At 40.9% G+C, this 61302-nt stretch overlaps 4 protein-coding genes and 1 pseudogene across 4 annotated transcripts; 4 read left to right on the forward strand and 1 right to left on the reverse strand.

Moving 5' to 3' along the window:
• Nucleotides 1–28021: 28021 nt before the first annotated feature.
• LOC143568705 (uncharacterized) lies at nt 28022–28339 on the forward strand. Its single transcript, XM_077054790.1, has one exon. It carries the CDS (start codon nt 28022–28024, stop codon nt 28337–28339), a length of 318 nt encoding a protein of 105 aa, XP_076910905.1.
• A 3738-nt stretch (nt 28340–32077) lies between these two features.
• On the forward strand, nt 32078–34253 carry LOC143568686 (putative pentatricopeptide repeat-containing protein At3g47840 pseudogene; annotated as a pseudogene).
• A 1297-nt stretch (nt 34254–35550) lies between these two features.
• LOC143568706 (protein HYPER-SENSITIVITY-RELATED 4-like) lies at nt 35551–47570 on the forward strand. The gene is made up of 4 exons (XM_077054791.1): nt 35551–35565; nt 36747–37343; nt 38509–38798; nt 47387–47570. The coding sequence occupies exons 1-4, from the start codon at nt 35551–35553 to the stop codon at nt 47568–47570; spliced, it is 1086 nt and encodes a 361-aa protein (XP_076910906.1).
• A 2450-nt stretch (nt 47571–50020) lies between these two features.
• On the forward strand, nt 50021–50653 carry LOC143568696 (non-specific lipid-transfer protein-like). Its single transcript, XM_077054784.1, has 2 exons — nt 50021–50422; nt 50501–50653. The coding sequence occupies exons 1-2, from the start codon at nt 50082–50084 to the stop codon at nt 50508–50510; spliced, it is 351 nt and encodes a 116-aa protein (XP_076910899.1). The 5' UTR covers nt 50021–50081; the 3' UTR covers nt 50511–50653.
• A 2050-nt stretch (nt 50654–52703) lies between these two features.
• On the reverse strand, nt 52704–53721 carry LOC143568707 (mannose/glucose-specific lectin-like; the record flags this gene model as incomplete). The annotated part of the gene is made up of 2 exons (XM_077054792.1): nt 52704–53399; nt 53665–53721. Coding segments are annotated over 2 exons (726 nt in total), but the record flags the coding sequence as incomplete, so codon positions are not given.
• Nucleotides 53722–61302: the final 7581 nt, after the last annotated feature.

The following is a 61302-nucleotide window of genomic DNA, read 5'->3' on the forward strand; positions in this document are numbered from 1 at the left end:
ATGAAGCTATTGAAGTAAGAAAGAAATAAGCTAAGAGCGTATTTCTCAAGGAAGAAGAGAATATCAGGGAGAAGGTGTTATCTTCAGATCTGATGATCCCATGTTTATGGATTAAGTCCCCCTTTTATAGAAGGAGAGACCAAGCCCTTTATCCAGTGTACAAACTAATTGACCTCCAGTTCGCTTAGAGGGTTGACCGTTATGGGCTGGAAGCTTTGGACCGTTGGTCCGTGATTAAAATAATAATACTTTATCTGAGCATGTCCCTTGCTCAGAGGGAACAGTGATGTGAGTCTTGAGCTAACATCGTACTGTAGCACGTGGGTACTTATTTACATAAGTTTGGGCGGGAAATGAAGCCTTTAACCTTTTAACCTTTTTAGCGTTAATGTGTTTCAATCATTTTATTATTTCCTTGGGCTACCCCCGTCATCAGCCCCCCAAGTCAGAGGTGTTTGAGAGGTAAGCTCAAGGGCTTCTGACTTTTGTACACATTTTGTTTATTGCTTAAAGGCTTCAAGGCTTGTAAGCTTCGAGGCTTTGTTCAGATTTGGTCATTTTTCGAAAATTTGAAAGGACAGCTGATGTGATGGTAACTGCCATATTGCGGTTCCCAATAACTGCTTTTTCATTAATAGTTATCAGTAGGATAACTACTCCTTTTCCTTCAGATTTTTCTTTAAAGTTTCCATCATAAACATATTCAAGTTCCTTTCATTCTTCTATCAGGTTAGTTTCGATCCTTCATCTTTCCTTCAAAATTATGGTTGCCAAAAAGGATTTTTTGGTCAGTTTTTCTTGATTGACCCAAGAAGAGGTCGAATCGTTTTGTGTTGAGTGGGGAATAGGGTTAAAGTATAAGCCGATTGCTCCGCCGGTCGATTCTTCAATTGATCATTGTCCGGCAGGCTTTATTGCTCTATATTGCCGTCATTTTGAATTTTCTAATCTCCGGCACCTTTTTTCGGTTTTCGTTTAGAATGTTTTGGAGTATTACCGTGTATCGTTCGGTCAAATCCATCCTTTAGGGCTTGCTAGGGTTTTGCATTTTGAGGTTTTGTGTAGCGCCCTAGGTTATGATCCTTCTTTGTTGAGTTTTCGCCGTTTCTTTCGCTTAGAAAAGAACGGTGATTGGTATACTTTTGAACATACCAAGGTCGACATTTGTTTGGTTTCCTCGGCGGTTACAACCCTTGGTACTTGGAAGGACCGTTTTTTCTTTGTTTCCGACTCTATCCTTCCATTTAAACCTGTATGGCGACAACCCGAGGCTGTTTTAAATGAACAAGAGCCAGCCGAGTCGGAGTTGAATGAGGCTTTCTTGAACTCGATTAGGAAATACCCGTCGCGTCTTCGTCCTTTTCCCGAACACCTTCTTGTGTTATTAGGAATTATCAAACTTTGGGATAAGCCTAATCGGGATCCCGTGCTTATGAGGGATAATAAGGGTATGCATTTGTTTATCCCGTATTTGCTTTATCATGTTGATACATTTGCTAATGGGTTTCTTTTTTATTTGCAGTCATGTCGGCTTTGGACTTCTTAAAGAGCGATGATACCTCTGATGTTGGTTTTACTGATGTTGCGGCTGTTGTTGGGGAAGACTCGGTGGCTCGGGGGAAGGATGGTCGGTTTGAGGATACTGAGTATGTTGGGGTTGCAAACGTTAAAGGGTTCACCAAGACCGCTGCTCCAAAGTCTTCTACTCGTCGTTCCACACGACGTTTGCTGAAGTCGGTTGGCCCCTCATCTTCTCACGAACCGGTTGAGGTTAGTGATGATATTCAAGATACCGAAGACCAGGGAACAACTGTGGAGAGTGAAAAGGAGCAGGGTTTGGTGGTTTTCAAGAAGAGGAAATCGGCTGGGAAGAAGGCTGTGATGTCTATGGTTCAAGGGTTGGACGGGGATGTTGTTTATATGCCAGAGTGGAGTGTCAAGGTTGGGGATAGCTTTAAAGATCCCGAAGTTTGTGCTGATGTGTTAGCCAATTTTGCTCCTCCGGGGGTTCGTGATGTTATCTCCGGGATGGAGGGTGATTCTCTGCTATCAAGGTTGATATTGAACTCTGTTAACGTTTCTGCCCTTTTGGCAGAGGGTGTCACTCGGTTTCGCAAAGGGATGCAGGAGTATGAGGAGTTTATGAAGACGAAGGAATAGATGAAGGCCTCTATGGCGGCCATGAAGAAGGAGGTTGAAGGTTTTTTAGAAAAGGAAAAAGTGTATGTGAAGAGGGTTGACGAGTTGTCTCGTAGCCATGAGATTGAGATGGCAGGTTTGAAGAAAGCTATGGAAGCTGACAGGGTTAAATTGGATGCTGACCGGGAAGCCTTTGAGGTGCAGAAGAGAGCCTTCGAGATGGAGAAGGAAGGCTTGAAGGCTTCGGTTACCCAGACCTCTAGTGACAACAAGTGGTTGATTGAGCACGGGTTTCAACAGGTTGTGACTTATTTGCTTCATTCTAATGAGTTCAACTCGGTGTTGGGCAGTGTGTATACGAAGCTGTTGGCAGCATTTGGGCTTCGTTGCAGGTTTTAGTCATCACGAGTCCGGCCAGCCTATAGAGAAGTCACCCCTGTTCAACCGTGACGCCTACAAGCTCTTCTCAGATTCATTTTAAGCAATGGAAAGGCTTACTTATCCTTATGTGGGTGAAGTTTCATCATGCTATGGTAAGCCTCTTTCAGTTTTGCAGGGCTTGAAACCAGCCGGCCTTGATGAGAAAGTCGCTAAAGAGGTGCTTGAGTCCTTGTCGAAGAAACGCTCCCGTTCCGGTGATAGTGAGGAGACTTTATCTGGGGAAAGCGACGGATCTCATGTGGCAAGCCTCGAAGGCTCGGCTGTTGCTGATGTTGGCCCGCAAGTCAAGAAGTCCAAGAAGGGTAAAAATGTTAAGACTAGTACATCCAAGCCTGCTGCTGGTGTTTGAAACATTTTATTCGTAGCTTTCTTAGCATCTTTAAACAATGTTGTGTAATCTTTGAACAATGTAGGTCTGGCATGAAACTCTTAAAGTTTCTACCTTGTGGTTGTGTTTGGCCTTTTCGGCCCTTTGAACATTTTCTTGGGAATCCTTGTGATTTCCTCGTTTAGCCTTAATTGGCTTGTTATGAATGCTATTAGTTATGGCCTTGAAATGGCCTTGTTTATGAACTATGATGTTCTATGTGTTTATGTTTTGGTTGCTTGTCTTATTAGTTTGATGTGATTTTAGCTAACTTTCCTTAAGAAGTTTTAGTGCTGCGGTCACTTTAGCTTCAAGGCTTCATTAGGTAAAAAGCACATGTTGACTATCCTTTGTATCACTACTTAGTGTATGTTTTTGTTTCGTAAACTTTTTCAAAGCTTAAGGAACGAATTGATGTAGGCTGTTCAGACCCGTCTATGAGACAAGTTTTTAGTTGAAAAAATTTTCTAAGTCTCATGGAGTTGGATTGATATAGGAACTCACCCCCTATATAGGTCCATTTAACCCTTGAACCTATTGAGCGATGTGGCCTGGGAGCTCATCCCCTTACATGGCCCTTGCCATGGAGTTTCTTGCTAGGTTCTCAACCTGATTATAGGATAGTAAATACAAGTTATGACAAAAACTTTATCATTCATTTCAAGAGGTTGCTGTTCACAAAAAGGAGAATTATACATCTCTTGTAGTACTTTCCAGACTTTGACTAGGCATGGAACTTTTTAAGCGTTTTGCCGTTCCAGTGTCTTGGGAGCTTATTGCCAACCAGGAGCTCGTTTTCTTTGTTCTTTGAAATCAACGGCCTCTTCGCCTCGGATGTGATCCTCAGCTCGTTCAAGAGCCTCTTCAAGGGTTTTAGGTAGGCACTTGTTAAAGTCCCTTGTGAGGTATTTGGAGGTGATGGCGTTCATGAAGCCTGCCATCCTCATTTTTTCGTCAGCCCCCACATATTGTAACCCTTCTTTTTTGTACCTTTCGATGAAGTCTCGAAGGCTCTCGTCATCTTTTTGCTTTATCTGGAAAATGATGGTGGCATCTTTGACGTACCTTCTTTGTTGTGAAAAATTGGCCAAGAAGCCCTTGCTCAGATCGTCGAAGCTTCGAACGCTTTGAGCAGGAAGATCATTGAACCATATCCTAGCTGATCCAACTAACGTTTGCATGAACATCAAACAACATTCAGCATGTGATCATTTTTCGATTCTGGCCGCCCCAGTGAAGACCTGGAGGTGGTCTTCGGGATCTTCAGTCCCATCATACGTTCTTATATGGGGTGGCATCTTGATTTTTGTTTGAAAATCATAATCGGCGATTTGTTGAGAGAAACAAGATAGGTTACTGGGCTTGTAAGGTTTTGCCAAATCTTCATCTAGCCTTATAGCAGGATTATGACTCGTTGTTCCTTGGTGAGTACCCAGCGCTTGGTTGATGAGTTGGGTCCAAGGGAAGTGTGCCATCATTTGAGCCATCATCTGAGGCATGAGGTTAAAGCCTTGAAGGCTTTCAGGGGTTGCTGCTGCTTGGCTTGTTTCCATGGGGGTGCCCATTGCAACACTCCGAGCCAAGGGCAAGACCGTCATGGCCTGCTCCTACGTAGTGGCTGTAGGAGGAACACTTGAAGCTGGTGACTGCCATATTTGGTCGAGAGTGGTCTCGTGCCCAAGGGGTTGTGAAGTATACAAAGGGAAAGCCGTTGGGCTTGGTCTTGTATATGTATAAGGAGATAGGTTAAAAGGTTGACAGGTTACACTTGGACCAGCTTCGAAATGAGAAACAGCAGGTCGTGAGCTGGTTAGAGGAGAGGGTGGACGTCCGAGTGACAACGAGGGCTCTGAATCATCATAATCCAGCCTTATCCTTATCCCTTTTTCTCTTTCTTGGCTCATGTGTTGGTTAAGAAGATGTCTTAGTTGCAAAAAATGCAGTGATACCCCTTCAATCGTCAAGTCGACACGCTCTGGGGTGTTTGTGACTCCGGCATAAGGAGAAGGAACTCCAGATCGTGAAGGGGTTGGAGTTCAGAAAGGTGAAAACTCGAGAAACAAGGGTTCCGTCGGAGTTCCTCCCGGAGTGGAAAAAGATATGGAAGTCGCCGGAGTTTCTTGGCCGGCACTTGGTGTCGGTGTTCTTGACACTTGGTCGACTTCATCGGGAGATCCACCTTCCGACATGGTGATTTTGATGAAAATGGAGCTACACTACTGGTCTTTATGATAAAGTAAGCGGCGTAGCCCCATGGTGGGCGCCAACTTGTTGCTACAACAAATATAAGACTAATGATAGTGACTGGACTGGCTAGGCTAACAAGCTTCAAGGGTTCAGGTTAACCTAACGCAGGTCGTGGTGTCCCTCTACGTTTACAAAACGTAGAAGGAGGTTCACTAGTTTGTTGTTGATTGTTATAGTTCACCAAGGATCAAGAACCGTGATGTTTGGAATCGGTTCTTGAATGATGTTCTTGGTGAAGCTATGAAGCTATTGAAGTAAAAGAAATAAGCTAAGAGCATATTTCTCAAGGAAGAAGAGAATATCAGGGAGAAGGTGTTATCTCCAGATCTGATGATCCCATGTTTATGGCTTAAGTCCCCCTTTTATAGAAGGAGAGACCAAGCCCTTTATCCAGTGTACAAACTAATTGATCTCCAGTTCGCTTAGAGGGTTGACCGTTATGGGCGGGAAGCTTTGGACCGTTGGTCCGTGATTAAAATAATAATACTTTATCTGAGCATGTCCCTTGCTCAGAGGGAACAGTGATGTGAGTCTTGAGTTGACATCGTACTGTAGCACGTGGGTACTTGTTTACATAAGTTTGAGCGGGAAATGAAGCCTTTAACCTTTTAACATTTTTAGCGTTAATGTGTTTCAGTCATCTAAAACAAGTGTAGCATGAATTTTGGTCTACGCCATATCACCGTATGTTATCATTGATGTGTCATACAACTCATACTCATACTCATACTCATACTCATGTTTCACGATCGATGTACAATTGTACGTACATGTCCAATGGGTACTACAATTAATGAACAACTTGGATTCCATAACCATTTGCCAAATGAGTCATAATTCAGTTGCATATGAGTCATAACATAAGCAGAACAGTACTACTAAGGCGGTAATTATGAAATACTTAAATTGGTTGGTTTTGTAAATAAAACCACTTAATATTCATAAAGCTTTGCTCTTTACAACCAAAGACACTCAGACTGATAACAAGAACAAGAGCATTATTTATACCCAAATACATCATAACCCAATTAAAGACACATCATGATCCATTATCTATATATATGCTTCTAATCTTCCCTCCATACCTTAATTAAGTAACCCTGCAAAAAATGTATTAATCTTTAAAAACACTTTAATATTAAAGAATTAAATTAGACGTTCATATTTTAAATTTGAACTCACTTAGAGCAGTCAGTGCTAGGGCTGATCTTGTAAGGGATGTTGACACCGCATTTTCCAGGCAAGCTACTAGCAAAGCCGAGATTTACACCCGAGACAGACGAGTACAAGACCTTCAAGCAACCACACGTGGTTCGACGGTCAGGTGTCGAATTTGCAACATTAGTGAGTCTTATGACTCCACCACAACAAGCAGGTGGCACAACAACACCTCTGGTCAGGTACCCCAAGCACGGAGCCAGCATGCTGACAACCTGACCACAGGTGATCGCCCTGGTGCTTGGCACCACAACCACCATGCACACGAGTAAAAGACACATAACCTTAGTTGCCATCTTCACCATTTGTATGAAACTGTTCTTAGAACTATGTTGGTGCATGAAACATTATTGTGACAAAGGTGGATATTTATATTGGTGTTTTGTGCATGTTCATGTGAGTGTCTTAAGATGAAATGAAGAATTGATTAAGTGGTTGGAGGTAGGGGCCAATATTAATGAAACATTTAATGTTTTTTGATGTTTGAGCGTTCCTAACTTGTGTAAATATTTGAACTTGATACTTTTCCTAGTAACCCATTGCAATCGGTAATAATGATCGAATCCAAATATGGAAGACAAAGAACCTAAATAGCTTTCCTGACAATTTGTAATGCTTTAAATGTGGTTTAAACTTTTGAACAACCATGTCAAAATACAAATAATCGTTCAAAAGGTTAAAATAAACATACACAAACTTGCAATCAACATAAACGGACCGAAGTGAGTCTTTATGTAAAAATATTGACGACTAAAATAACATTAGGTTGAAATAATTCGTTTAAGGAAAAAAAAAAGAGTTATGAAATAGTAAAATGACCAAAATGTCCATTTGGTTTGTCAAAATAAACATTTTGTCCATTTGAACCGTGTTCTTCCGGATTATCTACCCCAATCCATTCGACCAGCATACTTGTTAAATGGGGTTCTTCCAAAATGTCAATATCCGGTCGAGACACACAGATTTTATGAAAAAACCGTTGAAGTGATTTTTAGGCGTCTTGACGGGTAAGTTAGACATTCCAACGAGGTTTTCTTTGTCTTTCGACGAAATTTTTTTTGCCTTCCAACGAGATTCTTGTCTTCTGAAGCAATTTTCCGCCTTCCAAAGGAATTTTATCTTGTCTTCCGGCGAGTATTTTAGCTTATGCCGAGATATTTTGACACATGACAGAATCTTGTACGTTGATTGAAGTCGGTAATGATTATTGAGTAGTCGGGTCGATGGATTAGGAATGAACATTTTGGGAATAACTGGTTCAATGGACATGATAACTTTGACTAGTAAATTAGACATTTCGGTCAATTTCCCTTCAAGATGACACTATATGTTTATGACGGATCGAGGCAAGATCGAGATGATGTAAGTGATGGTAGAGAGAATTATTCAGGAGTCAGCAATATGTGCACACTTGACACTTGTATTTAGTATTTATTTCATTATGCTTATAAAGTTAACTGTTAACATTTACATATGTATAGGTGTGATTACAATTTAGTGTTTACAATAAAGTTGGGAATGGGAACACATTCAGATGGGTTTAGAACTTGCACGTATTTGACCCCTTAATTCTAATAAATTTAGTTTCAGCACTTAAGTTATATTTACAATTTTGGCCCAAAAACTCATTAATTCTCGACATTTCAGTCCAACTTTCAAATCGATTGAATTAGACACTCTTCAAACGAATATTTCTAATCTTATATTATTAATTATAATATAGAAAATTTATTACAACAAAAAGTAGAATATTACACACTTAAACAAAAACTGTTTTGTGTCAATTTCTATTTGAGAACTCATATAAATGCTTGAATACTTCAAGCTAGTGAAGATTTTTCCAACCAATTATGTTTTAACAAGTATAGTTTCTGAAATATCTAAGAGTAAAATACAGTTTTAGCCACTGTTGTTTGATCCAAGTTATCATTATTAGTCCAATATTTATATATATATTTTTTTATATTTATGTTCATTAGTTATTTTTTTATCATAATCAAATTCAAGTTTTTAACTCTGTTAAATTTATCCGTTCATTATAACGACATCTTATGAAAACCTAATATGATTCTCTCTTTTTAACACAATCCATTGTCAAAACTGAATATCTAAGATATATTAAATATTAAAAAAATAGAAGAAAAGGTTTTAAAAAAAAAAAGAGAAAATTTCATGTCACGCTATTCACAACAATGGCAATATACAACGCCCATTAAAATTAAAATAAGGTAGAATATAAAGTGGTCCTTAAATAACAACTAGTAAGCGAACCTGCACGTTGCGGCGGAACTTCGAACATCAATGTGGTTTTAAGTTAGCATCCTGAAGAAACACTAAGTGACCCCGGCAGACTACGGATAATCTGGGGGTTAAATAGATGTTTCCCACGAGGGTTAGGTCCGGCAAGATGGTTATTCTTCTGATGACCTGCAAAACAGACACCGTGAGCTCGTCACTGAGAAGGGGGGGGTACCTCCTTGTGACCACCCTCCGGCGTGAGAATCAGACTAGATTGCTCTTGAATATAAGTGTATATTAAGAGAAATAGCTAGAGAGAAGATGATGATACCGTTCCAAGGTGTTGGAGTATTTATAGCCGAAGGTAGGTGTCCAAGAAGGTACAGCCGGCTGTATTATATTCCTTTTCTACCAACTGTGGGCTACGCACGTGCCGTGCTGGTGGTTGGTGGGTAGGCAGCGGCTGATAGTGACATGGCCGGCTGTGTACTATTCCTTTTCCACCAACTGCAGGCTATGCACGTGCCACGACAAGGGTTGGTGAGTAGGCAGCGGCTGATAGTGACATTAAGTACTAGAGCGTGCTGCTCGTCGTACTGTTGTCAGTGAGCTGTCGCAGCTTTGGTCAGATCTTTTGTCCATACCTTGGCAGGTATAGTACAAAAGGTCCTCCAGTAGCGTACGGACTGGCTCATTTGGGCGGGAGAATTCCCGGCTTTGGGCGGGAGTATTCCCGGCTTGCTCATTCCCTCTTCAGGTGACATTACTGAATTATTTGAGAGTTAGTGCCTTGTGCGTGTAGCCTTGCTGTGCGGGTAGCCTTCCCTGATGGCTAGTATCCGTAGCTGCGGGAACAGGCGGAGTACGTCACCATTGGGAGGCTTTTCCTGCGGGAACAGCTTGCGTACTGCGCGTAAGGACGTCGCGTCTCTGAGCATGGTTGGTCCTACGGATCCAGTTGGTCTTTGCGCAGACGTCCCTCTTTAAGGTGAGTCTTGCGAGTTCAACTGCGCAGACGTCTCTCTTCGAGGTGAGTCTTGCGGGTCCAACTGCGCAGACGTCCCTGTTTAAGGTGAGTCTTGCGGGTCCAACCGCGCAGACGTCCCTGTTTAAGGTGAGTCTTGCGGGTCCAACCGCGCAGACGTCCCTGTTTAAGGTGAGTCTTGCGGGTCCAACCGCGCAGACGTCCCTGTTCAAGATGAGTCTTGCGGGTCCAACTGGGCTCTGCTGGGACCTACCTCTTCAAGTCCCCCCAGTCCAATGTTCTTCTCATAAATTGTTAATAAGTGAGGTGAACTTTTGGACTTAAGCAAGGGGTTTTGAAAAGGGTTTAGTTTTAAGGTTTTCCTTGTGGATTCTTCCCGCGGAAGTCCTAATGTCACGTGCATTAATTCCCGACTTTTCTGCTTGATCTTTGGGTATGATGCGGGTAGGTCTGTAACCTCCTCGCAAGTCAGGAGCGTTGAGTTCCACTTGTGTAGATTCTCCATGAGGTTTTGGTAGTTTTAAACATAGTGATCAATTATGTTAAACAACCAATTCCATCTTGGAGCTTCAAACAATCTAGTTCTCAACGTTCCCGCTATGCGGGGATGTTATTTCCATTTCCGCAAGCATGGCCCAGAAGATCCTTCTTGGTTTCAATTCCCTGCGAGTGCTAAGTATGTGAAGGGTTTTGCCTTGACACTGTACCCGCACTCGTCTTATAGTTACTTTACTTCCAAGGTATTGTTGGCTTCAATTCCCTGCAGGTGCTAAGTATGTGAAGGGTTTTGCCTTGACACTGTACCCGCACCTGTCTTATAGTTACTTGGTTGCCAAGGTATTCTTGGCTTCAATTCCCTGCAGGTGCTAAGTATGTGAAGGGTTTTGCCTTAACACTGTACCCGCACCTGTTTTATAGTTACTTGGTTGCCAAGGTAAGGGGGTATAGTCCCGCTTACTTTTGAATCTTTTTGAATTTTTTTGAAATTCGAAGAGTTGGTGAAAGGATAAGAACAGTCTAACCGTTGAAGGGACGTCAGCGTGGTCTGACGGTTTCTTCTGACAGTTTCAGGACGTGCATGAAGTTATGGTGACGTGACAGTATATGGTCATTCCAGACGCTTTTTCAGGCGCGTGGGCGCGAGTTTTCGGGCGCGTGGGCGCGAAGTTTACGGCGCGCGTCCTGTCAACAGCTGTTGCCAGCTTGCTTTTTCCACGTGTCATAGTTTCATTGCACCTGCGCTTTTCCGTCTCTCCCACATTAAATTCATCGCATTCATTGCGATGAGTATATAAAGGGAGGAGATGATGCATCTCAATTCACAGTTTCACTTCATCTTCTAAGTGATTTCCGGCGAATACTCTAACTTTTGTCGAGCATTCTCCTGAAATTGTTCTTCTTTCCATCCTCCGAAACATGTCTTCCATTCGTGATCCTGAGGCTATTGCCGAGGAGTCCGACGTGTACATCGAGAACCTGACGTCTGACAAGGACGATAAGAGTACTGCTGGGGAGTGCCAGTGTGCTCTTTCCGTCGACGTTTATCAGTACATCGTCAGGAAGTTAATGCTCGAGCCCTTCGAGCCTGAGTTTCCTGAGCCTCACCAGACGGTGTACGATGCCCCCAAGGGCAAGATAGGGGTGTATGCTGCATTCTTCATCTATGGGAATCTCAGGTTCCCATTGACGAAGTTTGTGTACCGTGTTTTGGAGAGACGGTGTACACCTAACGGAGGTGCACCCGATGGCGATCGCAAAGGTTCGCCATTTTGAATGGGTGTGCCATATTCTGGGCGTTGAGCCCCGCGTCGACCGCCTGATGACCTTCTACTCCTGGAGGTGCATCCAGGGCTGGTATACCTTGGTCAATCGGATCAAGGGTTTGAAGATCTGCGCTACCGAGCGCAGTCTTCGTTCTTGGAAGCGGGAGTTTTTCTATTTCTCTGCTCGCGTCGTCCCCATTGCGATGACGTTCAAGAACGGGAGAGCTCTCCCGAACCTTCACGCCTCCAACTACCAGGAGGCGGAATGGTTTACCAAGATCTCCCGGATCCAGACTCTGGTTTACCGCTTTGCGGAGTCTGGGATGGTGATGCTTGGGATGAGCCGGGTATGGAAGGATGCTGGGGCAGAGGCGCCACAGATTCCCATCGTCCTCGAATACGGTTTGAACTCTATCCCTTACGGTATGCTTCATATCTTTTTGCTGATTTAGGGTTTTTCTTCTAACTGCTTTTCTGTTTATTTTCAGAGCGGAACAATTTGCAGTCGCTTCTGCAACCGCGTGAGAGCGGTGGTCCCGCTCGGCTGGGTACTCGTGCTCTCGACGAGAACGAGTTGCCCATCTTGGAGCAAACGGCGGATAGGTTCGTGGAGGTCTACCCGCCGGGCCACGAGATTTTGAGCGCCACGCGGCCAGGTAAGGGTTTCTTTAACCCCCGTCCTCTCCATGCTCAAACCTCTGCTGGAATTCCTCTAATTTTGTCATCTTCTGATGAGGAATCCGCAGACGGTCCTTTCTTCGTGAGGAAGAAGAAGGCAGCTGGCGCGAAGGGCAAGGCGAAGGTTGCCTCCACCGACGATCAGGGGAACCGGTCTGACTCGGAGACCGAAAGTGAGGAGGTGGCGGGGAACCCTGGTGGTGGTGAGACAACTGTCCCGGAGGTTGAGACAGCTGTCACCTCCGATCCGCCCAGTACGACGACGGTGACCGGAGTGAAGAGGCCGGCTCCATCGGGTTCGTCCCGGCCTGTCAGAACATTCAAGCTCAAGAAAACTCGTAAGTGTAAATTAATCTTACCCGCAATTCTTTCCGCCATTGTTTTTAAGATCTTGTCTTCATGCAGGCGTGGATGCTACCGCATTCCAGAGTGGAGCGGGGAGGAGCGTCTCTCGACCCATGACGGTAGGTTTGGTCAACCTACCCGAGGCGATGACCCAGGCGGCCGCGCCTGTTTCAAGTGTTGGTTCAGTTGCTCACCCGGTTGAGGCAACTGTTCCAAATGTGACGTCATCTCCGCCGGCTGTCAGTGCCATCTTCACTGCATCCTTCACTGAGCCGGCGGTATTTTTTCTGCGGGCTCCTCCGCAGCGGCGGCCACGGTTGTGAGTTCACCTCCCGTGAGTTCACCTCCGATGGTCTCTACCGCGGCGGCTTCAACCGTGCCTCCGGCACCGGTGACTACCTCGTCTCCGGCCGGTTCAGCAGGTATGTTTGGGGCTTCTAGCCAATCTCTGCCTCCTTCCCATCTGCCTGACCTCTTGGATGGATATCCCTTAGGTTCGGGTGATGGGTTCGGCGGCTACCGGCCTGTTGTCGACCCTACCGGTGCGTAGGGTTATTTTGGCCTCTTTTTTTTTTTATATCATCTTTTCCTAACTGTTTTTTGTTTTTACAGTGTCGGATTCCAATGAGGTGTATGTTCCACGGTGGAACATCCGCCGGGGAACAACCCTTCGGACGGCTGTGGACTGCGTCGAGTGGGCGCGTCACGCGGCCCCAAGTGGCGCATTGGGGGAAGCCATGTCTAGCTACCAGGAGGGTAGGCTGACAAATGAGCTTCGGATTCTCCTTGCCCGGATGCAGCCGCGCGTCGAGTTGCTTTGTCGTGAAAACGACAAGTTAAAGGCGACGCGTATCCAAGAAGTGGCTCAGGCGCGGGCCATCCGGGAGGAGAACAGGAGACTTTCCGCCGTTGCTGCGGAGAAGGAAAAGGCCTTCAAGGCCCTCGAGGTTGAAGTTCAGGCCCGTCTCGAGGCTCGTTCCAAGGCTACTCAAGCTGTTAACGAACAGCTTAGGTTGGATAAGGAAACTGCGCGGAACGCGACCGAGAGGGCCACCAAAGCTGAAGCTGTTGCTGAGCCTCTGCGCGCTGAGAATGAGGAGCTTAAATCCAAACTAGAGAGGCTTCCGCAGGCTCATGATGCCTTGTCCATGGAAGACGCCAAGAAGCTCCAAGAGATATTGAATCAGAGGGGTTGCTTGACCACACTGAGCGTAAGCTAAAGGGTGTTGAAGAGGCTGCTGCTAAGGAAGTGTTGCTTGCCAACCTTAACAAAAATGAAGCCGAACGCGCCCGTAACCAAGCTCAAGCTGCCCTCCAGGAGGCTCTGATCACCAAGGAATGGCTTCTACGAGAAGCGTTGTCGCAGGTATGCGTAGCTTCATAATATCTTTACGCTTTTCTTTGTACTTAGAAAAGGTTTTGATACTTTGTATTTTTTCTTGTAGGTTGTGCATCGGATCTTCAAGAACACATCATATGATGATGCCATGAGCGCAGCCCTCAACGCTTCCCATGAGGATGGGGAAAAGGCTGGTTTTTTGCTTGGTCTGGGGTTTGTTGAGAAGGGCATCCCGCTTTCCAACTTCCCTCTTTATGACGTGGACACTGAAGCTGCCTATGACCAAGCAGTGAACCAGTATGCTGCCTTCCCGCATCCGGTGGTGGAGAAGGTGAACGAAATTGCTGCTGCTGATGATGGGCTAACCATTCTCAAGACTTTCCTTGATCCGCCACAGCCAACTGATGGTGCGGGTACAAGTGGGTTTGGAGGGAGTGGTCCTGAAGTTTGAACCTTGAGATCCCTTCCCACCGTTAGGATAGATTTATATTTCTGTAGGCGGGTAGATACCCGGCTATTCTTGTAATGTTTGAATTTTTTATGAAATATAAATGTTTGTGCGGGTAGGACCGCCAATTTCACTGGATGACTTGCTTTATAAACGTTATATGACTTGCTCATGCATATTATAGCTTAATTTAGCACTTGTTTTGCCGCATAAACAATATATGATTCGCTCGTGCATACTTTAGTTAAACTTAGCAATTTTCCAAGTGTTTTGAATAAGTTAACCGTTCGACGCGCGGTTGTCAATAGGTTAGTGTTCAGTTTCCTCTATCATGATTGTGCGGGTAGGACCGTCACTTTCATTTAGTGGGATGACCAATCTTCACCTATAACTGACCTGCGTGAAGGTTTGCCGTTTTTTGTGTTTATGCGGGTTTTGCCGCCGTCCACACGCAACGACTTCCCCACTTATTTATGCGGTGAATACCGGCATATCAGTGTTTTGAATAAGTTAAACCTTTCGACGCGCGGTTGTCAATAGGTTAATGTTCAGTTTCCTCTATCATGATTGTGCGGGTAGGACCGTCACTTTCATTTAGTGGGATGACCAAACTTTACCTATAACTGACCTGCGTGAAGGTTGTCCTCATCTCTTACAAATTTTTTGTCGTTTTTTGTGTTTATGCGGGTTTTGCCGCCGTCCACACGCAACGACTTCCTTTCACACTTATTTATGTGGTGAATACCAGCATATCAGTGTGGAAAGTTCATAAGTATAAATGTAAGACCATCAGCGTCAATGTGATAAGGAGAATCATTTCCATTAGAAGTGGCTCTGGGCCTTTTCTTTACAAGTTTGGAATTGATCTGCATGCAACCTGTGTAATTGAACTCCCTTCCATGTTCTTGGGATGGGGGTGTCATCGAGCCTTTCGAGCCGATATTCACCTGGTTCGGAATCTCGTTATTTACGCAGTATGTGGTCTCCAACATTGAAGCTGCAGTTTCATTCGTGTTTTCCCCAACTGGGGTTCTACACGCATTAGCCTGCTCAGCGTTCATTACGCCACGAGGTGCGTGAGTTTCCCATCTCTGACAAATGCTTCGACGATGTCCTTCAAGTCTAAGCATTCCTCGGTGGTGTGGCCTCTTGTCCTGTGGAAGTCACAGAATTTGCTTTGATCAGCGTTTGGACGCTGTCGGATAATTGGAGCCTCTGGCCATGGGAGCCTCTCGGTGGCGAATATCTCGGTGACGCTTTTGGTGAGTGGCGTCCATCTGGAGTTCCGGTTCGACGACTGCATGTTATCCTTTCCGCCTAACCGAGGGCGAGAGCTGGATGAGGTGTCAAAGTTTACCCTTGACTGCCAAATGCCTAGCTTCCTCCTTTTGTTTAGTCGGGCGGTGAGGACGTTGTTTTCTCTTGTTTTTTGGGTGTAGAGGTTTGTGCTCTGGGGAAGATCTCTACCCAGTTGCTTTTCCGTTTCTGCGAAGCGTTTAGCTGCTGTCATGATGGCATCCCATGTGGATGGCATGCCATCTTTACCCGTTAAGGTGCGGATGAGCTCTGGGTCTTTCGCGCCCTGGATGAAAGCAGCGCGAACAAGATCTTCGCTAATAGTGCCCAGACTTAGCTTCTTTGAATTGAAGCGCGTGATGAAGTCTAGTAAAGACTCATCTTCCTCTCGGATGCAGTTGAGGATTGTCCATTGCTCTTCGGTATACTTTCTTTGTTGGCTGAAGTGTTGGCTGAACTTCTGCTGGAAGTCTGCCCAATCGTAGATGTGGTGGACCGGTAGATGGTCAAACCACGCTCTGGCTGCCCCAACAAGCGTCATTTGGAACATGTAACACCACGTGGGTTCCGTCCAATTGCTGACGGTTGCCCCCGCTATGAATCTGTTCAAGTGATCGTCTGGGTCGGATATACCATCATAAGTGCCGATGTTGGGCATCTGCTTGGCACTTCTCGGGGCGATTGCTTCCGTAATGTCCCTTGCAAACTTGGACGTTCCCGCATTTGCAGCAGTTGGTCTAAAGGTTTTGGAGAAGTCACGTGGGTTTCCCCCCGCGTTCCTTGGTTTGAAGGTTTCTTCGAAATTTCTTCTCGGTTGGAAGTCCGTTTCCTTACGCTTCCCTTCGCCCTATGGCGAGGGTTTGCGTCGGTGTCGGATTCCTCCCGATCATCGTCCGAGTACTCGCACTCACTGCTCATGTTGAGCTGTTGTCGAGTGCTTCCAAATTCGTCAGCCTGTTGGATGGAACGTAAGCGTTCGTCCAACTCAGCTTGGAATTCCTTCCGCCCACGCTTTAACTTGTTCAAGTGTTTGGCGGGGGGGCCTCGTCTGTTGTCTTTCCACCTGGGTATCAATGAATCCCAGGGGATGATTGTTTACTGCACTTGCCTCGGCTTGGGTAACCGGGGTAGTGTTCGTAAAATTTACTGCACTTGCCCTGGCTTGAGTAACCGGGGTAGTGTTCGTAAAATCTGTGTACTCGCCGGTGTTCCTCCCAGTAGCTGGGGTTGTGATTACCGGGGGTTTCTTGGTCACTCGCTGGCCTTGGGACCGGAGTAACGTTAACCATCTTTCCAGAAGTTTTGAAAAAACTGAAAAAGAATAAGTTCTAGCTTTTATGCACGGATGGCGCCAATGAAGAAACACTAAGTGACCCCGGCAGACTACGGATAATCTGGGGGTTAAATAGATGTTTCCCACGAGGGTTAGGTCCGGCAAGATGGTTATTCTTCTGATGACCTGCAAAACAGACACCGTGAGCTCGTCACTGAGAAGGGGGGGGGGTACCTCCTTGTGACCACCCTCCGGCGTGAGAATCAGACTAGACTGCTCTTGAATATAAGTGTATATTAAGAGAAATAGCTAGAGAGAAGATGATGATACCGTTCCAAGGTGTTGGAGTATTTATAGCCGAAGGTAGGTGTCCAAGAAGGTACAGCCGGCTGTATTATATTCCTTTTCTACCAACTGTGGGCTACGCACGTGCCGTGCTGGTGGTTGGTGGGTAGGCAGCGGCTGATAGTGACATGGCCGGCTGTGTACTATTCCTTTTCCACCAACTGCAGGCTATGCACGTTCCACGACAAGGGTTGGTGAGTAGGCAGCGGCTGATAGTGACATTAAGTACTAGAGCGTGCTGCTCGTCGTACTGTTGTCAATGAGCTGTCGCAGCTTTGGTCAGATCTTTTGTCCATACCTTGGCAGGTATAGTACAAAAGGTCCTCTAGTAGCGTACGGACTGGCTCATTTGGGCGGGAGAATTCCCGGCTTTGGGCGGGAGTATTCCCGGCTTGCTCATTCCCTCTTCATGTGACATTACTGAATTATTTGAGAGTTAGTGCCTTATGCGTGTAGCCTTGCTGTGCGGGTAGCCTTCCCTGATGGCTAGTATCCGTAGCTGCGGGAACAGGCGGAGTACGTCACCATTGGGAGGCTTTTCCTGCGGGAACAGCTTGCGTACTGCGCGTAAGGACGTCGCGTCTCTGAGCATGGTTGGTCCTGCGGATCCAGTTGGTCTTGGCGCGGACGTCCCTCTTTAAGGTGAGTCTTGCGAGTTCAACTGCGCAGACGTCTCTCTTCGAGGTGAGTCTTGCGGGTCCAACTGCGCAGACGTCCCTGTTTAAGGTGAGTCTTGCGGGTCCAACCGCGCAGACGTCCCTGTTCAAGGTGAGTCTTGCGGGTCCAACTGGGCTCTGCTGGGACCTACCTCTTCACATCCGTAGTTTATAACTTGTTAGCATCACCATTATACTAAAAAAGTTACTAATAAAGATTAAACAATAGTCCCTAAATATATCAATATAGTATATTCACATGGTTTGTATTAAAACGGCTTTCATTACATCAATTGAGCAAAGGAACAACTTCTAATCTTGTTATAATCTGCATAAAGAAACTTGTACCTTGTCGTAGGCAATTTGACCCATTGAAGCAAACGGGTCAGTTTCGGCTATACATTGTTCTAACGGGTCAAACAGGTAAACATGAGAATTTTGACCTGCCATAAACGGTTTGACCTGCCATAAACGGGACAGGTTGGCATCTGCAAAGTAAATAGCAGAATTAGGATACTAATATAAATTTCTAAATTTAAAGATTGATTCAAAGTACCCAATATAAGATTCCATGAGGAATCACCCACTGAATTCCATTCCAAAAATGCTCATAGATTGAACCACTTGCTCAAGTACAGTCGTACACCCAAATTGAATCATCCACGATTTTGTCAATGGAATTTGTTTATTGACCCAAAGCCTCAATCGTTGTCAACTTCTACGAAAATAAAATATCGTAATTTACAAAAGTAACAGAGGCTATAAATGTACTATCTATGTAGCAAAAAAGGTAATAAGCAAACAATTATTTGTATATTAAAAAGAAGTTAATTACCTACCATGCTCACATAGGGACTATATCAATTGTTCATAGTGAATAATTAAAAATGTGATTGCAGAGATATTTGCAAAATAACATAATATTTCAGCTCATAATGCCATAGTTTTACACCAAGTGCATGTTGTTCAAGAATCGAGGATATGAGTTGACAAAGTAAAATCAGAACAAATCATGATCCTATTTGTTGATATTTTATTTGATTCAAGTGGCTTTGAAACAAAAAAAAAAGCAATTATGAAACTGAGAGCATACCAGTGATGGAGTGCATACCTGTCATAAGAGCCTCAACAATACCAAACCTTTCCTTTATCACCTGCAACTCTGCAAGTACATAGGCAAATGAATCTAAAAACCCTTTAAATCAAGACAAATCAACTAAACTATATGCAACAAAATCCAACGACTAAAAGAAGGATTAGGACGATTTCAAGATATTCTGAAAATTAAATTGAATCAGAGAAACACGAGTCAAATTTGGACAACATCCATGCCGGAATCGTAAACCATAACAACAGTTACGGTGGTAGTAGATATGGGGGAAAACCCCAATCAAACACACCTGAATCGGATTATGTTGGAAAATTTGTTACGTGTGCATTAGTAGGTTCTTATGACACAACAAATGCACACTAATAGACATTGATAAATGAGATATCGATGTGTGATTGTGTGTATTTGAAAGAAAATACTATAGTGGTGTATCCCACATTGGTGGGATGAAAAACTTGTGCCTTGTTTTTCCTCTATAAATAGAGAGGTAAACTAAGTTGCAACACACACCAAACCTTACACACAACACAAGCATTGTTGCAAGGTTTTTCCAACTTCTTCTTCTACATTTCTGGTTTCTTTTATTCGAACATTTTTCAGGTTTATGGTTAACTCCGGCAGTACTACTGCTCCGGCTGTTGTACCCTGGGAAACAACGAGTTCTCTTGGGAGACTCGAAATATTGTTTTAAGGGCCCCGTGTTCAACACGATCCTCAGCCAAGCCGTTTATATTTTTTTTTTCCGTGTTGTATTTGGTTTATTTCTTTGATTCTGTATTGTATTTCAGATTCTTGTATTGTATTGTATAAGTAATAAAACTGTTTGTTAATTTTCTGTTTATTTATTCAATTCACGAATTCGGTTCCTACAATCTTAAAACAATATTTTTAAAACCGTTTCGTGAAAACTTTGTTTAAATTTTCAGAAACTATTCTGTTTTGATCCAAACCAGTTTTGTTTCAAAATAGTATATGTTTTAAAAACAGTTTTTTCATTTCTGTTTTGGTCTCAGAATCAAGAATTGGATATTCAAAGTTGGACTTAGACAGATTCGTTCTTGGTTTAGCATTCTGAAATTAGATAAGGCTCCTTTTTTGGGCTGGTTTTGTTATCTCGCACGGGATAAGTTTATCTGGCAAATTTCAGAATTTTCTGAATTTTTTTTCTAAGTTACTAACTTGGTCTGTTTTCTGTGTGCAAGAATGACAGGACCAACCCCAAACACTTCTAATGCTACCCCTGCTGTCCATTTGACCACCCCAGCCTATATGGGAGCGACCACAATGGCTAACCATGCTGAAAAACCCGAAAAGTTCACGGGTGTCCACTTTAAGAGGTGGCAGCAGAAAATGTTTTTCTACTTGACAACCTTGAACTTAGCACAGTTCTTGGAGAAAACAGCCCCCATACCCACTGCCCAAGATGATGCCCAAAGTGTGAGTGCTTTGGACGCTTGGAAACATTCTGAATTTCTATGTCGCAATTACGTGCTCAATGGTTTGGCGGATCCATTGTATAACGTATATTGTGGGATAAAGACTGCCAAAGAACTATGGGAGTCTTTAGACAAGAAGTATAAAACCGAAGATGCGGGAACAAAGAAATTTTTTGTGGCCCATTTTTTGGACTTTAAAATGGTTGACTCCAAGACTGTGATCACCCAAGTCCAAGAACTACAAGTTATACTTCATGAAATTCATGCCGAGGGTATGACACTTAGTGAAACGTTCCAAGTTGCAGCCATAATTGAAAAGTTGCCTCGTAGTTGGGTTGAGTTTAAGAATTATCTTAAGCACAAACGAAAGGAGATGACTATTGATGAATTAATTGTTCGTCTTCGAATTGAGGAAGACAATAAAACGGCTCAAAAATCAGCTCGTGTGGAGCTAATGGCTAAGGCCAACATGGTTGAACTTGGACAATCTTCTAAGGGGGGGGGGGGGGCATAAGGGTAATGGTAAAATGAATAAGGGAAAGGGAAAGGTGAACCTTGGACCGAAGAAGGAGGTTGTGAAAAAGAAACCTCAATCTTCAAACTTCCAAGGTGTTTGTTACAATTGTAATGAGAATGGCCATCGTGCGAACCAATGCAAGAAGCCTAAGCGTGAGCGTGCGCATATGGTGGATGAAAATGGTGAACCGTTGGTGGCAATGATCACCGAGCTCTCGGCAATGATTGAAGAAATCAATCTTGTGGGGGACAAACCGCAAGGATGGTTCATTGATACGGGTGCGACCCGTCATGTGTGTGGTGACAAGACCCTCTTTAGCACCTTTAAGGAGGCTGCTAGTGATGCTAAGTTGTTTATGGGGAATCAAGCAACGGCCGACATCAAGGGTGAAGGGAATGTGATCTTGAAGATGACTTCGGGAAAAGAGCTTACTTTGAGCAACACTTTGTATGTGCCCGAAATTCGTAAGAATTTGGTTTTGGGTTGGTTGCTTAATAAGTTTGGTTTTCGTTTAGTGTTTGAGTCGGACAAGTTTGTCTTGACTAAGCGTGGAATGTATGTTGGTAAGGGCTATGCCCTCAATGGTATGTTTAAACTTGATGTAACCGTGATTGGAAATGAAATGAATAAGGCATCTACTTCTGCTTATATTATTGAGTCTTTAAATTCAAATGTTTGGCATGGTAGATTAGGACATGTAAATTTCAATTCACTTCGTCGTTTAATTAAATTAAAAAGCATACCAACATTCCACATTGATACAAACTCGAAATGCGAATCATGTGTTGAATCCAAACTTACAAGATCATCCTTCAAATCGGTTGAAAGAATAACCGAAACACTTGATTTAATTCACAACGATGTGTGCAATTTAAAAATGTTCCCAACAAGAGGGGGAAACAAATATTTCATCACGTTTATTGATGATTTCTCAAAATATTGCTATGTATATTTACTTAAAAGTAAAGATGAAGCAATAGAAAAATTTATCTTGTTTAAAAATGAAGTTGAGTTACAAATTAACAAGAAAATTAAACGTGTGAGAAGCGATCGAGGAGGTGAATACGTTTCACAATTTGCGGATTTATGCACAAAGTGGCATAATACATGAATTAACCCCTCCTTATTCTCCACAATCAAATGGCATGGCGGAACGAAAGAACCGTACATTGAAAGAGATGATGAATGCCATGTTGGTTAGTTCTGTGGTGAGCCATGACATGTGGGGGGATGCCATTTTAACGGCAAATTATCTTTTAAATAAGATACCTCTCAAGAATAGGGACGAGACTCCTTATAAGTTATGGAAGGGAAGAGAACCTTCGTACAAATACATGAAAGTGTGGGGGTGCCTAGCTAAAGTCACCGTACCACCTCCTAAAGCTCTTAGGATTGGTCCCAAAACTGTTGATTGCATTTTCATTGGATATGCTTACAATAGTAGTGCACATCGGTTTTTGGTACATGAATACAAAAATCCAAATGTACACGTAAACACTTTCATGGAGGCGAGCCCCAATACTGTCTCGTATTTTAAGCACATGTTTCCTAAGTTAGGACACACACATGAGGCCTCATCATCATGAGCGAATGATGTAGGTGCAAGCTCGTCAACACAAAATGACGACTTGGTTCATGAAGGAACACATGAATGGCCCGAGACTGAGGATGGTGATTTAAGACGAAGCAAAAGACAAAAGGTTGCAAAATCCGTTGGTCCTGACTTCGTAAGCTTTATGGTTGAAGGTGAACCTAATACCTACCATGAAGCGGTGACCTCACCTGAAGGACCTCAATGGAAAGAAGCAAGCAAGAATGAAATTGATTCGATCTTACAAAATCATACTTGGGAATTGGTAGATCTTCCAGTTGGTTGCAAACCACTTGGATATCGTTGGATATTCAAAAAGAAGATGAAAGCCGATGGAAGTATTGATAAATACAAGGCGAGGCTAGTGATCAAAGGTTTTAGACAAAAGGAAGGTCTAGACTATTTTGATACTTACTCACCTGTAACACGTATAACCTCTATAAGGTTGGTGCTTACAATCGCGTCTTTACGAAGTTTGGAAGTGCACCAAATGGATGTAAAAACGGCTTTTCTAAATGGTGATTTGGAAGAAGAGATATACATGGAGCAACCTGAGGGTTTCTCCGCCCCTGGTCAAAAGGGCAAAGTATGCAAACTCATCAAGTCTTTGTATGGCTTGAAGCAAGCTCCAAAACAATGGCACCAAAAGTTTGACCAAGTCATGATTAGCAATGGTTTCAAAATTAATGAGTGTGATAAATGTGTTTATGTTAAAAACACAAATGGAGGTTATGTTATTTTATGCCTTTATGTGGATGACATGCTTATCATAGGGAGTAATGATAAAATGGTTCAATCTACAAAAGACATGTTAAAGGCACGATTTGACATGAAAGACATGGGTTTAGTTGATACTATTCTTGGAATAAAAATCATTAAAACCAAAGAAGGTCTTACTTTGAGTCAAGCACACTATGTCGACAAGATTCTTGAAAAATTCAACAAGGAAGACAAGTGAGTGGCTCGTTCTCCAGTTGACACTACTCTACATCTATGTAAAAATAGAGCTGAGCCGGTTGCTCAATTAGAGTATTCAAGAATCATTGGAAGTCTAATGTATCTCATGACATGTACGAGACCCTATTTAGCATACGCGGTGAGTAGGCTAAGTAGATATACTAGCAATCCAAGTGTTCAACATTGGAAAGCTATTATAAGGGTGCTTAGGTACATAAGATACACAAGAGACTATGGTTTGCATTATACCAACCATCCAGCTGTGATCAAAGGGTATACTGATGCGAACTGGATTTCGGATATGAAAGATTCCAAATCAACAAGTGGGTACGTGTTCCTACTTGGTGGGGCAGCAATATCTTGGAAATCATCCAAACAAACTGTAATTGCTAGATCCACAATGGAGTCTGAATTCATTGCCTTAGACAAATCTGGGGAAGAGGCAGAATGGTTACGTCAATTTGTGGAAGACATTCCACAATGGCCAAAGCCGTTGTCGGCAATTTGCATACACTGTGACAGTTAGTCTGCAATTGGTAGATCTCAACGTTCAATGTATAATGGCAAATCAAGGCATATGAGACGTAGACATAACACGATACGACAACTACTGTCAACGGGTGATATCACGATTGACCATGTGAGGTCAGAAGATAACATTGCAGACCCGTTAACAAAAGGCTTAAGCACGGATAAATTTTATAAGTTGTCGAGAGGAATGGGACTAAAGCCCGCGATAAAGGAAGTATGAGGGAAACCTAACTTAGTAGACTGGAGATCCCAAGAGCTAAGTTCAATAGGCAAACTTAATCATATGACCAGAGGCAGTCACTGTGGGGGAGTACCCCAAAACTAAAGGGAGTCTTGAACTTCCTAGTCCTTTCTCCTAGGGGAGTACCCTAAAACCAGTGACATTTGGGAGAGGTTAAGCATATTAAGGTTAAGTGAAATAACCATGATGCTTTTAATGATTCATGGGAATCACCTATGTTAGAGAGAAGTGTGGTCGCTTCGAATGGAATTGTGGGGAGGCGCAATTTCCTAGAGCTCTCGCAGAACCAGGACCGTGATCCATGACCATAACGGACACAAGAATGAGGGGTTGACCAAACCAGGGAGAGTATTGTGTGAAGGCATATTTTCGTCTACACAAATGGGGGTCTGTTCAAAGTCATCGCGACTACAAACCGCTAGGAGGCTAAGTATGCTTCACAACAGAAGGTTCAAAGGGTAACACCTACCTATCCGGCAATACTCAACTGCTGAAACTTACTTCGAAGAATCGATTTCCATTCATGTGGGGGATTGTTGGAAAATTTGTTACGTGTGCATTAGTAGGTTGTTATGACACAACAAATGCACACTAATAGACATTGATGAATGAGATATCGATGTGTGATTGTGTGTATTTGAAAGAAAATACTATAGTGGTGTATCCCACATTGGTGGGATGAAAAACTTGTGCCTTGTTTTTCCTCTATAAATAGAGAAGTAAACTAAGTTGCAACACACACCAAACCTTACACACAACACAAACATTGTTGCAAGGTTTTTCCAACTTCTTCTTCTTCTACATTTCTGGTTTCTTTTATTCGAACCTTTTTCAGGTTTACGGTTACTCCGGCAGTACTACTGCTCCGGCTGTTGTACCCTGGGAAACAACGAGTTCTCTTGGGAGACTCGAAATATTGTTTTAAGGGCCCCGTGTTCAACACGATCCTCAGCCAAACCGTTTATATTTTTTTTCGTATTGTATTTGGTTTATTTCTTTGATTCTGTATTGTATTTCAGATTCTTGTATTGTATTGTATGAGTAATAAAACTGTTTGTTAATTTTCTGTTTATTTAATCAATTCACGAATTCGGTTCCTACAGATTATACACCGAAAGACAATCGGATGTTTGATGAACCGACATATAGCAAACACCGCCGCCGGCACATCGCCATCGATGTGGCCATTCAGTTTCGTTTTTGATGCGAGAGAGATGAATGAGCAAGGAAGAGGAAGACAGGCGATAACCTCAATCACGTGAAAACCGAAGTTCCTGTGTCAAAAAGTAAATGGTTTACCAGGAAGAAAATGGGGGAAACAGTAAGGACATGTGTTGCAGCGGGCTGGAAAACAAACAATTGTGGAACCTTCAAGATAATGATGCTTAAATTGTTGTACTAAAGGCTTTTAAATAAATACATTTAGCTACGGTTGTCTTTGTGAGAAAACATGAAGTTGTATTTTAAATATATATATATAATAGCTAGTTAGCTACACATTTAACATTTTGCCTTCAACCTTTTTTTTCATCATGGTCCTAGTTAGGCCCCCTTTGTCTTGCATATAGCGCCAATAGCTTGCATCATTTGACTATTACATGCTACTCCCATTAGATGTGGGGTATATTTCCCACAACATTATATAAAAAGTGTACAAATTCTTTTTTTTTTTTCTTTTTTTCTTTTTAGGTCCACTTTGTGTTAGTAGCTCACAAACAAAGAGTCCCTCTTTGAGAAAGCAAATATTTATTTGACAAAAAAAGAAGATATCATTAGGATTTATGTCATACCTTGTTAGCATGAGTGTGGCTGTGGCAGGACACTAATGATACACTAAAGATGTCCAATTTGTAAATAATATGTTTTTTTTATTAAAAAACCCCAAAGCATTTAACTTTTTAACCACGAATAAACTATATAATTAACGATCAACATTTCAATTGACAAGAAACAACCAACTAATAACTAATTAGAGTTAAGTATGACCTTTTCCTTTCATCATATTATTTAGGTCTGGATCCCTTGAATTCTTTAAACGTTGAGTATGTAACAGTCCAAATAGGTGGCCCAAAGTTTTCTAATCAATTTAATTATGATGTTTTTGTTAGATTAAAGAAATGTAAATTATATATTCAAAGTAATTTCAAATGCTAAGGAGTTGACTTTAATTTTGAAGTTGGGAGGGATTGCTTGTCTTCCGATGAATGACTTTTAGTTTTTATACATTTGATAAAATAAAGTTTGTGTGCAGTTAATATATATTTACTACATACGCTAATTATTATTATTATTATTATTATTATTATTATTATTATTATTATTATTATTATTTTGTTTTTTAACAATCATTTGGATTATTGACGGACTCCTAACTCACCTTATCATCTCCATTCCATCTTCATAAAGAAACCCTCCATAAGTGAGAAAATCCACCGATCCAACCTGCAACCTCTTTTTTTTTGTCACGTACTTCTTAGTTAAAATTTTCGGTTAAATATATACACAAACCGAATGTATGCATTCCATTTTAAATGACTTTATTTAAGAAACTTTAAGGACAAAATTAAGGTTGGTGGCCCAGTAACAAAGACAAAATCTCTTAAACATTATAAGATATGGGATTCGTGTCATTTTAACTTTTTAAAAAACATGATTGGTCTATGTGCTATGTTAAATTGCTAATAGTGTAAGTTTGATCATTTATGTTTTCTTTAGAAATTACATATATAGTCTTTATTATAACTTATCAGATATGTACAGACCTAAAAATGACATGTTACATTCATTTTTATTACAAAATAATTATTATACTCTTCACCTAAAATAAACAATTTACTAACATCCGATGTCGATCTCATCCATATTTGCTTAGCTCTTCCAAACTTTAATACAAAAGAACATTTTTCTCTTATCCAATATTACCAAGCCTTCCCAACTCGACTTAAAGTACTCAGTTTTCTAAGTAGACAACAAAATTGGAGTAGATTGAGTTAATACATTTGCCCCTTTTCAATTAGTTGGCGTGTCATACCAACCTTAAAATTCAACTAGCTTTATCCCTTGAGTTTAACAACAGTATCAGTCATGACTTTGTATTCTGACTCTGTTGATGACCAGGATAATGTTTTTTGTTTTCATTTTTTCCAGGTTACAAAATTATAACCCATATAGATATCAAATCCCTTCATGGATAGACATTCATCTAGACAAGAGACCCAGTTTGCATAAAAAAATGCACTAATGTACGAGAATCTTTGCCGGTGAACATTAGTAGAGTGATCAAACAAGTCTTACTCGCCAAACCCAAACTCAATTAATGGTAAAAACTAGACCCATGAATCGACCCTATTGATATCCTTGGCTCGATACCTAGACCCATGAACCAACCCAAAAAAACCCTGTTTTCCTATTCTAACGTTGATCCCAATAAGCTAGGAACTTGATCCCTCAAAAACTAAAAAATCAACTATACTAGTCTATTCACATTGCATCTAAACGGGTCTGATTCGTTCAAAAATGACAAATCTTACATGATTTATCCTCACCCTGGCCTTAAATAGCACTAATTATGACCCTAAATTAAACCATATATTTTTCTCCCTCGTAACTCATATGTTTATAATTAAAAACTCTTATCTTAGTTTAAGAAAAGATCAATTCAACCACACTTTCCAAAGACCATAATAACAAACCAACAATATCCCAACAAATCCCAAATGCATTAAAAAAACAACATTTTCATTTTTCCACCCCCTATAAAAATGCCTTTAAATCCCATAACATTCACCGCCTTTCAACAATTATTTCAACAATTACACACTTATTTTCTCTCTCTCTACAATCAATCAATCAATCAAACATGTTGAGATCAATCAGCACAAGGCGAAACAACCGCCAATACGAGCAAGTATCAGAATCACACGAACCTAAAATGATCAGATCAACTACTCTTCCCGCCAACTTCTTCGGTGATCACCCCTTGAAATTTGTACTGGAAGTGGACCCGGTGGCGAAACAAGTTAAGAAGGTGAGCAAAGTGCATCCCTTCTTCAGCTTATTCGAGCGCAAGAGTCGGAAGAAGAAGGCGACTGCGAAACCCGAGTTCTCGAGGTACGTCCAGTACCTCAAAGAAGGAGGTGTCTGGGATGCTGGTGCTAATAAGCCTGTTATTTATTGAATTTGATTTTGATTGATTGAATGAATGAATAAAGTTGTTCAAAATTAGTAACACTTTGATTCCGTGTTTAATTTAACTTGTAGATTTCTAACTTGTTATGAGATTGAATTTTGAACACATGAAATTGTTATCATAGTTTATGTTTTAAATTTCAGAGTAGGTTATTCTACATATATCCGAATTCTGAAAAAAAGTATTTCACATAATTCGGATATTAGAAATTTTCTAAAATTTCTATAAAAATACAGATATCGAAATTTTTGGATATTTATACTTCAAATAATTCAGATATTCAGAATTATGAATTCGATTATTTTTTGTTTTCAGATCATAATTGTTGTATATGTGGCTTCCTAACTCTCACCCAAATTAAACGAGATTGTAGGTGTGTGTAGGCTTACGTTTCTTTCTCTTGTTTGGAGAGTCTCGTTGTTTCAATATGTCCAAACTATCTTGTTTTAGTTGGGCTTACGCTGGGTTTAAAGTTTGGCTTGAGCGTTTTTTCGAGAAATCATACAGTCGGCTACTACTTGATAGTCGTCGTGCCACCACCAGAGCAAAACTCTCTGGCGTAATACACAATAGACTAAAACCTCACCCTCCCTGGTGAGTTCGGGATTCGAACTGACAACCTAGCAAGACTTAACTCAAAAATCTGATATTACCATAACCCATAAACTCAAAAATCTAACATTACCATAATCCACCAAAAATAACACAATCAGAAATCAAATTTGAGTTTTCCCTGCTACAACTAAGCCAGAAGTGGGGATTGTAGGCTTAAGTTTCTTAATATCATATATGCGTATATAATATTTATGCAAAAACAAAAAGGAAATAATTTTTCCGATATTATATTATAATATGACGTTTGAGGTATGATTGCTTATTTCATGGCGCATGAGAGGATAAAAGTTGTTTATTTGGTCATAATTATTTAATGATTTTTATTTGAGTCCACATCTTTATGCAACTTTGCACATATCTCATCGTGTAGGTTTGTGGACCATATCTGTCTCTTGATCGGTCTATTTATTAGTTTAAATTAAATATGTGATTGTTATGTTTTGTTGATTGTGTTTTTCCCGACTCATTAAACTGAAAACCTTATATATAATATGATCGGTTTGTTTTAGTATTCTTGAATCGTCTTTATTGCGAATTTTAATTTATGACGTCGACTTGTTAACCCCGAATTCGATTGGTGGTGGTTGGTTACTTGAATTTTCAAATTTTAGTTATTTATTTATTTTCAATTTTAATCGTTTTTTATATTTTGTAGTTTTCTTAGTATTTTGCATTCACATTCACACCAAAAAGATCAATGAAATAGTTTACTATTTTTGTTTTTATACATTTTAGTTCTTAAATTATCGGTATAATTTAATAAACCAATTTTATTATTTTGACTTAAATTAAAATAATTATGTTTTCGTCACTCTATGAATCATACTAATCTTCTTCTTTGCAGGCAATAAAATGATTTCAATTCTATGTTTACGTGTTCTAACTAAATTACGTATTTGCCGTTCTAAAAAAATAAAATAATAAAAAATTACGTATTTGAAAAATGCTCTAAATTCAAATACTATTTAATTTTGGTTTAGTATTACTTCATCTTTAACTATATATATATATTCAAGTGTAAAGAATCGTTTGGACCCATTCATACCGTTGAATTGGTCACACACAAGTTAACGTTATTATAGAATAAACCTATGCAATTAAAGTTAAAATAAACAACTCTTACTTTCAACATAAATATAACTAAATTGAAGCTTTATATATAAAAGTATGCTTAGTCATATGTTTGTAACCTAGATGAACAATACAATGACTATTAAGTACTTTAGAGTAAGGAACATGTCCAAGGATGGTTTGAGACAAAATTATTTTGGACGGAAAATGGTACATGCATATTGGTATCAGTGCACAGAGCGTCCCTTTTGCCAATAAGGCAAAGTGGAGCCAATATTTTAGGGTGTTGTCGTGGATAATGCACGAGGACGTACGTCTTTTGGTGGTGTAGAATGTTACGTGCCAAATGTTTTGAAGATCGTATATATACAATTGTGTTGTAACACTTAGGTTGACTGACTACTCATGTATCTCATCCGGAAAGCCTCAACAAGTCAACAGTTAAGGAAAGTCGTGCGATGAAAATACTTGCACTTTTAGCATACGGTTGATCGGCAGTTGTGATAATCTGTAATGAGTCTATGATAGAACGAAACTAGTTAGTCATATCATAAGCGGGAGTAGTGCAGGATAGTATAGAAACTGGTTAGTGGTTACTCATATCAATATGCGACATTCTTCATTAAAAAGTCTGTTAAATAATATAAAATGACTGTTTTACACTTATACTTAAAACTTTATAAAAAAGTATGTAAAACCGGACCCTCATCTTCCACATCTTAATGGCAATTCACAAACCGACAAGCCACGTATAAAAAAAAAGATGATAGTTACTTGTGGGTCTGTGGCTTAGAAAAAACTATTACTATCTCATGCTTCACTAAAACAGCCATCTCAATTTCATTACAAGAATTGGTGATATAATATAAATTTGGATTGCATAATTAAGCTAATCATTGTATACTTTATTTGCAAGCTATTCATTTATTCGCTAAAATACAAGACCATATATATTGAGTTATAATTAAACAAATCTAGCCGTCGGTTTGTCATATTTTATGCAAATTAACAATTGAAAAATTGCCTAATATTGTTTGACTGAAGAACACAAACTATTAACACAAAAGTATAGATCAAATGCATAGAGAAGTAAAACTGAGACCAACTTGATGTAATTAATAAAGTCATTGGCACGAGATCTAACCAGACCTGACAGTAAACCACTTTTGAATGACATTTCTTGTCCGTCGTAACCGAGCTCCAACCTAGCTGAGCTGCCTCGTTTGATTTCGAGCTCGAACCAACCCTGACTCGACTCATGAACAACCCTATCCATGAGTGGGTTGGAATTGTAGCACAAAAAAATGATAGAAGCTGGTCTTTGGAGGCGTCTAGAAACTATTGCATCTTTTTATACTCTTGCGTCTATTCAAGGCTATCAACATCGTCAAGACAACAACAATATTGTTTTGAAGTGTAGTATCATGTTCATTTTGATTAACTCTATACCGAGTAATGTGGAGTTTTTGTTGGTGTTACTCCTTGGCCACGCAAGATATTAGGCGTCAAACACCATTTCAATAAAGTGAAAGAGTGCGGCATCCCTTCCAAGCCATTCCAGTAGGGCCGACCAATTCTCCTTTCCCAATCTTTAGACCATTCTCCACGATAGATAGCCTTATGAAGTTGAAATATAAAAAGTTCATGACGATTGTAATACGCAATCACATGTGTCAATAGCCTATGGCAATTGGCAAGACGAAACAAAGTGTCATTGGCGTCTCGTACATTCCAAAATATTCAACATTTTGGCTTGATACTGAAAAATAAATCCATCTCACTCACAAGTCACAACCATCATTTTGATTTTAGATCCTGGTTTTAATTAACCATAATATTTTTGCTATTTAAACCTAATTTTAACTTTTAACCCTTCCTTTCAACATTAGTTTTTTAAAAAACTAATATAAAGCTGGATGTCGCGGGTAGGGTGATAAAGAGTTTTACCTTCTATTTGATGACGCGGGTTTGAATCCAACTAATGTGTCATATATCTGAGTTTAAGTTTAGGTAACACGGCATCGAATAACTGAAAGCTAGTGTTATTCTTTCAGTATTTAATCATGTATGCAAAATAAGTTGACTAGCCATGTATAAATCCACCCGAATCCGTATCATTAGACCATACACAACCTCATACATGCCTTATACTCAAACAATCAAACACCCATCAATTCAACAACCCCACAATGCCACCCAGTTCAACATGTTCCAAATCAACACTGAGCTTAAAAACCTTGTGAAATCAGGTAACTTGAGTCATGCACGCCAACTGTTCGATGAATTGCCTCACAGAGATGAAGTCAAATGGACCACCATCATTTCCGGCTACGTTAAGTCCTCAGATCCATCCGAAGCGTTATCGTTGTTTTCCGCCATGTGGGCTAGTCCCTCGCAACGAATGGACCCGTTTATACTTAGTCTAGCACTCAAAGCATGTGGTATAATAATATACGGTTCTAAACGAGGCGAATCGCTTCATGGGTATTGTGTGAAAACTGATTTTGTGAGTTCAGTTTTTGTGGGAAGTGCTCTTTTGGACATGTATATGAAAACCGGGAAAGTTAACGAAGGCTGTCGAGTGTTTAACGAGATGCCGATAAGGAATGTGGTTTCTTGGACTGCAGTAATAACCGGGTTGGTTCGTGCTGGTTTTAACATGGAGGGGATTTCATATTTTGCTAACTTATGTAGAAACAATATGACATATGATTCGTATACCTTAGCTATTGCGTTAAAAGCGTGTGCTGACGCGTGTTTGATCCGCACGGGTAAAGAAATACACGCGCAGACATTAAAAAAAGGGTTTGAAGCAACTTCATTTGTTGTGAATACTCTTACAACAATGTATAGCAAGTGCGGGAAAGCAGATTATGCGTTGTATTTATTTGAAAAAATCAAAACGAAAGACGTAGTTTCGTGGACTACGATAATCACATCATATGTTCAAACGGGTCAAGATCATCAAGCGGTTGAAGCGTTCTTGCGTATGCGTGAATCAGAAGTTGTCCCCAATGAGTACACTCTTGCAGCCGTTATTTCTAGTTGTGCAAATATCGGAAATTTTGATTTGGGTCAACAGTTACATGGTCATGTGTTGGCTAACGGGCTTATGAGTTGTATGTCGGTTGGGAACTCGATAATGACGATGTATTCAAAATGCGGGATGTTACGTTTATCTTCGATTGCTTTTGATGAAATGACCGAAAAAGATATTGTTTCGTGGAGCACGTTAATCGGTGGGTATGCGCAAGGAGGTTATGGAGAAGAAGCTTTTAAATACCTTTCGTTAATGAGAAAAGACGGGCCGAAACCGAACGAGTTTGCGTACTCGAGTGTGTTAAGTGTATGTGGAAATATGGCGATTCTTGAACAAGGTAAGCAAGTTCATACTCACTGCATTCGTGTCGGTTTGGATCATACGGCTATGGTAAGAAGCAGTCTGATTAACATGTATTCAAAATGCGGGTGCGTAAACGAGTCTTTAAACATATTTAACGAAGCAAAGCATAACGATATCGTGTCATGGACCGCGATGATTAATGGATATGCTGAGCATGGGTCTAGTCAAGAAGCAATAGACCTGTTCGAGCGGCTCATTGAAGTTGGTCTACGACCCGACGCGGTCACATTCATTGGTGTGCTAACTGCATGTAGCCACGCGGGTCTAGTTGACCGGGGCTTTCATTACTTCAACCAAATCACAAACTACAAACTTAGAGTGTCTAAAGAACATTATGGTTGCATGATTGATCTTCTTTGCAGAGCGGGACGGTTACGCGAAGCTGAAAACATGATAATCGACATGCCATATAATGGTGACGATGTGGTATGGTCAACTCTTTTGAGGGCGTGTAGGTTACACGGGGACGTTGACTTAGGGGCGCGTGCTGCGAAAAGGATTCTTGAAATGGACCCGAACTGCGCATCGACGCATATAACGTTGGCGAATTTGTATTCGGTTAAAGGTAAGTGGAGGGAGACTACAGAAGTGAGGAGATTGATGAGGATAAAAGGTGTGATTAAGGAGCCTGGATGGTCTTGGATTAAGATTAAGGATTGTGTGTTTGCATTTGCCGCTGGTGATCATTCAAATGCTCAATGGGGAGATATGTGTTGCATATTGGGATTGTTGTCTTTAAAGGAACAAGTGTTTGTTAATGGACAAAGTGTGTTAATTTATAATGTAGATGAAGTTGAGGAGAAATTTTGGTAGTGAGATTTTCAAATTCTTTGTTGTGAAATGTTTAATTTAGAAAGACATACTTTTGGCACAAGTTTTTTTTTTCTTAATATTTTGTTATTATTTATTTTCGTTGTTAATTTATTTATTGCAAATGCTACAACCATAGCAAAGCGTGTAACTGTAACAAACTTATGTAATTATTATAGTTATTGAAGTTTATAATTATTAGTTGGTTTAAAAAGCTAGTCCTATGTAGAAAACATTTGGAATTATGATGCCATTTTACATTCTCTTTTAAGGATTCAAAAAAGGAGAGCCTAGTTATTTTGGTTTGCTGAGAAATGATCACAAAACCAACTCACTTGTCTTCCCCTGGGATGAAATTACCATCACTCTTGAAGACATGATGGTTTCCTTTAAAATGCACATTTTTATATAAATAAAGAAAAAAAAATTGGTTAATAAATTCCATTTGGTTTACCTGAATTACAGATACAATTACGATAATGTTTACGTCTCGGTCAAGGTTTTATGAGTTAGCACGTACTAACACGAGTGTGTGGTTTAATGTATTTACATATTTGTTTCAGGTGGGTTTAACGATCCTTCCACAACATGTGGGTTCAAAATACTAGTTATATATTAAAAGGTAAAATCTTTCCACTTGGCCACCAAAACTTTTAAAAACAAATTTAAAAACTTTCTGAAAGTTTAAAACTTTTCATTTTGGTCACCAAAACTTTTAAAAACAATGTTGAAAACTTTTAAATTTTCAACTTTTGCCACCCACAAAAGTTACATCTTCTACAAACTTTAGTCATTTAGATTTCATGCATTTAAACTTTTGACACAAGTCTTTTAGCATTTCAACTTTATTCACAAAACTTCTATTTTGATGGTATCGTAATGAACCAGGTTACCGTTGTGTCCCTGCCACAACGAACCAGTTTAAAACATCTATAGAGAGAGGGTTTGGATTCTATCGAGTTTTTCGACAAGGTAGCAGACGTAGGTGTTATGATTCACTTGTGAATCAAATTCTAGCCGTCCTAACGCACGGTTTCTTCAACTTGTTTCATTCTAAATAAAAGCCAGAACTCCCCCATTATACAAGTTGTTATTATGACTCTTATCTCCCTCCCCCATTATACACGTACAACATCAGATGAGTCAAGTCAAAAGTTTGAACCCTTATATACTTTCAATATGCATTTAATCTAGTGGTACAAATATTAAAATAATTTAGTCTGTCCTTGTGGATGAAATTCCAATTCGGAACCAACAAAAACATTTTATAAAGCCTTAACTCCCTAACTGGTCATGTGTAATGGAGATTATAAAGGTACATGTATGCATAAAGCTCATACATCATCTCCGGGTATTATAGGGCGTAAAAAAGACACGAACGTTTTTATAGTAAAGCTCATATGTGTCTTGAAGTTAGAGTCATCTTCGAAAACCCCTTAAAAATCAGGCCTCGGGATAAGTATAAAAAAGGGCCTATGAAGTCACGTTTTTAATCATGTGAGGCCATAACAGGGCCTAAAAAAGGCATGAATGTTTTTACAATAAAGCTCATTGTCTTGAAGTCAGGGCCGTCTTCGAAAATCTCTTAAAATTCGGGGCTCGGGACAAGTATAAAAAAAGCCTATGAAATCACGTTTTTAATTATGCGATAATAATATGACAATTTTACTAATTAGGTTGCATTTTCAAGCCCGATACGATCTAAAATAATAATAATAATAATAATAATAATAATAATAATAAAGTTACTAAAATAACTCCTCTAAAACACAAAGAAGAGTTTTTTTTCTATAAAAATAACTACACCGTAAATGGAAATTGGCCAATGATCTTTGATTCTATAAACTACCACTCTTTCAATTGCACCGAGAAGTCATTTTGCAGACTTAAAACAAAGTTATATATAAATTTTACAAAATGTATTTTAACAATTGTGGGCCTCTTGAGATAATGAACTTGGTCCGACGTCCTCCCTTTGGGCCGAATCTTCTTGAAATGTAATGATTGCAAATGAATTATCCATTACACATGTTTTTTTACTTAAAAGGGTGACGTTGATGTGACGAAAAATGTCCCTTGAGAAGCGCTTACCATTATTCATGGCCTTATACATGGCTTTGATCCAACCTAAACCGAATGAGGATGATACACGGCTTTGGGCGGGAGTGTTCCCGGCTTGCTCATTCCTTCTTCAGGTGACATTACTGAATTATTTGAGAGTTAGTGCCTTGTGCGTGTAGCCTTGCTGTGCGGGTAGCCTTCCCTGATGGCTAGTATCCGTAGCTGCGGGAACAGGCGGAGTACGTCGACCATTGGGAGGCGTTTCCTGCGGGAGCAGCTTGCGTACTGCGCGTAAGGACGTCGCGTCTCTGAGCATGGTGGGTCATGCGGATCCAGTTGGTCTTTGCGCAGACGTCCCTCTTTAAGGTGAGTCTTGCGGGTCCAACAGCGCAGACGTCCCTCTTTGAGGTGAGTCTTGCGGGTCCGACTGCGCAGACGTCTCTGTTTGAGGTGAGTCTTGCGGGTCCAACTGGGCTCTGCTGGGACCTACCTCTTCACGAGTATATACCTTTTATTATCAACGATGCAAAAACTAGGAAACTAGAAGAAAAAACCGTGAAGTTATTCACGGTTGATTCAAGGATGGCGTATTCGAGCCATCCGACGGTATGGACGTCGGTCAATTTAGACCATCCAGCGACATTTGCCACGTTGGCAATGGATACGGATGTTAAGGAGATGGTAATTAAGGATTTGGACCGGTTTGTGGAGAGGAGAGAGTATTATAGGAAAGTCGGGAAGGCGTGGAAGAGAGGGTACTTGTTGTATGGTCCACCCGGGACTGGGAAGTCGAGTTTGATTGCGGCCATGGCCAATTATTTGAATTTTGATATTTATGACTTGGAGTTGACTGACATTAGGTCAAACTCGGAGTTGAGGCGATTGCTGGTGGCGACGGCAAACCGGTCAATACTGGTGGTTGAGGACATTGATTGCTCCGCTGAGTTGCATGATCGAGCCGATGCACAAGCGGCTAAAGTTATGGCTATGGCTAGAGCAAGTCACCGGCGAGGGTTTCACGAAGAAAACAAGGTCAGTAATTTCAAACTTATTTCATATTATAATAATTATTTAATGTATGATCCAACATGTATTCGGGTGGGTGGGTTTTCCGTGAAACTGCAGATAATTTGGAAACACTTAAGGGCTCCGTCCGGCTAGGTTAAGCAAGTCAGCGATAACCTTTTGCTATTGGGTTGCCCCGTATAAAATACCTAAATAATTATATGTTTGTTGGTCTTTTAAAAAAATGATCGAACATTTATGAACCTTCATTACTATTTGTTGTTAATTAACAATGTGCGTTTAAAAATTAATTTTGGTATCTTTATTACAAGAAGGTTTAATTTTCCTCACTTGTTTTTTGCTATTAATAATCAAAATTTATTATTTAAATAAATTCAGTCAAAATAGATAAAAATAATGAAAGGTAGTGTATTTATGGTTGTTCAAACCCTCATCGCTCGAACTTGCTCACTCGAAAATTGTTTGGAAAATACTGGCTCATTTTTCACTCGATTGTAAACGAATTGTTCCGCTCGGTTCCAGTTGGATTTCTAAATGAGCCAAGCAACGAGAAGAAATTCGCTTGGTTTAATTCGGTTCGAATACTTTTAATTTATTATATATATATATATTATATACGCATATATATATATATAATTTGTATATATTATTGTATTGAATATTGTAATATTGAATATTAAATATAATTATTTTTTAATTATTGAATATCTTCAAGTACTTTAAATAATTAATAAGTAAAAAATAGTTATATTTATTATTCAATATTTCAATATTCAAGATAATTATATAACAAAATTATATATTTGTGCATATATAATTACATAAATAATTTTTGTAATTATTAATTGTTTTATAGACATTATATTCAACTTCAAGCTTCAATTTTATACAAGCTACTACTAATTTTATATAAAAACCACTACTTTATTTTCATCAACAGTATATTCAACTTGTTTCTTATAAAAAAAATCTAAAGAGAAAAAAAAAGTAATTCTTAAAAACTCGCTCGATACCACTCAAAAAATGCTCGGAAAATGCTAGCTTGATTTTGACTCAGTTCGATTCGATTTGTACACGAGCCAAACAACAAGCAAGCCCTCGTCCGGTTCGACTAGGTTTTGAACAACCCTAAGTGTATTGATTATGAATATGGGGTTTTTTTCTTAATCAGGTGACGTTATTGGGATTTCTGAACTTTATCGATGGTTTATGGTCAAGTTGTGGCGATGAAAGAATTATCATATTTACCACAAACCGAAAAGACAAACTAGACCCTGCACTTCTTCGCCCCGGTCGTATGGATGTTCACATCAACATGTCATACTGCACCCCATGTGGGTTCAGGTTGTTGGCATCTAACTATCTTGGTATCACTGGGCATAAAAAGTTTGAAGAAATTGAGGATTTAATTAGAAAGGTCGAGATAACCCCCGCTGAAGTAGCAGAGCAACTACTTAAGGACGGTGATTGAAGAAACACTAAAATGAACCCTGGACAGATTATAGATAATCTGGACAGATTATAGATAATCTGGGGGTTAAGTAATGTTTCCCACGGATGAGGTCTAACTGAGAAGGCTGTTCTTCAGGAGACCTGCAAAACAAACACCGTAAGCTCGTCACTGAGAAGGGGGGGGGGGTTCCTCCTTGTGACCACCCTCCGGCGTGAGAATCAGACTAGGTTGCTCTGAATATAAGTGTATATTAAGAGATTGCTAGATAACTGGGTAGCAGATGATCTTACCATTCCAAGATGTTGGAGTATTTATAGCCGAAAGTAGGTTAGAAGGTATAGCCGGCTGAATAGTATTCCTGTTCTACCAACAGTGGACTATGCACAAGCCATACTGGTTGGTGGATAGGTTACGGCCAACAGTAACTATGTCGGCTGCACTATTCCTCCAACTGTAGATTATGCACATCCTACCTACTGTGGATTATACGCAGGCCATGCTGGTTGGTGAATAGGTTACGGCCCACAGTAACACTATTTCACCAACTGTAGGCTGCGCATGCCCTGCAGTAAGGGTTGGTGAGTAGGCAGCGGCTAATAGTGACAAACAGTACTAGAGGGTGCTCCTCCTCGTACTGTTGTCGGTGAGCTGTCACCCTGTGATTGGCTCATGGGCTGTTCTGGTCAGATTGTCTGTCCTATCCATACCTTGGTAGGTATAGTACAGATCTTTCAGAATCATACGGACTGGCTCATTTTGGCGGGATTGTTCCCGTCTTGCTCATTCCTTCATGTGACTACTGAAGTATCTATTGTCTTGTGCGTGTAGCCCTGCTGTCTGCGGGTAGCCTTCCCTGATGGCTTGTATCCGCAACTGCGGGAACAGGCGGGGTACTTCACCATTGGGAGGCTTTCCCTGCGTGTATAGCTTGCGTACTGCGCGTAAGGTTATCTGAGCATGGTGGGTCCTGCGGAAGCAGATGGCCTTTGCGCAGACGTCCCTGTTCAAGGTGAGTCTTGCGGGACCAACTGGGCTCTGCTGGGACCTACCTCTTCAAGTCCCCCCAGTCCAATGTTCTTCTCATGAATGTTTAATAAAGTGAGGTGAACTTTTGGACTTTGAGCAAGGGGTTTTGAAAAGGCTTTTTAGTTTTAAGGTTCTCCGTGGGGATTCTTCCCGCGGGTTTCCTAGTGTCACTTGCAAAAATTCCCGATTTTTTTGCTTGATCTTTGGGTATGATGCGGGTAGGTATGTAACCTTCTCGCAAGGCAGGAGCGTTGAGGCTTACTTGTATATAGTCTCCATGAGGTTCTGGTGGTTTTCAACATAGTGATCAATTATGCTAAGACCACCAATTCCATTACGGAGTTTCAAACAATATAATTCTCGACGTTCCCGTTATGCGGGGATGTTATTCCTCTATCCGCAAGCATTGCCTAGAAGATCCTTCTTGGTTTCAATTCTCTGCGGGTGCTAGGTATGTGAAAGGTTTTGCCTTAACACTGTACCCGCACCTGTCTTATAGTTACTTGGTTGCCAAGGTATTCTTGGCTTCAATTCCCTGCGGGTGCTAGGTATGTGAAGGGTTTTGCCTTAACACTGTACCCGCACCCGGCTTATGGTTACTTGTTTGCCAAGGTAAGGGGTGTTTTCCCGCTTACTTTTGAATCTTTTTTGAATTTTGAATTTCAAAATTCGAAGAGTTGGTAGAAAGATAGGAACAGTCCAAACGTCTGAAACGTCGTGCGACGGTTTCTTCTGACTGTGTCAGGTCGTGCAGGAAGTTATGGTGACGTGACATTATATGGTCATTCCAGTCTCTTTTTCAGGCGCGTGGGCGCGATTTTTCGGGCGCGTGGCCGCGAAATTGCTGGCACACGTCCTGTCAACAGCTGTTGCCAGCCTGCTTTATGCCACGTGTCATAGTTTCATTGCACCTTCGATTTCTCTCTCCTCCGCATTAAATTCATCGCATTAATTGCGATTAGTATATAAAGGGGGAGAGGGCTGTTTGCAATCCACACTTTCACCCTTCTCTTCTTCTTCTTTAGCGATTTCCGGCAAATACTCCCCTTTTCAGGCTAGCATTTTCCCGAAATCGCTTTCTTTTTTCTGCACAATGTCTTCTCGTGATCTTGAGTCTTCGGCCGATGACAAGAGTACTGCTGGTGAGTGCCAGTGTGCTCTGCCCGGCGATCAGTACCGGTATGTTGTTAGGAAGTTCATGCTCGATCCTCTCGAGCCTGAGTTTCCTGAACCCCATCAGACCGTGTACGATGCCCCCAGTGGCAAGATCGGGGTATATGCTGCATTCTTTGTTTATGGGAACCTTAGGTTCCCATTGACAAAGTTTGTTTACCGTGTCCTCGAAAGGCACGGTGTTCATCTGACCGAGCTGCACCCAATGGCGATCGCGAAGATTCGCCACTTCGAGTGGGTGTGCCGGATATTGGGTGTTGAGCCCTACGTGGACCGCCTGATGACCTTCTATACTTGGAGGTGCATCCAGGGCTAGTACACCCTGACAACCCTAATCAAGGGTTTGAAGATTTGCGCGACAGAGAGCAGTCTCCGATCGTGGAAGCGGGAGTTCTTCTACATTTCTGCTCGCGCCGTCCCCATTGCCATGAAGTTTAAAAATGGCCAAGCCATTCCGAGCCACCACGCTACAAACTACCAGGAGGCGGAATGGTTTGCAAAGATATCCCTGGTCCAATCTCCGGTTTTCTGGTTTCCGGAGTCCGGGATGGTGATGTTGGGGATGAGCCGAGTGTGGAAGGAGGCTGACGCGCAAAAGGTTCCAATCGTCCTCGAATACGGTTCGAACTCTATCCCTTACGGTATGCTCCGTTTCTCTTTGCTTATACGAGTTTATCTTCTAACTGTTTATTTTCTTTCAGAGGGGAACAACTTGGAGTCGCTCCTGTACCCGCGGGAAGCTGACGGTCCCGCGCGGATGGGTACTCGTGCTCTAGACGAGAACGAGTTGCCCATCCTGGAACAAATGGCGGATCGTTTTGTGGAGGTCTATCCGCCGGGCCAAGAGATCCTGAGCCACCGGCGGCCAGGTAAGGCGATATTCTATCCTCAACCCCTCACTGCTGTACCTGCTGCTGGAATTCCTTACGTCCTTTCTTCTTCTGAGGAATCCGCAGATGGTCCTCCGCTAGTGCGGAAGAGGAAGGCTGCCGGCGGGAAAGGGAAGGAGAAGGTGGCCTCCACAGCTGATCCGGTGCTTCTATCTGACACCGAGTCAGATAATGAAGAGGTGGCGGGGAACCCCGGTGGTGAGAAGACCACTGCTCCGGAGGCTACGACTGTTACCCTCCGGAGAACCGACGACGACGGTGACCGGCATCAAGAGACCGGCCCCATCGGGCTTGTCCCCGCCCCTCCGTACGTTCAGGCTCAAGAAAACCCGTAAGTACAAACATTCTTCTTGTAGATTTATCACTTTATAAATTTGTTAACACTTATCTTCTTGTGCAGGCGTGGATGTTGACGCATTCCAGGGTGGAGCGCAGGGGAGTACTTCTCCGCCAATGACGGTAGGCTCGGTCAGCCTACCTGAGGCGTCGACCCAGGCACCTTCGCCTGCTTCCGCTGGTCCAGTTGCTCAATCCTTTGAGCCAACTGTTCCAGGCGAGATGACGTCACCGCCGGCGGTGAGTGCAATTTTTACAGCATCGTTCACCGAGCCGGCGGTTACTGTTGCTGCTGACTCTTCGGCGGCGTCCACGGCGGACACCATGCCTCCGCCATCGACTGCGGCGGAAACTATGCCACCTCCGCCATCGGCCTCGACGGCTGGACCTTCAGGTACGCGCGGGGCATCTCGCCGATATTTGTTACCTTCCCATCTGCCTGACCTTTTGGATGGATTTCCTTTAGGTTCAGGTGATGGGTTCGGTGGCTATCGGCCTGTGATCGACCCTACAGGTGCGTAGGGCTCTTTTGTCCTTTTATGTAATTTTTATCATCTTTTCCTAACTGCTTTGTTTCTTTTGCAGTGTCGGATTCCAATGAAGTGTATGTTCCAAGATGGAACATACGCCGAGGAACAACCCTTCGCACACCTGTGGAGTGCGTGGACTGGGCTCGCCACGCTGCTCCCCATGGTGCGTTGGGGGAAGCCATGGTTAGCTACCAGGAGGGTAGGCTAACCAACGAGCTTCGGGTTCTCCTGGCCCGGATGCAGCCACGCGTCGAGCTGCTTTGTCGTGAAAACGACAAGTTGAAAGCAGCTCGCGTTAAAGAAGTATCTCAGGCGCGTGCTCTCCGGGAGGAGAACCAAAAACTGACCGCAGTATCTGCGGAGAAGGAGAAGGCCTTCAAGGCCCTCGAGGTTGAGGTTCAAGCGCGACTCGAGGCCCGCTCCAAGGCTGCCCAAGCTGTTAACGAACAGCTTCGGCTAGCTAAGGAGACTGCGAGGAACGCGACCGAGAGGGCCACCAAGGCTGAAGCTGTTGCTGAGCCTCTCCGCCTGGAGAATGAAGAACTTAAAGCTAAGTTAGAGGCTCTTCAACAGGCTCATGATGCCTTGGCTATGGAGGATGCGAAGAAGCTTCAAGAGATCCTGGACCAGAGGGGTGTGCTTGCGCACACCGAGCGGAAGCTTAAGGGCGTTGAAGAGGCCGCTGCAAGGGATGTGCTTCTCGCCAACCTTAATAAGAACGAAGCTGAACGCGCCTGCACCCAAGCTCTGGTTGCCAAGGAATGGCTTCTTCGAGAAGCGTTGCCTCAGGTATTTTAGCTTTATGTCGTCACGCTTTCCTTTGTAGAATAGAAGTTCTTATACTTGTACATTTTTTGTAGGTTGTGCATCGGGTCTTTTCAGAGACATCTTACGACGATGCTATGAGCGCAGCCCTCAACGCTTCTCATGAGGATGGGGAACGGACCGGCTTCCTGCTTGGTCTAGGGTTTGCTGAGAAAGGCGTCCCGCCTTCCAACTTCCCTTTGTATAACGCGGATACCGAAACTATTTATGACCAAGCAGTGAACCAGTATGCTGCCTTCCCGCATCCGGTGGTGGAGAAGGTAAATGAAATTGCTGCTGCTGATGATGGGCTTGCTGTCCTTAGAGCTTTCCTTGAACCGTCACCCTCTGCTGATGGTGCGGGTCCAAGTGGGAGTGGTCCTGAAGCATGATCCAAAAGATCCCTTTCCGCCACTAGCGTAGATATTTGCTCTTGTACTTCTTTTGTATGCGGGTATATACCCAGCAATGTTTGTAATATTCAAGTTGATGAAATAAAGAATGTCCTTTTCTTTGTTTATTTTACGCATGTTTACACTTAGCAATTTCTTTAGTACTTAGATAAGTTTAACTTTTTGACATGGTAAATTATAAGTTTATTTTTGCTTCCTCTTTCATGATTGTGCGGGTGGGACCGTCACTTGCACTTAGTAGGATGGCTAAACTTACATTTATCCTGCGTGGAAGTTTTCCTTATCTTTTCCTTGAAATTTTCTAAGTGTTCAGAATAAGTTAACCTTTGAACGTGGTAGATGATAGGTTGAAGTTTTGCTTCCTTGTTTGTGATTGTGCGGGTAAGACCGTCACTTGCACTTACAAGGATGGCTAATCTTTACTTACATCTGACCTGCGTGTAGGTTTTCCTTATCTTTCCCTTGAAATTTTCTAAGTGTTCAGAATAAGTTAACCTTTGAACGTGGTAGATGATAGGTTGAAGTTTTGCTTCCTTGTTTGTGATTGTGCGGGTAAGACCGTCACTTGCACTTACAAGGATGGCTAAACTTTACTTACATCTGACCTGCGTGTAGGTTTTCCTTAGAACTTTTTAACATTTTTAGCGTTGTGTTTATGCGGGTTTTGCCGCCTTCCACACGCAATTACTTACTTCTTCACGCATTGGTGCGGTGAATACCGGCACATGGGAAGTTCATAAGTTAAAGGTTAGGCTATCAATACATTGTGTAAGGAGAATCATTTCCATTAGAAGTGGCTCTAGGCCTTTTCTTTACAAGTTTGGAATTGATCTACATATAACATTTGCGTAATTGAGCTCCATTCCATGTTCTTGGGATAGGAGTGCCATCGAGCCTTTCAAGCCGGTATGCGCCTTTTCCCAGGACTTCTTTGATAATGTATGGCCCTTCCCAGACTGGGGCCAGCTTTCCTGGGCGCTCTTGGTTTGAAGCCTCGTTGTTACGCAGTATGTAGTCTCCTTCATTGAAGTTGCAGAGTTTTACCCGCGTGTTGTAGTACTTTTGCATTTGTCGTTTGTAATTTTCTTCACGCACTGTGGCTAAGTCTCTGCGTTCCTCGGTTAGCATAAGGTCTAACCGTCTTTCCGCATCATTGTCCTCTGGCTGGATCAATACCCTTGGTGAGGGTAAACCAATTTCGACTGGGATCATGGCTTCAGTGCCATAAGTGAGACTGAACGGGGTTTCCCCCGTACTGGCCTTTTTCAGCGTTCTGTTTGCCCAAAGGACGTGCGGGAGCTCGTCCACCCAGCCGGATCTGTGTTTCAAGAGTCTTTTCTTTATGCCATCGACGATGCTCTTGTTTGCTCTTTCCACCTCACCATTACCTTGCGGGTGTGCCACTGAGGTAAAGGTGTGGGTGATTTGAAGTTCTTTCAGCCACTGCTGTAGCTTCTTGTCAGCAAAGTTGGTGCCGTTATCGCTCACCAGATTCTGTGGAAGTCCAAAACGACAGATAATAAATTCCCAAATAAATTTTTTAATATGTTTTGCGGTGGTTTGGGCTAAAGGTTTTGCTTCTATCCACTTGGTGAAGTAATCGATGGCTACCACTAGGAACTGAACATTTCCTGCTGCTGTGGGAAATGGGCCTGTCACATCGATGGCCCACTTCTGAAATGGCCACGAAGAAGTGACTGGAACAAGTTCGTTCTTCGGGCGATGCGTGTTGGGTGCGTAAAGCTGGCAAGACCTGCATTTTCTAGTGTATGCCAGTGCATCCATATGCATCCCCGGCCAAAAGTATCCCGCATTGTTCAGCTTAGCCACAACAGCGCGAGGACCTGCGTGAACTCCACAGATGCCCTCGTGTACTTCCCTTAAGAGGTAGTCAGCATCTTGGTTGTCCACGCATCTTAAAAGTGGGCCAAGAAAGTTACGTCTGTAAAGCTTGTCATTGATGAGTTGATAATTTAGTGCTTTACAGCGTAGTTTTCTTGCCTGTGTTTTTGATTCTGGTAGTGTTCCTGCTGCAAGGTAATTTATTATTGGTGTCATCCACGTTTCTGTACCGGTTTGGATGACACAAATTTCCTTGTGCGGGACTGATGGTGCTTCGAGGAGTTCAATGCGGATGTCCTTTCCCAAGTGGATGAAGGCCAGTGATGCAAGCTTGCTTAACGCATCCGCAGATTTGTTTTCGCTGCGCTTAACGTGTATGACTTTACAATCATTAAAATCACGCATAAGGGTTTTTGCCTGGGCGAGGTACAGGGCCATTATGTCGTTCACAGCCGTGTACGTCCCATTTATTTGGTTGGCCACCAGCATGGAATCCACGTGGGCTTCCAAGTTTTTCACTCCCATTTTACGCTCATTTTAATGAAGAAACACTAAAATGAACCCTGGACAGATTATAGATAATCTGGACAGATTATAGATAATCTGGGGGTTAAGTAATGTTTCCCACGGATGAGGTCTAACTGAGAAGGCTGTTCTTCAGGAGACCTGCAAAACAAACACCGTAAGCTCGTCACTGAGAAGGGGGGGGGGGGGTTCCTCCTTGTGACCACCCTCCGGCGTGAGAATCAGACTAGGTTGCTCTGAATATAAGTGTATATTAAGAGATTGCTAGATAACTGGGTAGCAGATGATCTTACCATTCCAAGATGTTGGAGTATTTATAGCCGAAAGTAGGTTAGAAGGTATAGCCGGCTGAATAGTATTCCTGTTCTACCAACAGTGGACTATGCACAAGCCATACTGGTTGGTGGATAGGTTACGGCCAACAGTAACTATGTCGGCTGCACTATTCCTCCAACTGTAGATTATGCACATCCTACCTACTGTGGATTATACGCAGGCCATGCTGGTTGGTGAATAGGTTACGGCCCACAGTAACACTATTTCACCAACTGTAGGCTGCGCATGCCCTGCAGTAAGGGTTGGTGAGTAGGCAGCGGCTAATAGTGACAAACAGTACTAGAGGGTGCTCCTCCTCGTACTGTTGTCGGTGAGCTGTCACCCTGTGATTGGCTCATGGGCTGTTCTGGTCAGATTGTCTGTCCTATCCATACCTTGGTAGGTATAGTACAGATCTTTCAGAATCATACGGACTGGCTCATTTTGGCGGGATTGTTCCCGTCTTGCTCATTCCTTCATGTGACTACTGAAGTATCTATTGTCTTGTGCGTGTAGCCCTGCTGTCTGCGGGTAGCCTTCCCTGATGGCTTGTATCCGCAACTGCGGGAACAGGCGGGGTACTTCACCATTGGGAGGCTTTCCCTGCGTGTACAGCTTGCGTACTGCGCGTAAGGTTATCTGAGCATGGTGGGTCCTGCGGAAGCAGATGGCCTTTGCGCAGACGTCCCTGTTCAAGGTGAGTCTTGCGGGACCAACTGGGCTCTGCTGGGACCTACCTCTTCAGTGATCCTGACATTGCTCTTGGTGGACTCATTGATTTTTTTGATGTGAAGAGAAAGGAAAATGAAGAGGCGAAAGCAAAGGCGGAGGCAAAAGCAAAGGAACTAGAAGAATTGGCTACAAAAGAAAGTGAAGAGGAACAACAAATTGAAAAGAATGAAATTGTTGCGCAATTAATCGAATAAGAGTTTCACATGTTAGGTATTTTGAAAAAAACAGAGTTTGATTCCGTAATCTTAGATATTATACAAAAATTTGTTTGATATACAACGTTAATGATATATTATAACAATGTAACCTCATTCTAGATTTATGTCAATTTCCTTGTATTAAAATAAGAGTAATCAAAATATAGGCTTGTTTGTCAGCCCAATCAGATTAAAAATGAAAGTTGGGCTGGGCTTGAAGTGCTGTTATATTTATTTAAATAATAAAGAGTATAGTAACCAAGTAGGGGATATTATGATTTTCTTTTCAGAAAGACCAACAAAATAGTTTTATCAATAACTTAAAAATAATTTACAAACTGGGCCAGGAAGTTGCTGGCCACCATCAATCATTCCACGGCACTAACTTTGATCTATTTTTAACTTAAAGATAAAAAAAATATAAATAAAAAACAAAAAATCTAAAAAAACTAAAATGTTTTCACCATTATCAATTTATCATTGTTAAAAAACAAAAAAAAAATCTCCATGATTCCTTATTCATTTGTCAAACGAACACATTAAGAATGTATTTGGATTTCAATTCCCCTCAATTCCAATTTCTTTTGGAATGCTCATATTCCAAATTCAATTCTTTCAAATTTCAAATCCTATTCAAATTCCAATTCCAATTCCATTCCATTCTGTGAAACGAACGCGCCCTAAAAAAATATATTAGGCCACGAAAGCTAAAAGCAAAAAAAGTTGGAATACTACACCACAATGATATTACCTGCCAAATCGTTTGCGCCAAACCTCAAGCCACAAAAAGACGTTTTCCCGTCTCTTCCGTTTCAACACAAGTCGGCCAACTCAGCGAGATTACACTAATATTTCTTCTAACCAAAGAAGTCATTACGGGTACTCTATCCAACTCGACACGCCACACTAAATTCCTACCTTGTCCAGAACCCAACTATTCCAACCAAACTTGTAGCTTGGTTAGTTTACACTTACCTCCTGTATTTTATGTTTCAAATATTCATATTTTAAAGAAGTTTCTTATTTGGTGCCAATTATTACTTAGTTTTATGTGTTCATAATTATACCCTACAATGTTAGAGTAGTTAAAAATCTTAACAGAAGAGTTTTGTAATCACTTCCATCGTTTAATAGACACTGCCCCTAACTTTCATCGTTTAACATACTTATAATCCTTTGTAATAGACAAGCCCGTCTTCGAGATTTTAAGGGCCTAGACAAGTACTAAAAAAATTGGGCCTTGGATATAAATGTTTTTTTTATATCCAAAAAACGGAATTTCTAATGCTGAGTAAATGTTTTTTTTTTATAAACGGGCTAATAGTCTAATAGTATGTTTAATGAATGAGTATTTTCATTTCAATTGCCCTTATTCTCAATTATGGGTTTAATGTAGGCCTTATTTAGCGGGCTAATCTCTTAAGTGTTTAATTGGGCATTTCTCAATTTGGTTTTAGACTTTTAGTGGGTTTAAACAGAATAAAAGAAGTGTGTGCTTAAAACCTTTAAGTATATTAATTTATTTGTTATTGTTTAATTGGAAAATCGCGACTAAAGCACTTTCTCTCATGAATTGAAAGAGTTCTATCTCATATGTGGTCAAAATCTACTGCTTATAAACTCTTGCAAGCAAGACGAGAAGCGATTCTCTTAGCTGGCATACCTAGCTACCCGATAAATCAAAAAAGCTAAAGAAAGTGAAGAGAAACAACATATTGAAAATATTGAATATTCTAATAGAATTTTCACGTAATAATTAGTGTTTTGAAAAACCCAGAGTTTAATTTTTTAACCTTAGATATTATTAAGAGTTTTATTTTGTTTATACATAATGAGTCAACTTTTTTTATTTTATCTATAAATCTATAAATACTCATGACTCGACTACTCGAGTGAATATTTCTCTCTACTACAATTATTGTTGCAACACTCGCTGCTACCATAACCACCATCGCATCACTTGCATCACTCCTGGGCACGGTCCGTCATAGATATAGTCTATTTTAAAAGTTTTTTTTTTTTTTTCTAAAATGAATTATTTCAACCTAATATTATTATGGTCTCGTATCGGTCCATTTATGTATAGTTTATTACAAGTTTGTGCTTGTTCTTTATGTCATTAAACGATTGTTTGTGTTAACATGGTCGTTCACAAGTTTATATCATATTTAAAGCCTTTCAAATTGTCAGTAACGATAGGTTAGGTTCTTTGTCTTCTATAATTGCATTCAAACATTATTACCGATTGCAATAGATTGCTAAAACAACTACACGAGTTCAATTATTTAACGCAAGTTAGGAACACTCAAACATCAAAAACATGAAATGTTTCATTAAAACCAGTCCCAGCCTCCAACCACTTAAATCAAATCTTCATTTCATTTCAACCTACGACATTTGCATGGATATATGGACATGCACTAAACACCAATATAAATATCCACCTTTGTCACAATATTTATTTGCACCAATATTACATAGTGATCTAAGAACAATTACTTTCATACAATGGCGAAGATGGCAACAAAGGTTATGTGTTTGGTACTCGTGTGCATGGTGATTGGGGTGCCATGCACCGAGGCAATCACCTGTGGTCAGGTGGTCAGCGGGCTGGTTCCGTGCTTAGGGTACCTGACCAAAGGTGGTGCGGTGCCACCTGCTTGTTGTGCTGGGGTTAGAGGGATCAATAATGCTGCAAAGTCAACACCTGACCGTCGAACCACTTGTGGTTGCTTGAAGGGTGTGTACGCGTCTAACTCGGGTATTAACCTCGGCTTTGCAGGCAGCCTGCTCGGAAAATGTGGTGTCAACGTTCCTTACAAGATCAGCCCTAGTACTGACTGCTCCAAGTATGTTTAAACTTTGAATATATATAGTTTAATTCTTTAATTTTAAAGTGTTTTTAACGATTAATGCATTTTTTGCAGGGTTACTTAAGGTTGAAACTAATGCATGGAGAAAATAGTTGAAGCATATATATATATATATGGATGATGGATCATGATTCATGTGTCTTTGGATTATGATGTATTTGGGTATAAATAATGCTCCTGTTATCTGTCTCGGTGTCTTTGGTTGTAAAGAGCAAAGCTTTATCAATGAATTAATATAAAAAGTATGTAGATTTATTTATAAAATCAACCATGCATTCAAAGTTTTTCATAATACTCATGCAACTGAACTATGACTCGTTGAGTACTAACCGTTGTGCCTAACTCATGCAACAATAGTAGCATCCAAATGGTCTATTAGTTGACGTACCCACTATGGGCACATCTTACGGAAGAGTACATCACATGACATATTAATCCTTAATGATTTCAAATGGGCGTGAACAAAATTCATGCTACACTTGTTTAAGACTATCTCCAACGCGCCTATACTCCTTCCGCCCTGATGGGGAAAATGTCCATACTTTCAGGCGCATTAAAGCACATCCGAAAAAAAGAGATTCACAGGTGAAATCCAACTGCAAGGGCGCCAATATTTGGGTTCTTGTGCCAACTTTTAAGCTATTTTCTTTTATCTTTTTAGCGATAATTTTAAAGCTTCGGTGCTTGGATATTTTGAAATTACCTTCCTGAATCTTTAATAGAGTAGCTAATTTATTGTGGAGAAGATGACCGATGGAGTGTAAAAGTAGACAAAAAGGTTTTTGTTTTATTAATGGAAGTTGTATAAACGCCCCTTTATTTATTATAAGTAAACTGCATATAAACCCTGTAGGATTGATCTGAATTTAGGGAATATTTCACCACGCCAATTCCTTGGCTAACTCCCCAAATTAATTAAAAAAATAACAAAAATGATCATTTTCTAAACGAAAGTATTCACCATAATATAACTCATGTTCGACAAATCGATTTGACACATTTCCGTTTTTGAACAACCACATCTTGACACGTATACGCTTAAATGGTCGGGCCCGAGCGTTTACAAAAAACCGACCGTTAAGTTTTGGCGCCAGCCGCTTATTAAACAGACAGTCTGACGGTTTAATAAACGGTCGGCCAATGGATCTATTCCCTCGGGCCTTCATACATATTTTGTCGGACATTCATATCTATTCTGACGGCCTTCATATCTATTTTGTCGGGCCATTGTATCTATTCTAGAGACCTTCACAAATATTCCGTCGGGCAATTGTATCTGTTCCGCCGGCCTTCACATCTATACCGTCAGGTCTTGATATATATTTATTTGAGGAATTCATATCTTTATGTTTAAATTTATTTTAATAATAAAAAACAAAGAATCCAAATAATCGAAACATTATTTTATGTTTAGTGATAGTTTTAAGGGCTCAGAGTAATAACCCATAAATTTGGTGGATCGTAAATAAAAAAAAGATACATATTTGGGTGGTTCAGATGGGTAACATTCATGCATATTATTTGACGGTATTAATTTGTTTTCCGCCGGTTATATATCGTGATTTCTGCTTCATTCTATATCGTGTAGCCATTGTGATAATGTTGTAGTAAATACTTTAAAAACACCGGCGTGATTTAAGAACAAAAACGTCAACATTTTTAGGTATTTACAACAACATTCACACAAACGGCTATAAGATGTGGAATGAATCAAAAATCACGACAACGACGAAAAACATGTACAAGTACTGCTTTAGTATTATTTTCTGACATGTTATCAAAAATATTTATTTCGGAACTTCGCTTAATTAGAATGATAGCATCTTAAAACGATTTTGTTTATGATTGTTTTCTACGTTTTCGTTTTCGTTTTCTCTTTGTTTTTTACACATACTCCTTTCGTTGCATATAGACTTTGATAAATTAGTTATATATTTGTATGGTTATCCATGGAGTTATTAAATTGTGTGTAATTCTTATATCATCACATACTCCTTTCGTTTTCTTGTGTACACATATAGTTGAACATCATTAGAGTGTCTTCAACATCACATTGTTTATTGAGATTAGAATACCAAAAGAAAGCAAAAAAATCAAACTATAATAGACCAACAAACGATTTACAACATGAAAGTGCCTTAAACAACATAGCATTCAATACTGAGATTATAATAATTATCCAAAGAAATACATGAAAATAGTATTGAAGATAGACCAACATATATATTACATATTGGGAAGACTTTATTTCAATATTCCATATATATAGCCTAGTTAAAAGACCTCAAATAGACACCGATAGGCTAATATAACTACCGTAACGGCCGTACAATCCAGCAAAAGAACCATCATCCCATGAGACTGTAAAAGGGGTAATTCCTTTGACATCACCGAATGGCCCATGGGTTTTTTTTTTCGTCTTGAATGATATCGAAGAAAGTACTACTTGACGGGTGGGGTGCGCTCCGAATGTGCCACTGATGCCAGTAATTTCTTCATCGGCGTCAAGTACTACGTTATCAGCTACGTAAACACCACCACCTGATCTAGGTTCCACCTTTCCGGAAGTGTTGAACCTCAAAGACTCTATGCCATCTTTATGAACAATGGTTATCGAATCCAGACGCTCGTTTCGGTTAAGTTGGAAAGACCAAAGAAGTTGAGGACGAGTCCATACCGCTCCCCATGTTCCGACACTCACGATTTCCCAATGGGGTTTCAAAAAGACGCCAATGGATTCAATATACTTGCCAACTAATGCATATTTGCCGTAAAATCCGACCAATGAGCCGTCGTTCCAAGGTGAGGAGAACACCGGATCTGTTGTCCCGCCAAAAGGTCCGTGGGTGGTCTTGTTCGTTACAAAAGACAGCGAAGAAAGTGCCGTACCACGACCCAAAATACGAGTGCTTGCTTTAATCCCAACTATTTCCACGTCTGAATCAAATGTGATCTGAATTTATAAACAACATATATATGATTGAGATTATGTTAGTGTACGTGTGTACGCATATAAATAGTAGATTGATTAAGTTAACATATATATGTTATATTGTAGCTCACCCAGGGGCGGATCCAGCATACAAACGGGTGGTTCCCCGGAACCACCCGAGTTTCGAAATAATAGTGTACGGATATATAGAAGACGCGTAGGAACCACCTTATAAATTAAGAGGGAACCACCTAAAAAAAATTCCTGGATCCGCCACTGAGCTCACCAGGACAGTTTCTCCGCCATCCGAGCCAAAGACATCGGAAAGGGTGAGGTGTAATACCTGAAAGTTTAAACATATAATTTTGAAAATACCTACAATTGAATAAATAAAGACATAATAATAATAATAATAATAATAATAATAATAATATATGTATGCATATAGTCTACGTAACATATATGTATTAGTTTAAAAAATATATATTAAAAACTAACTTCACATACATACATAAGTTAGAGTTTTAAATAATAAAATATAATTAAATAAATGAATAAAAAAACAATAAATAATAATAATGCATTCATACATACATGGTTTTTTGATTGGACATGACATAAGCTATTACTATTCTCTTAATCAAACTTCCTGCAACTTTTTTTTTTCAAAGGAATACAGAGTATGCTCACCATCATCCTTCCATCACACTACCTTCCAACTTTCTCAAGAAAAGAAAAATATATAAATAAATAAATTAATAATAGAAATATAGAGAGCTACAAATATGAAGACAATTGCATATAATATGCAGAAAACTCCTCTTAAATATTTCACCGCCTTCCTTTTCTTGTACGTAATATGGTGCAGGTCATCATATGTTCAACACCAAATCATTAAACATTATTTCCTTCACTGTACAAGATATTTTTACTCCCTCTTTACCTCCTTGAATCGCCTATTATAAAAACCGGCGACCTTGCTTCAAAACCCACACCAATCATAAACTCTCATCTCTACCTCTCTATTGAACTTTTCCAGCGACATCCTATCCACCTTCAACCAACCACTCTTTTACACACTAAAACACAAAACAGACACCCATGTTAACTGTCTCCGCCATGTAGTCACCTCCACACACTATCTCTAGTACAACCGCGGTCAACGACGTCGCCGCGTGCTCAAACTTTCCCGACGACCGTTTGTTATTTCAATCTCAACTTGTTGTTAAGGTAAGCATGTGAACCATACACTTTTACTTATGTTGATGAAGGGGTATGCACCCGCCTTAACATCGAGCGGGGCGGGTCAACCCACAAGATATAGACAAGAGGCTTGAAATCAGGATGTCATGAAGACACAAAGCCAAAACCTATGCGCAAGCGCATGAAACATCTGCACGTGGCGCATATCACATATGCACACAACACACACATTTAGTGTGAGAATAAAGAGAAGACCCTGCGCATCCCCGGGATAGGCGCATAAAGGCCGCGCGTAAGCGACACACAACAAATGAAACAATAGTCTAATCCAAATCAGGATAAGGACAACCATGATTGTACTCATCAGACAACCTTCCAGAAGGTATCTTTTAAGGAATAAAGAATGTGCTGATGTTGACAGCTGCCAATGAAGGGTGGACAACTCAGCAAAGCCCATGTGCCACCACGTGATGGCACATGGGTCAGGTGAAATACCTTGGTCAGAGGATAATCAATGAAAAAGCACCAGGTGTCCTAAGTACACGTGGCGCGAAGCAATAGGAGGAGGCCAAAAAGGCCCTAATTGGGTCTGAGCCAAATCATTGGAAACCCTAGCACTATAAATACTAGGCCGCCTTCACAGTTGGAGGCAGGAAAGAAAATATATTCTAAGTTCTTTACTCATTTTCACATCCTGATTATCCTCTCCTACAATATTTGATTCTCACACCGGAGGGTTACCCCAAAGAGGACCCCTCTGTCCCTTTCTGAGGGGTAAGCTCACGGTACTGTTCGTTTTATAGGTGGAAGAACTCGTATCTCGGAAAACCATCGGTGATATAGCACACTCGTACCCGAGGAACGTTGATCGTATACAAGTAAGTCGATACACGCTTCTTCATTGGCACCATCACCTGTTACAATGGCAACAAAACCACTATTTCATCAATTTTCTCTCTGAAAATCTTCACCATGGTTTCCGGTGTTCGAAACAACGATCAAGTTCTGGAGGATAATGAGCTTGAGGATGTTAATGAGGGACATCAGGTTCTGAGGGCGCCGCGTGACACTGCGCGCACCACCAGTAACCATCCCTTCAACACAATAGCTCATAGTCAAACTGAAACTCCCCCAGACGATCTCACGTTCCAAAATCTGACTGGTACAAAACAAAAAGGACCAATGGGCCCGGAAGTTGAAACCAATGACCCTAAAGAATGGCTCATAAACGAACAACGGCGTTTAATGGACAAATACAATGAGTTGGTAAAACACAAAAAGTTAGCCGATTTAACACAAAAGCTCGCATTTGATAAACAAACCATTCAGGGAACAACAAAAAAGACGCGCGCGCCGGAAGACGGTCATTCTGTTCACATCGAACAAGCTGATATTAGTGATGAGGAAGAGGTGCACAGCATGAAGAAGACGCGAGATACTCATGCAGGAGGTTCACAGCTTCGCGCACACATGCACATAGCACCTGGAGCCAAAGCTGATATGGATTTATGCACACCATACAACCCACAAGCGAAAGGGCTAGTGGACGTAACCACACCATATAGGCCAGCCATCTTGGTAAAACATTCAAAATTCGCTGAGCGCATTGCGAAGGCTCCCATTCAACACAAAACCAAGATGCCAAGTGGTTTAGGCAAGTACGATGGTACAACAGATCCAGATTATTTCTTACAAGGTTTTTATAACACTGGAAACTTAGAAAGCTGGACGATGTCAACATGGTGTCACATGTTTGCTCGCTGCCTCACGGGTGCAGCGCGTGTCTGGTTCGAAAGCTTGCCGACAGGACAAATCGATGGGTTCGAAGAGCTATTGGAAAAGTTCCAGGCTCACTTTGTACAGCAGCGCAGACACACGCGCGACCCCGATGACATCATGCACTGCGTAGCAGGAATGATGAAACCATTGAAGACTACATAACTCGTTTCAATCAGGAATCTCTTGCAATTGGAGGCATCACTGAACAACTGCTGCGCGTGGCCTTTATACAAGGTGCGCGCAGTGATCAACTCCGCAGAGCTCTCGTGAGCAAAGAAGGCATGCCAACTGTAACACCCCGTAACCGCAGCGGAAACGTACACGGGATGCAACAGACACATCTGATATCAACAGCATTGCTTATAAAGAAAATACCACTACATTAATTTATAACATATTACATTGTTGCGAGTTGCGTTACTGTCTAGGTGTTACACACATATATTACCAATAAGACATTAATAAATTCATTACAAAACATAGAGCAGCAAGCTTCCAACAGGTAGCACAGATAGTTAAGCACATATCAATCATTCCAACTTGGGCATACCTAGAAAACATGTAAAGAAAACGGGTCAACTACGAATAGTTGGTGAGTTTCACTAATTTAAATAAACACTGACAAATCATTTTAATAATCATTTATTAACATTATAATCATGCTGGGAACTATGTTACCCCAGAACAATTCCATTAACTTTCTGGGAACTATGTTACCCCAGAACAATAATAACCCCTGGGAACTATGTTACCCCAGAACCATAAATACCCCTGGGAACTATGTTACCCCAGAACAATAAATACCCCTGGGAACTATGTTACCCCAGAACAATAAATACCCCTGGGAACTATGTTACCCCAGAACAATAACAACCCCTGGGAACTATGTTACCCCAGAACAATAATAACCCCTGGGAACTATGTTACCCCAGAACAATAATAATCCCTGGGAACTATGTTACCCCAGAACAATAATAATCCCTGGGAACTATGTTACCCCAGAACAATAATAATCCCTGGGAACTATGTTACCCCAGAACAATAACACATGATAAACATTTTATATATTCTGTGCATCAGTCCATATATATATAAATGTACAAGTATTTCCATACGATCGGTATGTACTTAAACACTTTAAATAAGACATGTTTTCCGCCCCGGGAAAATATAATTAAAACAATTCATTAAAAAGGGGCTCGTGAAAACTCACCTTTTTTGTGAGTCGGTGAGTAATATAAGGAACAGCTACGTGCCTGGATCTGTAATATAATATCTAGTCGTTACTATATAATTCCCATAACTTAAATACATATCAATCGGTACATCTGGGAACATTGTTAACCCAGTACTGTACTTGATTCGGGGACAATGTTAACCCCGTGACACTTCTAAGGACTCAGATTGACATTGCTTAGAGTTTGACAGTCAATTTAGTTAAGGTGATGAAATTATAGCTCGGTTTGACACCCCGTTTGGCCGTGGGGCCCGTTTCCGGTATTTCGGTGCCGGAAACGGTATAATCGGGTAAAATTACCCAAATCATCCGAATTATTTTCGGATGATTTATTTTTACTTAATTTACTTAGATTTATGAAATAGTCCATTTTTAGAGTTTTCATGTACCAGTCAGCTCGCTTATGCGAACTTTGCCGGTTTACACGTTTTAAGCTTTAAAAACTTGTTTTTATGTTCTTTTTAGCACAAATAATTACCCGATTAGTCTCGGGTCTTGAAATTTTGCACAAAACTTAATTTGACAGTAAGGAATTTTGTAAAAATTTTCCAGATTTATTTTCTTATATTTACATTTATTTATCTATTTTTAAATCTTATTAAAATACTAAATATATCAAAAATACCAAAACACTTTAGAAAAATCCCAAATTTTTCTGGGATGATCTTTATCATCCTCATAACTTTCTGGAATTTTTCCAGATTTATTTTCCTATATTTACATTTATTTATCTATTTTTAAATCTTGTTAAAGCACTAAATATATCAAAAATACCAAAACACTTTAGAAAAATCCCAAATTTTCTGGGATGATCTTTATCATCCTCATAACTTTCTGGAATTTTTCCAGAATTTAAAACTTATTTTTCAAGCCATTTTCACCCTAAACCGAGCTAGAAAGCCCTAGAACTCGTTTCACCGAAAAGCCTACTTAGACTTTTCCAACTGAGCTCAAATTTTGTGGGTGACTTTTATATGTTATAAAAAGCTTAACTTAAATTTTCCGGAATTTTTCATCATGTTTTGCTATTTTTCACTATTTTTGGCCAAAACCGAGCATTAAATTCACCAAATATTCATCTTTTATCCAAAAATTACCAAAAATTCACAGATCTCATATTTTCATGTGTAGATCATCTCTGTGAAATTTCGTGACCCAACTCTAAGCACACAATAATCTGTCCATAATTCATATACACACGAAAACCGAACTATTTTGTGTTTTCTAGCTTTAGATCGCAAGGATCTCGGTTTCTAGCCTTTGCTAGCCGCTAGATACAACACTTACAAGCACATCAACACCACACCAAGCAAGTTATACCCATAATCAAGCCATTTCTTTCCTAGTGTTGGTTAAAACATTAAAACAACGATTTTGACCGTAAAAATCCGTTCTCGACTCTTTTTACTCCTTTCTTGGACCAAGATCCCTTGTATAACATGTATACATCTCTTGATCATGCAAGAGTCGGTTTCATCTCGGGTTTTCACCCGTCTTTCACATGAAAACTCATTTTCACAAGATTTTAACCGTAAAATTTCATTCTAAACTCTTTTAACTAATTACTTAGATCAAAATCCTTTGTATAACTTGTATACATCCTTTGATCACATGAGAATCGGTTTCATCTCGGGTTTTCACCCATTTTTCACATGAAACCTCCTTTTCTCCATATTATAGAATCAAAACCAAGAATCAACCATAAAAACATGTTTTATACCTTCAAATCTTTGGTTGGAGATCAAGAAAATGGATGGATGTTTGAAGGTTGAGAGAGTTTGAGAGAATTGGGAGAGTTTGGATGAAAAAAAAAGAAAAATGGAATGTGTAAAGAGGGTAAGGGTGGCCGGCCTAATGAGGTGGTGTGGGGGGGGCCCACATCTCAAATATTGTCCACACATTTGGATTACACAATCCGGATAATGTTGTGGATAATCTGGTTCAGTTCGTTTCTCGTTTAAACTCGTAATTCGGCTTGAAACGAAATTAAAATGGTCGTTTTTTCGGGTTAAAGTAAAATTTTCATAAAACTGATTTAAAAACTTTCAAAACTTAACCCATGACATTAAAACATCATATCATTAATAATTACGCATTTTTTTTTTTCGGCTTGATTGATCGTCTCTTGCTTGGTTTGATGTTAAAGGTTTCGTTTATCGTACCGACGTACTAATAAATCGAAATCCTTTTTCTGTGCTATAATTCACTTATCCCGAAGCATTAATGCCTCGCAAATATCACTAAACATTATATACTTCGACTATAATGTAATTCCCGATTCGTTCGGGTTTCAATAATCGTTCATTGGTTAATTGTAATTCCAATATGATTCACTATATAATTGAGTATGATTCATACTGTGAACCATATATATTCGTATAAACGTGCTATAACTCATATAATCAATATTAAATAACACGTAAATAGTATATTCCGGCTAGGGTATACCTGAATTTGCCGGAATCGTTACATTCTCCCCCCGTTGTAAAAATTTCGTCCTCGAAATTTTATGCGTCAACTACTTCCTTTTGAGGAAATAGGTGGGGGTATTTCTTCCGAAATTCATCCTTTCGTTCCCAAGTAAATTCTGGGCCTCGTTGCGAATTCCATCTAACTTTGACCAACGAGATCTTATTGTGTCTAAGTTGCTTGATTTTACCGTCCACTATTTCGATGGGCTCCTCTACGAAGTTGAGCCTATCACTTATTTGAACACCCTCTAAGGGTAACACCGATGTCTCATCCGCCAGACATCTTTTCAAATTCGACACATGAAACACGTTATGAACTGCACTTAGTTCCTCAGGCAGTTCTAGTCGATAAGCTACCGGACCGATCTTTGCAGTAATGATGAATGGTCCGATATATCTAGGGGCCAACTTCCCCGCCTTTCCAAACCTGACCACTCCTTTCCAGGGTGATACTTTCAAATATACTTTTTCACCCTTCTCAAATGACAACGGTTTTCGACGGGTATCGGCATAACTCTTCTGCCGGTCCCGCGCGGCTTTTAGGTTGTTCTTAATTTCAAGAATCTTGCTGGTCGTCTCCTGGACCAGATCCGATCTAATGATCTGCGGGTCACCCACTTCAGACCAGCAAAATGGTGATCGGCACTTCCGCCCATACAATGCTTCATAAGGTGCTGCTTTTATACTGCTGTGATAACTGTTATTATAGGAAAATTCAACGAGTGGGAGATGTTGATCCCAATTTCCCTTAAAGTCCAGTACGCAGGCACGAAGCAAATCCTCCAAAGTTTGAATGGTCCTCTCAGACTGACCATCGGTCTGAGGGTGGTAAGCTGTGCTTAGGTCAATACGTGTTCCCAATGCTTCTTGGACAGCTTGCCAAAGTTTGGAGGTGAAATGGCTATCCCTATCGGAGATGATCGAGATGGGGATGCCATGACGAGACACTATTTCATTTATATAAATTTGCGCAAGTCTCTCAGTGTTAAAAGTATTCCTAATTGGAATAAAATGTGCCGATTTGGTTAATCGATCCACGATTACCCAAATCGCATCATGACCTCGGGGTGTCTTGGGGAGGTGTGTCACAAAATCCATTGTGATCTGCTCCCACTTCCATTCCGGAATTTCCGGTTGTTGCAACATTCCCGAAGGTTTCTGGTGCTCCGCCTTAACCCTCGCACACGTCGTACACTTGCCGACGTATGTGGCTATATCCTTTTTCATTCCTGGC

This window comes from Bidens hawaiensis, unplaced genomic scaffold (assembly GCF_021521415.1).
Source record: "Bidens hawaiensis isolate Kalapana, Puna unplaced genomic scaffold, B.hawaiensis_p1.1 tig00024057_1, whole genome shotgun sequence".
Classification (NCBI taxonomy): domain Eukaryota; kingdom Viridiplantae; phylum Streptophyta; class Magnoliopsida; order Asterales; family Asteraceae; genus Bidens; species Bidens hawaiensis.

Coding starts and splice junctions, on each gene's coding strand:
- LOC143568705 (XM_077054790.1), top strand. CDS start 28,022: ATGTTGAGATCAATCAGCACAAGGCGAAACAACCGCCAATACGAGCAA.
- LOC143568706 (XM_077054791.1), top strand. Junction 37,344..38,508: donor GGTTTCACGAAGAAAACAAG/GTCAGTAATTTC, acceptor TTTCTTAATCAG/GTGACGTTATTGGGATTTCT. Junction 38,799..47,386: donor GCAGAGCAACTACTTAAGGA/CGGTGATTGAAG, acceptor GACCTACCTCTT/CAGTGATCCTGACATTGCTC.
- LOC143568696 (XM_077054784.1), top strand. CDS start 50,082: ATGGCGAAGATGGCAACAAAGGTTATGTGTTTGGTACTCGTGTGCATG.